Source organism: Vicugna pacos, chromosome 3 (genome assembly GCF_048564905.1).
Source record: "Vicugna pacos chromosome 3, VicPac4, whole genome shotgun sequence".
NCBI lineage: Eukaryota > Metazoa > Chordata > Mammalia > Artiodactyla > Camelidae > Vicugna > Vicugna pacos.
In genome coordinates, this window is record NC_132989.1 from 87560254 (window position 1) to 87632342 (window position 72089).

The 72089-nt window shown below is 34.3% G+C and overlaps 1 long non-coding RNA gene across 1 annotated transcript; it reads left to right on the forward strand.

The window, feature by feature from the left end:
• The first annotated feature begins 3819 nt into the window (after positions 1-3819).
• LOC140689763 (uncharacterized) lies at positions 3820-46231 on the forward strand. Its single transcript, XR_012064853.1, has 2 exons — positions 3820-3866; positions 46037-46231. It is a non-coding gene; the product is annotated as an uncharacterized lncRNA (long non-coding RNA).
• The last annotated feature ends 25858 nt before the right edge of the window (positions 46232-72089 follow it).

Consider the following 72089-nt stretch of genomic DNA (forward strand, 5'->3'; position numbering starts at 1 on the left):
TCTTTTAGTTTCTTCACTTGTAAAATGGGGCTACAATACCTATTTAACACAGTGGTTGTAAGGTTTAAATTAGACATTCAATGAAAACTATTCGGTGTATACTGAGTACTCAATAAATCGTTGCTAGTATTATATTATCATCATCATCATCATTGGAAACCATGAGTTTTAGAAGCCTTATATAAGGACTGTGAGTTTTCAGTAGCACTGAATAGAGATTTTAGCCCTAGGGAGAGTTAAACTACAGTTCTCCTTTGTGTCCTAAACAAAGGATTACTTGAAGAGCCAGGGTTAGAAGAGCTGGATAATCCACTAGCAGAGCCAAAGGCCAGGATTCAGCTGTAGGGCAGCATGAAAGTATTCCTAAAACACCTCCTAGATAGCGGATAGGGGTGGAGACTGCTCCCACCACCTCCCGTCCATCGTTACGGTTAACAGCGTAAATTAATTAAGTAATAAGTTAAATAATAAAATTAAATAATAATATAAAGAGAGAAGTGGAGGTATTAAGATAAAACAATGAAAAAAATACATGCATTATGGGAAGGGTATAGCTCAGAGGTAGAGTGCCTGCCTAGCACGCACAAGGTCGAGTTGAATCCCCAGTACTGCCATTAAAAAATAAATAAATAAACCTAATTACCTCCCCCCTCCAAAAATCAAAACCAAAACAACAAAAAAGAAATATATGCATTTAATAAACCCAGTTATTATGAAAAGTGAAAACAAACCAATCATAAAAATGCTATGCATGGTTCCCTTTACGTAAAAATTCTCTAAATGACAGAATTATGGGTGGATAACAGCAGTAGTTACCAGGGGCTCGGACCAAAGCAGTGGGGGTTAGCGTAGCATAGGAGAATCCCTTTGTGGTAGTGGAACAGTTCCGTGTCTTGATTGTGGTGTTGGTTACATCAATCTGTACACGTGATAGAATATCATAGAACAGCACACACATACCCATACATGAGTGCGCATGAAAACTGCTGGAATCTGAATGTCTGTAATCTAGCTGGCAAGGTTGTGTCAATGTCAATTTTCTTGTTTTGATAATGTATTTTAGTTATGGAAGATGTTACCATTGAAGGAAATTTGTTGAAAGGTTTATGAGGATCTCGGTACTGTGCTTTGAACTTTCTCTGAGGGTATAATTATTTCAAAATAAAAAATTTAAAAAGTTAAACCCAAAACAGAAGATGGTGGCAATAATCACAAAAGGCTTAAAATCAAATACAGAATTCTTAATAATTATACAGAAAAGCTATGTAAGTATAAAATCCATAAAAATAGATTTGATTGTATGATTTTTAAACGTCTGCATTTCCAAATACACAATGAATAGATTAAAAAAAACAAATTTAAACTGTGAATATTATTTATGGCAAGATTGACAGAGGGTGGCCCCCAATAATAAAGAGCTCTCTTATTGTTAAAATTGAGAAAGCCAAAAATCCAGAAAAAGTGGGTAAAATTATGATAGTACAACTAACAAAAAATAAATGACAAACATCCAAAAATTATTTAACTCCTCTAAACCTATAAAACTTTATCTATAAAACTCCTCTGGTTTTTGAAAATGAGAAAGTTTTTATCTGAAATCGGCAAACATGTATTCTCTTGTAGAAGCCAGTATGTACACAGAGAAATGGGAACTCACATACATGTGAAGATGGGAATGTGACTGGGTACAACTCTTTCAGAAGGCACATTAGCAAAATATTTGCCAAAAACTTAAAAAAAGTACTGTTTTTTAATTTGAGAACTCTATCTATTTTGGAATTTGTCCTACCGGATAGTAGGAATTTATGAACAAAGCAGCTCATCATAATGACATTTTTACAAAATAAAACCTTAAAATATTTTTAATTATAAATAGTAAAACATTATTTAAAAAAAAATTTTAAGTATTTTTAAACTGGTTAAATAAATTATATTATTTCTTTACCACGAGTCCATTAAAACTGATGTTATAAAAGTACATTTATTGAGGTAGAAAGATGTCTGTTTTGAAAAGAGTAGGTAATACAAAAATATGTTTTGTTAAAAACCTATTTCTTATTTTTTTCCGACTTTCTCTAATCTTTATTAAACTTAGTTCCAGTATTTCAATTATATTTTGAATGACATGAATATTATCCTATTGTTTGTGATAAATTTATTTTTAAATCATATTTTATTTTTGTTTTTTCTTGAAATCATTATTCTAAATAAAAAGAAATTATAGTCATGCAAATTCAGGTTACAGAAATACATAATGTAGAAAGTATCCATCACTCAACACCAACTATTACTCTCAAACAAGTAAATAAATAAATATCACTAAATTAAAACTAACCATAAAAAAGAAAGTGAGATTCACCTACAATCCTTTTTTTAATCAAACATAAATATCAACCCCAAATCCTTGCTGTGTTTAGCTGAGTTAACACACTATACATTTCTTCTAGATCTTATAAAAGCAAAGCACTGAAAAAAAATTCCACAAGAAAACCCTAATAAAAACCATAATAATGTAACAATGTGATTACATATAATTGGAATCTTTATAATAGAAAAATAATAATAAAACTCTATTAAAACAAATACTTTATGCCTCCTAGTAGCATGCATTTTTATTTTATTTCCTCTTGATTGACAATAAAATACTAATCTCAAAGAAAAGAAGTTCAAACCCATTATGGATATTATTGTTCCTTAGCATAAATTTTGTCTTTTTTTTTTAAACAATAAGAGAATGTAGGCTATGGAGACCATGATATAATCATGACTATAAAAAAAAAAAAGGAGGATTTTGGGAAATCACATTATAACCGAATATTTTCCTTATCTTAGTTTCATGATGCTGATCAATATTTATAAAATGAAAGGTTTCATTTAAAACACGTTATCAATAAAAGGTTAAACTTGGTGGTTAACTTTATTTTCCATATTTTTGTGGGCAATAAAAATCTTCTATACCTACCTTTATGGAAAGAAGCTGTAACATTTACTCTAAATTTGCAGTAATCCTAGTTGGCTAAAGTTGCAGGCTTTTACATTGTTGAAAACATATATTTACAAAGCATCAATTTTCCTATTTTTCAATAACAAAAAGTACATTATTTGTGATTATAACATTAAATATTTTGGTTGTGATATTCAGTAGAAGTTATCCTTACTGATAGAAGTGAAATATCAAAGATTTGGAAACATTAACAAGGAGATAAGAAAATGAAATCATAGATTTTTTTATGGTTATTATTATTCAGCATTAAAATTTTCTGACATTAGACATTTAGTTCTTAAAACATGTATCTCTTGCTTTTCACATGATTCTTTTTTCTGTTGTTCTATTTTCACAGTATTCAATGAGTTAGAAAACCAGAATTTAACATAACAAATGCTCTGGAAATGTTTCTACAAAACCTAAAAAGAAACCCTGAATAGAATGAATGTAATTCCTGTATCTCACTGAAATATTCACATCTCCAGACAGTCACGATAACAGATCTTACACTGGTATGAAAAGAAGATATGTTCCTCTGTTCCTTGTGAATATTTGCAGAATAAGCTAATAATGACATTGTATTAAGTGGCTTTGTCAGGGAGCTGACTCTGATTTCTCACATTTTTTTGTGAGTAGGTTGTGTTAAGGAAGAGGTTTTGTTATTGTTTTTATTTTGTTTTGTATTTGCTTTTTACTATTATTCTACTCTATTTTTAAGGGTAAGAGAAAAACTGTTACTGCTTAAGATGACCAGAGAAGTCTGTTTGGGTCATAGAAGGAATGTGACCCTGTGGTTCTAGAACAAAAGCAGAGGCAAAGCATATCCTATAGAAACAAGATCTGTTGTTTTGTCAATGGAGAGTAAACTGACATGGTTAAGGTGAGTTGGGTTTTTTTTCACCCTTTTAGTAAATACAGAGCCAACACATGGGCTATTTGGAAAGTTTCTTCCTCTAGGAAATCACTAAGTTATTCATTCAACCAACTTATTAGGTGTTAAGCTCTGTGCAAAATACTGAAAATTCAAGTATAATTAGGATATGATCCCCATCTTTTTATTTATTTTTTAATGGAGGTACTGGGGATTGAACCCAGGACCTTGTGTAAGCTAAGCATGTACTCTAGCACTGAGTTGTAGACCCCCAATCTCCATCTCTTTAGAATATCACAAAGGTAAGAGAGGCAGACAGCTAAGCAAATTTTTGTAATATGTTATGAAAAATAATAAGAAAAAAGAGAAGTAAAAGGTACAAAAGGGAAAGCAAAAGACTGTGATATGTCCTTTTTATCAGGGGAAGGTTCAGCAAAATCTATTCAAAAAAGTAACAGAACTTTATTTTGCAGGATAAATGAAATTTTTCCTAACAATACGAATAGAAATGATAATCCAAATAAGGAGAAGACTGTACACAAACACAACATATACAACAACACAGAACCTTTGGGAGTCCCGTACAGATGGAGCTTAACAATGGTGTGGCAGACAGACTCTCAGGTGACCCCCCTCCAGGATGACCCCCACCTCCTGGTCTTTGTACCATCATGTAATCCTCTCCCCTTGGGTGTGGGTAGGACCTGTGAATTGCTTTTAACCAATAGAATATGCAAGGGTGATATACTGCTCCTCCTATGATTGTTGCGTTACCTAAGACACCTATTTTAGTAGCAGACATGCTAGGAGACTCTTCTTGCTGGTTTAATGAAATAAGCAGCCCATTTTGAGGAAGCCCACACAGCAAAGAACTGTGGGCAGCATCCCGGAGCTGTGGGTAGCCTGCAGCTGACAGCCAGCAAGAAGCTGAATGTCTCAGTCCTACAACCGTAAGGAAATGAATTTTGCCAACAACCTAAGTGACCATGGAAATGGCCCCTACCCCAGTGGAGCCATCAGGTAGGAACCTATCCCTGGCCAGCACCTTGACTGCAGGTTTGTGAGAACTTTAGACAGTGCGACTAAAGTGTGCCCGACTCCTGACCTACAGAAACTGTGACGATTAATTGTGTTGCTTTTAAGCTGCTAGGTCTGTGGTAAATTGTTACGCTACGATAGAGAAGTAATACAAATGATGAAGAGAAGTAGAGGGGAATACAAGGAGGTAGATCGTAGAGGGCCTATGTGTTACACTGATGATGAATTAAAGAATGTACCCAAAATAAAGAATGTACCCAAAAGTTACACTGCAATAGCCTAGTGAAAAGGAAATAAAGACTTAAGTTAAGGCAGTAACAGGATAAATAAGGAGATGTATCTCTGGTGGATGGTTGAGGAGCAAAACAATTCTAGGCATAAGATGCAACAAGTAAAACCTAATACCCTCCTCGCCCCCATATACATATATGCACGGGGTAACCTATTTATAAAAATATAGAATAATGAAAAAATAATTCATTTAACCTATATTCATTAAATATTTATTATATTCTATATACTGTGTTTTTTTAACTGCCTAGAAGTGATAAAGAAAATGAATAGTAACTTTAAAAAAGCACACATACACACATTTCTATAGGATTTGATTTAATGAAAATAAAAGAAATGTGGCTGAGCCAATCTGCTGTCTCTGACATTGGCTCCAAGGGGCATGATGTGGCGGTTGTTTTAATCTTAAAGTTCTGGGAATGTCTCTGGAATCCATGAGTTGTCTTCAGTGACTTTAAGGATTATGAGGAAGGGTTCAACAAAGCTAGTTTAGAAAATATTAATCTGAACCAGGAAAAGAATAGGGTCATCATGCTAAACCAGGCCAGAAATGATTTCTGTCTAGGAAAATGTAAGGAAAGAGACATTAATTAAGAATCTAAAAGTATATGCCAATACTAAGGAAAGAACACCAGGGGAAAAAACACAGTTAACGTACTGCAGTACCCAGGACTACTGTATCTGGCTTCTAACTCTAGATCCCAGATTAATTCCTATGTACTGTGCCACCTTGTTTCCTTCGTTTGTCATGTTAATTACATTGTCCAATTAAATTTAGAAGATATCTATGTTTTTAGTCTCTAGCTTATCATCTTTTAGAGGTAAGCTTCATGATTTTATTCCTTCCCTGCTGCAAAAAAGCAGAAATAGTTATTAGTTTTTAGTAAGTCCAATCATTCTAGGGTCGGTTTCATAAAATTTAGCAGACTGAAGCAAGTGGTGAAGAAAGTTAAGAAAACAATTGTTCCAATATATGGTTAATGTAAAAAGGATTATTTTTCTCCTTTGTACAAAATTGTACACCAAGGTCATCTAACCATAAAGACTTCCACGTTGTCTAATATTAGAAGACAACCCAACTCTATAATGTCAGTTCTCTTTCATATGGATATTTACCAGGGTTTTCATCAAAATGGACCAGTTTCATAAGCATGGAACATGTAAGCCTCCCCATAACCCCTCTGCTCTATGAGCTCTTTAAAACTGTAAAACAAATTTTATTGTGGTAGCTGATCTTCAAAGAGGTCCTCACAATTAACCATGCCTCCAAGTATTTGTGTCCTTGAGCCATGCCTTCTCCTTGACTCTGGCTGATGCTGTGATGAGCTTATAGGTAATACAATGCAACCGAAATTACTCTGTATGACTATTAAGTCTATATTAATATGAAGGAGACTTGCAGTTTTTGCCTTGATGTTGGTGGGATATTTGCTCAGAAAGCCAGCAACCAGGGAAGACACTGCATTGCCATGATATCACCAGGTTGCTTGTGGAAAGACAGATCCCGGTCAACCCCTAACTCTTCAGCCATCCCAGCCCAAGTACTAGATATGAAAAAGGAAGACAGCCTGGTCATCTAACCAACTGACTGACCCAACATTTAACTGAAATCTCCTGAGAAACTCTTAAAAATTGACCAGCTGAGTCCAGTCAACCCACAGAATTGTGACAGATAAGAGTAAACTGTTATTTAAAGGCACTGAGTTCTGGGGTGCTTCATCATGCAGCAATAGATAACCGGAACATTTATTCACTCAAAAAGTGGGTTCATTGCCTTTACTCGTCTATTTGCCACCTGTTACTTCATGAAAAGGTTAAGTACAGATGGATACATTCTACTTGAATCACAATTTTAAGAGTAAGATTTTTTTATGTACATGTATAAGCAAGAACTTACCTATCTTTTTGACTTTCAAATAGTTTCATTTCTCATTTGATGAGCATTTTAGCACTAGCAGAAACATTCCCAAAAATGATTTCAAAAATTGCTTTCTCTTGTTACTATATATAGAAAACCCTAAAAGGTCCACAAAAAAGCTACTAGAGCTGATCGAACAATTCAGCAAGGTAGCAGGTTACAAAATTAATGTTCAAAAATCACTTGCCTTTCTTTACCCTAACGATAAATCAACAGAAAAAGAAAGTAAAGAAACAATCCCCTTTAAAATAGCACCCAAAGTAATAAAATATCTGGGAATAAATCTAACCAAGGAGGCGAAAGAATTATACACAGAAAACTATAAACCATTGATGAAGGAAATTAAAGAAGACTTTAAAAAATGGAAAGATATTCCATGCTCTTGGATTGGAAGAATTAATATTGTTAAAATGGTCACACTGCCCAAGGCAATCTACAGATTTAATGCAATCCCTATCCAATTACCCAGGACATATTTCACAGAACTAGAACAAATCATAATAAAATTTATATGGAACCATCAAAGACCTAGAATTGCTAAAGCATTACTGAAGAGAAAGAAAGAGGCTGGAGGAATAACTCTCCCAGACTTCAGACAATACTATAGAGCTACAGTCATCAAGACAGCATGGTATTGGTACCAAAACAGACATATAGACCAATGGAACAGAATAGAGAGCCCAGAAATGAACCCACAAACTTTTGGTCAACTCATCTTCGACAAAGGAGGCAAGAATATACAATGGAATAAAGACAGTCTCTTCAGCAAATGGTGTTGGGAAAACTGGACAGCAGCATGTAAAACAATGAAGCTAGAACACACCCTTACACCATATACAAAAATCAACTCAAAATGGATTAAAGACTTAAACATAAGACAAGATACAATAAACCTCCTAGAGGAAAACATAGGCAAAACATTATCTGACATACATTTCAAAAATTTTCTCCTAGAAGAAATAAAAGCAAGAATAAACAAATGGGACCTAATGAAACCTACAAGCTTCTGCAGAGCAAAGGAAACCAGAAATAAAACAAGAAGAAAACCTACGGAATGGCAGAAAATTTTTGCAAGTGAAACCGACAAAGGCTTGATCTCCAAAATATATAAGCAGCTCATACGACTCAATAAGAAAAAAATAAACAACCCAATCCAAAAATGGGCAGAAGACCTAAACAAGCAACTCTCCAAGGAAGACATACAAATGATCAAAAAGCACATGAAAAAATGCTCAATATCACTAATTATCAGAGAAATGCAAATGAAAACTACAATGAGGTATCACCTCACACCAGTCAGAATGGCCGTCATTCAAAAATCCACAAATGACAAATGCTGGAGAGGCTGTGGAGAAAAGGGAACCCTCCTACACTGCTGGTGGGAATGCAGTTTGGTGCAGCCACTATGGAAAACAGTGTGGAGATTCCTCAAAAGACTAGGAATAGACTTACCATATGACCCAGGAATCCCACTCCTGGACTTGTACCCAGAAGGAAATCTACATCAGGATGACACCTGCACCCCAATGTTCATAGCAGCACTATTTACAATAGCCAAAACATGGAAACAACCTAAATGTCCATCAACAGGTGACTGGATAAAGAAGATGTGGTATATTTATACAATGGAATACTACTCAGCCATAAAAACCGACAACATAATGCCATTTGCAGCAACATGGATGCTCCTAGAGAATGTCATTCTAAGTGAAGTAAGCCAGAAAGAGAAAGAAAAATACCATATGAGATCGCTCATATGTGGAATCTGAAAAACAAAAACAAAAACAAACAAACAAACAAAAACAAAGCATAAATACAGGACAGAAATAGACTCATGGACAGAGAATACAGACTTGTGGTTACCGGCGGGGGGGGGGGTAGAGGATGGGAAGGGATAGACTGGGATTTCAAAATTGTAGAATAGATAAACAAGATTACACTGTATAGCACAGGGAAATATACACAAAATGTTATGATAACTCACGGAGAAAAAAATGTGACAATGAGTGTGTATATGTCCATGAATGACTGAAAAATTGTGCTGAACACTGGAATTTGACACAAGACTGTAAAATGATTATGAATCAATAAAGAAATGTAAAAAAAATTGCTTTCTCTTATTTCTGAGAAGATCAAAATGTGGAATCATTCACAGAATAGATGCAGGCCTCTGCCAAAATTGATTTTCCACTCAAATTTATCCAAACCTTCAACTTTTACTAAGAAACATATCTTTCTTGGAACACTTAGTTTTCTCTTACTTTCCACGCCTGCAGGAGCAGTTGGCTTAATTATCAGGACCATTTACGTCATTTGATTACTGAATAAAAGAATCCAACACATATATTTGAGTAGGTGCTGGAAATGGAACAGTAAACAAGGTGGACTTGGTCCCTGACCATCTGGAGCTTACAGATTAGTGGAAATGACCATCACAGAAGTTTCCAAGTTTTCTTTGTTCACGGACTTCTCTTCTAAAGAAGTTTTCTCCTGGTGCTCCTAGACCAAAAGAAATATTTAACATTCCATTTGGTAAGAAGTGAAGTCCTAACAACTTAATGAGTATTTTTATTCTAACAACTTATACATATAAATAATATACATAAATTTAAAGAAAAAGTAGTACGTTAGTTCATTCTCGAATAACTACAATTACTTAGTAATGAGCTGCGTGCAGCTGTCGGGTATTACTCAAACGCTGGAATCAGATTGGACACCACCACCCTCATTTCCTGTTTTATATTGATTTATACACAGAACTTTCTTTTTATTGTAAGAATCACTGAAAACTCAACATTGTTAGGATATGATGACATCATATCTACTAGCACCATCTAATCTAACATCCTGTGGCACCCCTGTGAGTTTACTGCAGTGCCCCAGAGCACCTGCATGTGGAGTTCAGGAACTTAAGACAAAGAGAACAGAATACACAGTTGACTCTTGAACAATGTGGATTTGAACTGCATTAAGTCCTCTTATACATGGGTATTTTATACTAGTCAGTGGGTAAGTGGTTAGTTGAATCACAGATGAGTGGGAACCAGAGATGGCGCACCGACTGTAAATTATATGTGTTTAGCCCTGCCCCACTTGGTTCAAGGCTCAATTGTAGACTGAAATGTAGGAGTTGTATGATTTCATAGGTTCCTCTCACAAGTTCAGCACAAGTAAGCTGCCAGATTAAAGGCTGATGTGTATTTGCTTCATCAATGTAATATAGCAAAGTTTATCAATACCCTGAAGTACTTGTGAATGGGCAAAATTGTATCTATTGACTTCATGAAATCCAATGGTCAATTATATCTAAGTAGAGTTTGAAATTAAATGATTAATTTTTATGACAGAAGCTATAAATGCAGAACAAAGATTATATAAAACATGTAGAGTACAAATTTCTCCTCTGGATACAGCATATTTTGTCTTTGAACATGAAAAGTGAAAAACTTTCATTCAGTTTTCAGAGGCTGACTATGATTGTGGAGACTGAAGTCCTGTCTGACCAGATTTAATACATAGAAAAAAAAAAAGAACTTTTAGAACCCATTTATTATATAATACCCAGATGATAAAATATCCTATACCTACTTGAAACAAATTAAGATCAGGTTTTAACTACAATATAAGATATAAGGATTTTGCTATTATATTAAAAGTAATTAGATGTACAAAAATCTCATGACAAAGTCCTTTAGGTATCTTTATATTGTATCATTTAATACAAGAGGAAGATCTTGAAGAAGAGGAATGTACTCTGAAATATCAAATTAAATTAGCTCATATTTCCAGAGCACTTATTATGTGTCAGGCTTTTCACATGTATTCACAACCAACAGTAAAATGTTTACCATTGTTAACCAAGTGAGTTCTGGGGTGGGAGATTTTTTAGGAAAGCAATTAATGAAAAGAGGTCATCATGTAGAAAAATTAGCAAAAAATCTAGATTCACCATGGGAATCTAAAGACAGCTCAAGGCAAATATTTTCCCAGCAAGATTTTGTGAAAAAATTATTTAATATATGGATTAAATAAAATATATGAGGATAGAATACTGCAAATGATTAAAAGGAAATAAAAATACCTCAGTTCCACCCTCCATGAAGGTTACATTACTTATTTTTGTATTGTTATTTCTTTTTATTTTAAAAATAATTTGAAGTGATTTGTGAAATTAAGCACAATGCAGAATAGAGTCACTAAAGTGCAGAAAGAATAGAACATCCTAGTCGATTCAGAATTATTATTTCATTTGTGTACTACATTTAAAAGTGAATTTCTTGGTATCTGAATTAACCATCCTAGTCGATTCAGAATTATTATTTCATTTGTGTACTACATTTAAAAGTGAATTTCTTGGTATCTGAAACAAAGATTCATATACATCTATAGATACTTGGCAAACAAGTCTGTAATATTATGAATATAAGTTTTTCTAAACAAATTATTCTGCATCAATTTCAAAAGTAAATGTAACATGATGCATTATTTATAATGAGGTTTGGATGTATATTAAAAAACAAAATAATAGCTTGAACCAATGTGGTAGACAGAATTCTAAGATGTTCCCCAAGATTCCCACTCCCTGATATATCCTCTCTGTAGAACTCTCTCTACTTGAATGTGGGACCAAGAGTATAATGGATCTGAATTCCATGATTAAGTCATACTGTGTGACAAAGGTGAAGAGATTTTGTAGGTGCCATTAAGGTCCCAAATCAATTGACTTTGAATTGAAAGGGGATTATTCTGGGTGGGCCTGACCTAACCAGATGAGCTCTTAAAAGGAACTGAGCACTTCCTTAAAAAAAGGAGATTTGAGGCACCACACCAGGGATACTCCTGCTGAATTTGAGGAAGTAGTAGAATATAGTAATATTGGGAGAGACCCTATGAATAATATCATGTGGCAAAGACCTCCAGGCAGTCTGTAAGACCTGAGAGCCATCCTTAGCTAATGACAAGTGAGAAAATGTGGACTTCAGTCCTACAACCACCATAAACCAAATTCTGCCACCCAAGGAGCTTGGAAGAGTCCTCAGAGCATCATACGGGATTGCACTCCCAGCCTTGAATGTCTTTAGTTCAGCCTTGTGAGGCTGTGAGCAAAGGACACAGCTAACCTATACCTGGATGCTGTAGCAATAACAATCTAATACAACACGATAGAATTTTAATTCTCTTACACATCGAATTAGCCCAGAGATGATTAGTCCAGGACTAATACGTGATCTGAATCATCAGGATCCAGGTAGCTCTGTCTCATTGCTTTGCCTTTCTTTCTGTGTCATTTCATGATGCCAAAAGTTGTAGCTAAAAATCCAGCAATTACATCTACGAGTAAACAGAGGGAAGAAAGAGGGTAAGAAGAGGGCATGTCCATTTCCCTTGAAGTCCGGGAGCCCACAACACTTGTGCTTTTATCTTCTTGGCCATTGTTTAGCTACACACCCATACTAGCTGCATGTGTGGTTGAGTAAAGGAAGGATTTTGACAATCTAGAAAAACAGCTAGCCCGTCACTGGACTGTCCCTTTGAAATGGACCCATCTTGGGGGCTAGATTACAACAAACCTCAGACTAGTCAATTTTGGAAGCGGGATCCTATGCTGTACAAATTAAATTACAAAGAAGCTCAGACCTTGTGTCAAATCAGGGTTCTACAAGTTATGTGGCTTGAGAGACTTGCATTACTTCTCCATTTGTTTATGTCACCTGTAAAATTGAGGCGATCGTTCCAATGCGTAAGTACTGTCGCAAAGATTAAGTGAAAACACAAAGTGGAATAGGAGATGAAGGTGCCAGTTGTGAAATGTTACACTTCAGTATGGAATCTGCGCTCTCTCACTAAGAAGTGTGGGTCATGTGGTTGCTCTGGTAAAGAATATTAATTTTATCAGATGAGAAGTTTTACATCAGCTTCAGCATTTGGGTAAATATGTAATGGAAACCACAGATTGCTGCAATATGTAACATGGGCAGCAAAAAAAAAAAAAAAAGAATAGGTGTTTTTAACCTATCACGTTGTCCACAATTTACCTAAACGCTACTGGAAAATGAAATGGAATTCCAGTACACTTGTCAGGGATGGACTGGTTCCCAAAAGTATCACCATATAACTGAACAAAATAATCTATTTGATAAGGCCACTTAGCATAGCCAATTTAAATATCAAAGAATATCTTTTAAGAATAATGAATTATATTAAATTGATATTTACTTCGTTGATGATTAACCAACAATTTCAGCAGCTACTTAAGGTTGCGCCTGTTTGGGTATAGTAAACCTCTTCTGTTAACAGAGAGGTCTAAATTCCCTATTTGGTAGATCTGGTATACACTCATCTATTTTCTTATTATATAGTATGTATTTTGTATACTGAGAAGGTTAAAATGAGGTCAATGTGAGGGGATTAAGGCAGAGACTTACTTTCTTCCCACAAAATATTTAAATCACCTGTTTTATTTCTCAAAGAAATCTTTTCTCTTTGCTCTGATTTTAGCTTTAGTAGTGCCAGGAAATAGGCTTTGAAAACATGTTAACAGACTGCAAATTATGATAGTTGTATGATTCAGACTTGGGATAGTTCCAGGAAGTGGAATCAAAATCTGTTGAGAGACTTATGAATGCTACAAACACATACACTCCCACATAACTATTTCATTATTCTCAATCGTTTGCTCTATAAGATAAAATAACAAATAGCACAATGATCAGAACTGGAACAACTGTAAACCAAACTTGATTTTCTCTTATACAAGATACAAGATTGAATGGTCTAGTCTTGTGATTTTCTGGAGAATAAAGGTAATGTTTTGAGGGGTTATGCACCACACTAATTGGTTCTGTATATTTTGGCTTAAAGTTTGTGTGAATTGAGAGTATTTCTGTTAGATATATATTTCCAACAAAAAACATACATATGTATATATAGTGTGTATATGTATGTCTAATGTAAGTATATGTAAGATGTATTTCCACATACCTTATATACCTTATACGTCTACGTATCTATACATGTAGTACATACATTTGCAACTCAAGGATAGTAGCAGTAGCAAATTCCTTTATAGCAAAGGGAAATAGAAATTTTAGGAAATGTATATACATTCATTCTTATTAATTATTTTTCTCAGTTTGCACATGTGTGAGACATCTAGAAATTAAAGACCTATACACAAGAAAGGCAAACATCAATGAAAAACAATTCAAAAACAAACAAAAAATCTTCAACTAGTAATGTAAAGTAAGTGTCTGTAAGTATGTGGAGAAATATCTAGCTTGATATTGATAAATCCATTAATATCATTTTTTAAAACCCACAGAATTTGCCTAAAACTATCAGGTAATTATGGAAAACTGAGAATGAAGTGTCATACTCATTTTTTCCATTTTTTATCATGCCTTTTCTTTGTTACATTGGATATGATAACAGACACTACAATAATTTAAAATTTGTAAATTCTCTGGTTATAATTTGTTAATAATTTGCTTTCTTAGTGATTATAATTTTGAGCTCTTCAAACACCAGTTTTACAGAAAATCCTTTTTTGACGGGAAAAAAAATTCCTGAATTATAAATAATTGAGCTCTATTATTGTCTGTGCGTGGGCCAGGGAGTGGGAGAAAGTGGAGTAGTTAGCCTTAATTATCTGGATAATTTATTTCTGTCAACCCAGCCTTGGTGCCCTTTCCTTTCAAAACTGAAAAGTTATATTAGAAATTATAGTTCGTCTTAAAGGAACTATAACATTAGAGATGACATTTCAGCACATTTGTGGATAAGTTATTTTCACTATGTCACCTTTCCCTGTGAGAGTTGTGCCGTGCTCCTAGCCTAGGATGGAGATTGAGAGAGTAGATGACAGGCGGGTCAAGGGACTCCTCTCTCACTCCGAGCCCCCTCCCATGGCCATCTGCAGTCCGACTGTGAGCATGTCAGTTCAGTCTTCAGAATCCCCTGAGTACTGCTCAGCCAGCTAAGAGGAAATACCTTATGTATTGGCTGTGGGTGTCCCTGAACAGCACCCAGTGCCCCAGTCTTGCAGCCTGAGTCGGGCAGCAGACAGCCCCTTCACACCAGTGTACAGTAATGAGCTTCCCAACCCTCGGTCTTGACCTTATAAGAAGGCACAGCAAAGGGCCAGGGTGAAGAGCCCAGAAAGGCTTGATTACTACGAACCTTCTCTTGTCTGTTAAAAATGGCAGCTTCTTTTACTCCAGTCAGTCAGAAACAAATGTAATAAAACAACCTTTACTCAAAAACCAGTAAGGCCTTTCTTTTATGCAGTGATGAAATACAACCACTAGATGACACCAAGAGATAGTTTCTATATGTCTGATTAATAACCTACATACACTCAGTTCCCTATTCAAAGATGACATTCTTGTGAAGATTTTCATTGAGATCCCAGATGCAGGCCAATTAAGTGAGCTGAATTTTTAGAATTGCCTTGCTTCATTATGATCAATTATCATCTAATCAGAAGTCAAAACAAAACCAAACAGAAAGAAAACAAAACAAAACAAAAAAACATTGGCCATTGGGTCACTGGGACATCCACCCTTAAACATTTCCACTTTTGTTTCTTGCTGCACATACCAGTAATAGGGTATTCAATTACTGTAACTATGATTTTGGAAAGGTTCTGCCAGTATATCTCTCATAAAACCTTGGGAACTTGAAATTCAGCTATTATTATAATCCAAGTCTCAGCAATATGCATCCTTAACTGGTTGTAAACAATTGGCTGGTTCTTATTTCTGTAGCAGAAGAGAAAAGAAACTGTAAATACTAACAAGTTTGAACTCTCAAATGATTATATTTCTTTCAAAGAACAATTAGGGTTCCATCTTGGATTTAGTGTGTTGATGGTTCATGGCGAAATTAACGTAATCACTATCCTGGGAACAGTCTTAAGCTTTAAAACAGTAGTTTCTCTACCTAACAGAATACTGTTTTAGTAGCAGGGTATCTATATACTGACTTGCATACAAATTTCAAAATCCAATGTCTTTACCGGTAAAAATCTCTGGAAGCCCAAGATCTTGAAGACACAGTCAATATTAAATACATCCAAATAATTCTAATATGTATTGCTTAAGCTTCTTACATACTTTTGAAGACACAGTGATGATTTTATTATTTAACAAGCATAGCTACATGGTAGATTAAATTGAGTATTTTTCGCGGAAGATATTTATTATTAGAAACCGACTGTATATTGGTTACATAATGGAGAAAATAAATATTCTTAATCCCCAAAGCAACATTTGAGACCTAAGATCGTTTCTAAGAAGTAAATGTGTAGAAATTAACAGAACACAAGGTCATACTCATGTATTGAATATTAATTTAGTAAAACATAATGCACATCTATCAATTCACAAACCTAAAATGACAAGGAAAAGCAAGTATAATCTCACTTTGAAGTAATTCATTATTTTTTTTAAAACAAAACACTCTATTCTGGTTATTCAGTTCATCCTTTCTGTTTCCTTTATGAATTTTGAATTATTACATATCTTCTTATTCTGAGTTTTATGGGGTTTTCTGAAATTACAGCAAGGTTTTCGAATTTAAATAGCATTCATATTTTGAAATCAATATACAGAGACTTATTTCACATTGAGTATCTTCATTTAAAAATGTTGGCTAATTTGCATAAGAAACATTGGTACCTATAAAGATTTCCTTGTTGTTTTTTTTTTCTTATTTCCTTAAGTGGAGAAACTTAGGATGGACCCACTTAAAAACTAAGTTTGTCTCCAACACTGTGAGTGTTAACTTTATTATAAACTTTATGTGCATGATTTTCATAAGAACTTCTTTGAAATTTCATAAGAACATAGGAAATAAGTCACTCAAAATATTTGACTTTCAGATGAAATGTTTGATTCTATTTATATTCATTTTATTTTATTGGAATATGTAGGTGAGAGAAAACCCTTAGTTTTACACCAACTATTTATTCCCCCAGTGATTCTATTGATATATCTTCTCTGTTGAATTGACTATATTAACTTTCCATTTTTGAGGAAAAAATTGTAGATTTCAGGTCCACAAAATAAAAAAATACACACATATGCACACACACTTCATTCTAAAATGTACTAAATGTAGTATAAATTGCATATAGAGCAATAGAGCTTTATAATGCCATGATGTGTTACGTTAACTCTTCTTTTGTGTGGGAAATCATGGCGTCGAGGGTGTTATCTGCTAAATCCCATTAATAGCGGTTATACAGAGACAAGGCAATAGAAAGAAAAAATAGCTTGAGATTTTGTAATTCACAGGTGAAATAGGTACATTGAAGATAAAATATTAAGCTTAGTTAGGAGTTTTTGTTTGTCATTTATTTTTCTATGTCCTAACCTTTGCAGTCACTTAAACAGAGAGATTTTGTCATTTGATTATATTTATGGAAAACTTTGAATTATTTGCCATCTGAGTTTTAGAAGGAGACTTCACAAAGCAGCTTAAAAATAATTTGGCTGTCTAATTTATTTTTCTTCCTTTTTTTTGATAGAGATATTTTCTTTATTTTTCCCTCCATTTACAGGTGCAGAATTAAAGAACACATTCGCTCACTATATTATTGATGCACTTAAGTGGAGTGTTCCAAAGCATGTAATTACCGTGTAGGCTTATGGCCCTGAAGTAGCCGGGGATAGTGGTGCTGCATATCCATGATTTGAAGGACACACAGTGATGATTATAGAGGCAGTACTCTACATCCATTCTAGCCCTTTTGTGTTTAGCTGGTTGTCATGGCAAATAATTGGATAGAATTTAAGCCACTTTCTTCCAAGTGGGAAATTCATAATTTTACCCTTCACCTAATTTTGTAGATACTTTTAAAGAATCTTAAAGTTTCTACAGGAATGACGTAGAGCAGTGTGGGAAAAAAATTTCACATAACAGCGAGCATCTCAGAAATTAGGCTGCTTCTGTTTTGTGGAGTAAAGATGTCAATTTCCATTTGCATCCATTTGCTTCATTTTCTTATAACTAAACCACAGACTTTGAGCTTCTTTGATAAAATGAGCCCAATGTACTTCACTTTGACAGCTCCTGAGAGAATGGAAAAACAGGGCAAAAAATTGACATCTTATTAAATTTTAGCTAAAAAGACTCTCTGGCTAGAGTTGTATCTGGGAAAGGCACTGAGCCTTTTCAAAACATGGCTGATGGAGAAACCTGTAAATAGAAATGATTTAAGTTAATACCATAATAGGGTTTCCATGAGAGGAAGAGTCAGGATTAATTAACCCAAAGGATATGTAAGTCAATTACTAATGATGCATTTCATTCATTACTTTCTATTTTAGTTGTATACCATTGAAATGCATATTTATTATATTCACCTTTTAATTATAAAAGTTATTAAATCATATAAAATTTGAACTTGAATGATGTTCATCATCATCCTGTTCAATTATTCCCAAAGAGTCATTCAATCTTTATTTAATGAGCACCTATTTGATACAGCCCTCTGTCAGCTATTGAGAAGAATGTGATAAACACATCTTTAAAAAATGAGCAAACAAACAAAAACACTTCTGCCCTCAAGAAGCTTATATTCTAGAGGGGATGTCAAATAAGGGAGATGATGCCTACGGGAATTGTAGCCACTTTGTCAAGGTGATTATTTGTACACCACACTAGACTCCCAAGTCTAAGTTCCCAATGCTGTCATTCTTTGGGAAAAAAGGCCCCTCTGCCAAAGTTCTTTGTTGTTTATTTTCTGTGACACCTAAGCCCTCTTATGTTAGCAGTGTGTAAATGCTAAATCCAGGAGTGGAGAGCACGTCGAGAAACAGTGTGCAATCCTCGAGGGTATGATGTGCTCCTCTAAGACTAGAATCCCTGTCTATGCTCAGAATCACTTACTTCTTTGTGAAGGAAAGGGGAATTTTTGTCAGGAATTGGGAAAAGGTAGAAACAAAGTGAGAAAAAGCGTAACAGTGGGAAAAGAGGAGACAGAAATGGAGGAAGAAAGGAGACAACTCTGACCGCAATACTTAGAATACCTACCTTGAATCTGTAAATTTGAATGAAAGTCTTAACTTATCTCATGCCTCATAGCCTACAGTACTGAAGGGAAATTATTCATTCATCTTTAGATGTGGGATAGTAATTACATATATTTCATGAATGTCTAATCTCAGTTATGCTATGATGTGTGGGTGAGAAAAAAAAGACTAACACCACTAAACCCAGAACTAAAATGAAATCTCAGATGTCCCGTCTTAGCCTAACAATAGCACAGCAGATCATTGCTACACGCAAAGTTTTATTTTACAGTGACTAAAACTCAGGCTTACTCTGCAAATCCTAATGAGAAGAGACGCCATTGTGCACACTGTGCAGCATGGGATAGGAGACGTAAATGTCTACAAACCAGGAAATCACTCCTTTCTCCAATTTGTTTGTTGTTTTTAGTCATTGGAAAGTAAAGTATTATTTCCTCATCAGTATTTTGGATTTTTTTCTTTGTCCTGACTAAGGTATTGAGAAGAAGAGAAATGTCACATATCAGATATGGGGCTCTTTGGGATCCACTAAAATAAAAGAAAAATGTGATCAATGATTATAGTGTTAAAATTAAACATTATAAGAAAGGATAGATCTACGAAACAGCTCACAAAGAAGCTGAGAAAAGAAAAACGTCTCCGATAAAGATAAATTTTGTTTCTAACAAGAAGAAATAGAAAACCTATTCAAAGTCTTTTTTTTTTTGCAAAGGTCTGTAAATGGACACCAGATAAACTAAAATATTGTTATTGATGCCCAACTTAACTTATACAACTATCATATTATTCTATGCTAGTGAGATTTTCTAATGAAGGAGAGTCTTGCAAGGCAACTGAAAGTAAATGTAGAAACATAAATATATTTTCATTTCCTATGACTGATGGATTTATGTGTTATTTCAGTGTTTTCTTTATGTCATGTCTTTCATTGTTCCTCTACTCCTCCATTGCTGCCTTATTTTGTGTTAAGTATTTTCTAACGTACCACTTAATTTCATATTATTTCTTTCCTCATAATTTTTTTATTTATTAGTGGTTTCCCTGATGATTACAATTAACATTTTAACTTATAACCATCTAGTTCTAGTTAATACCAGCTTAACCTCACTAGTAAACAAAAACAATTATCCTATGTTGTCCCATTCCCTCCTCCTTCATTATGTTATTTTCATGCAAATTATATCTTTATATATTGTGTGCCCATAAACACAGATTTTTAATTGTTGCTTTATACAGTTGTCTTTTAAATCAGGAGGGGAAAAAAAGAGTTTAAAAATATATATTTATATTATCTTTTGTATTTACCCATATAATTACTTTTACCAGTGTTCTTTATTTCTGCACATAGGTTCAAGTTATTGTCTAATATGCTTTCATTTTAGCCTGTACAACTTCCTTCAGTATTTCTAGTAGAACAGGTTTACTAGCAACAAATTATCTGGGTTTGGTGGGGGGGGTTGTTTTTTTAATAATTGAATGTCATATTTTTTTCTGAGAATAGTTTTACTGGTATAAAATTCTTGGTTGACAGTTTTTATTTTTGAACATTTTTGAATGTCGTTCTCCTGTCTTCTGACTTTCATAGTTTTTGATGAGAAATTAGCTGTTAATCTTATCAAGGATTATTTGTAAATTATGAGTCTCTTCTCACTTGCAGTTTCCGAGATTCTCTCTTTGGCTTTCGACCATTTGATTATGATGTGTCTAGGTGTAGATCTTTTTGAGTATATTACACTTGGAATTCATTGAAATTCTTAGATGTGTACATTAATATTTTTCCATCAAATTTAGAAAGACTTCAGCAATTATGTCTTCAAACATTTTTTTTGACCTTTTCCTACTCTGGTGTCTTTTGGATCTCACATTATGTGTCTGCTGTATATTTGGTAGTGTATCCCATGTCCTTGAGATAATATTTATTTTTCTTTTGGAAACACAGTGCATGGGGCTCCCATGTGAAGAGTCCCAGAAATGTCTTCTTTTCACCCTCTGACCATTTTATTCAGTTAGCCATTGGTTCCCAGTCAGGAGTCAGGCCAAGCAACCTAGACCTTCTAATCAATCTTTGTCTTAAAATACATTGTGGGACTATTGTCCTAAATGGTTATAGCTCATGTTTCTCATTGCTGTCTTTGCCTTACAACCTTTTAAATTCCTCCAAACTAAGATGAATTAAGCAGATTTGTTTGAAGACCTTTAATATTGGCAAAACATCAGGGGCTTCCATTGGTCCATACAACTTCCAAGAGTGCAGGATTAAGACCTTTGTTTTGACCCCATCAATGTCTGCTTTATTTATCCTGTTCCTTAATAACCGTTTAAAGATTTCCACCATGTTGGGAGGAGTCCTTTGATTTACTTCTTTTTCTATCCTCTTTGTTTTGCCCATTCTCTTAAGAATCATTCTCAGCTTCTTTGCTGTCTATCGTTTCAGCATAATTTTCCCCTTTGAAGTGGCTTTGAGACCCAGTATTAAGATCCACTTCAATTTTTTTTTTCCTTTCTTTTTAACTTTACCCATTTGTAGGGGCCCTGAGGCTAGAGACTGTAAACTCAGTCTGCTCAGGATCCAAACTTGGCCAGAGTCAGAATTTAACTTAATACTTTAAAATTTTTATTTTAACCTTACCCATTGATATGGGACCTGAGGTTAGAGTCTATAACTTGAACCAGCCAGCATCCACATTTGGCCCAACATTCTTCCTTGCTTGAATTTTAGCAAGTATAGATATCAACAATCAAGTGATTGATTGTATATTTAGCTAATTTCTTCTTACTTTGAATTTCTTTATGTATCCAGTGAACCAACACCTCAGGAGTTTGAGTCAACATTGTAAAATTCCATTTAAAATGGAAGTAACTTTTACTCCCATTAACTGATCAAAACACAGCTTCAATTATCATGAGTGAACCTGTAATCGTTCAAAGTTTCTTCTTCCCCTACCCTATTATATTTTATCTTTCTAAGCCACATGTTTCAGTGAATCAGGATCATTCTAGGGAACTCCCAATCCTGGTACCAACTACCCAGAGTTAGACAAACTACAAAGTCTGCGGGCACAGTCCTCCAGATTGAAAGTCTTCCCAAGACTTCTGACACCAATCGCAGGTTTGAGGGGTTCTCCAAATCACCTAAGTTCTGATAATTTGCTAGAAGTCCTCACAGAACTCACTAAAAGCTGTAACATTCATAATTATCTTCTATTAGTAGGATAGGATACAAATTAAAATCAACCAAAGGAAGAGTCTGGGAGGGTTCCAGACATGAAGTTCTACTGTTGCCCAACTTCATTATCCTCCTGGCATTGATGTGTGACAATATATATGAAGTATTGCCAACCAGCAAATTTCACCAGTCATTGTCCAGATTTTTGTGGGAATTTCTTTGTATATACATGGCTGATTGATTGCTCACTTTGTTGAACTCAGTCTCCAAGCCAACTGATACCATGTGACCCAAGCTTTCACTCATTCACATGGTTGGGTTCTGATGTGGCCAGTCTCACCCTAAGATCTGGTATGGCCAGTTTCTGCTCTAAACTATGACATTTCTAGCAGGTTTGACACTGGTTACCTCCCAGAAGTTGAGGACAAAGGACAGACTTCTCCTCAGACAAGGTCAAATTCTTCACTACACATACTTGACAGGTTAATAATGACAATGCTCTGGGAATGAGGTTTGAAAGAGCTCCAGCCTTATTCTGCACCCTCTGGTAGCTGCCATGCTGTGAGTTTTTACTCCAATTACAGGCTGTTAAGTTTCAAGGCTGAGGCAGGGAATGGGAAGAGGTCAAGTTAAAAATGCCACATAGCTCACTGTTCTTATTGAGATTTTCAGCCATTTATTTTTCAATATATAATTGTTGAATTGCTGCAAGCCTTTGATTAGTTTCCAGAGTACTGAAAACATTGATTCTGATAATTTCGTCATTTTTCATTGTTTTTATGGAGGAGAGAATCTTAGGAGGTCCTTATTGTATCATTTACTGATGTCACTTCCTCAGCATACTTTTCTAAATAAAGCTTAGTTGGAACACAGCCATTCTCATCTGTTCTCATGTCATCTGTGCTGCTTTCCCACTGTAGTGACAAGGTTGAGTAGTTGTAACAGAGACCTGTAGCCCACAAAAGCTAAAAAAAAACTAAAATTTATACAATGTGATCCTTTATAGAACATTTTTGTCAGCATCTGCTCTAATATATAAACATTTCTGTGTGTGTGTGTGTGTGTACACAACATCCATATTCCATAACTGTGTACCCAAAATATATAACTGGCTTCTCAAAACCCTAGGGAAAAAGTTAGTGATATATTACAAAATTTTGTTAAAAGAAGAGCATCTGGGCTATACAATTCTTCTCTCGTTTGCCACTCCTCATTGTTTTTAGAGACACAATGGTTTTTACATCAGTAACAAGGGAAAGAAAGAGTTAAAATACAAGCTATATCAAATTTTATACTACAAAGCCTCATTAAAAATCTGGGCTTTGCCTTTTTTTCCTTCTTTGTTGATTTTTCCACACACCCTTTTGTCAGTTTCATAACAGAAAACTGAGAGACAATTCTTTTTGTGTCCACCATAAACATCTTATGTACTATTCTCTCCCTAATAAAAGCTATATTCTTATGTAAATTGACATGATCAGTCATATTATTTACTTTTTTATACTATTTAAAAATGTTTATATTTTGTTTGAGTAAAATTTTGAGAAAAATAATTCACTTATCCAACAAAGATTCCTTTACATGCTCATCACTGCGTAATTATTTTAGTAAAGATTCTTTAGCTTGAGGACCTCCCTTCAGTTCTCAGCAACCCAGTTTTCTTAGCCAAGGTGAGCACACACATCTGATGGAACTTCAGATTCACTGAACTTCTGTTAATCTCCCTCATCAAGAAATAAACCACGTTTTACGGAAGAGTAGTATATTAGAAATTTTAAAAGGGTAAAAATAAACTCAAGCATTACAGGTTTGAATTACTAGACAAGAGTTCATGTGCAAAAAAAAGCTGTGAGTCTGACTCTAAAATTAATAGGATATGCAACTTGCTTGCATGATTGTCTTATAATTTATTGAATCGAGATGAGGTATTGTCTTTGAAGTTCTATTAGGATGAATTTAATTATTGACCAAAATAATTCTGAACCAAGATTTGATGTATGTGTTAAAATATACAATATGTCTCTGCTTATATGCTACTTATTTTACATTTGTCATTTCATACTGTAGAAAAAAACAATTTAAACATATGACCGCAGGTAAATGATTTACTCCTTTTTGAACTCTTCTACCAGAATAACGGCAAAGTTTGAAAGTTTAGTAAATGAGATTTTACTGGAAGAACACATAAACTCAGGAAATGAGAAGCCCCTTGGGGCCAGGAATCATAACAGTATCTAGTAACCAAAAGGCTGCTAATATTAATGTGTATTGATACCGATGTCAATTTCTACATGTGTTTATTACACTTACCTTCCTGTGGTCCAAACTTCCTGGTCACTTTGTATTGGGCCTTTCTAATGTAGATTCAGGAAGTTCATTCAGTATTTGGTACGCAATCCTCTGGGGACAACCATATGTGCTTTTTGCCTTGGAGTAAGGTGGAAAAACATACAGCAAAATTTTAGGCAGTGTTGCTTTCCCCATTCTTCTGTATTTATCTGGACCTGAAAATTATCACCTCTCACTGTAGGTTGCACACACACACACACACACACACAGCATCAAATTCTGTGGTTTCAGAGCAAAATAAAATGAAATTTGATTAGTCGGCATATCCTTGTTCTGGACTAACCCCTCCTTTGCTTGCTTCCAACAGTAGAGGTAATTATAAATAAGTTCCCAATATTTTATCACTTGACTTTATCTGTCAAAATGTTGTTTTTAAAAAGTACATGCCTGCTGTTTTTAAATCTTTCTGCATCCCAGTCAAGGTCTTTGTGCAAAAAATGTTACAGTTGTGCCTTTTTTCCTTGCTACCCGGGACAGCAGGTAGGTAACCGTCTGTGAGCTAACGGAGAACTTCAATAACTCCCACAGAAAGAGACGGTAGGGAGTTTGTATTTTTGGTCACGAAGCCAGGGCTTTCATTTGAAGTTTCAGGGTGCGTCATGCAGTTGAGCACTGATTGAATGGGGGCACTGGAGGCCCTGGGGATCAAGCTGTGACATTTTTCTGAGCCTGAGGGCTGCTCGCCGTCATTACGGCACAGGCCATGCTGACTGCTACTTCAGGGGACACGGGGAGAAGGTTGTGCTTCCGAGTGTGGGTGGTCGAATAAACTCTTTTAGCAGCAGCAGTTGGTCTATTTCGCCTGAAAAAGAGACCACCAGCAGCCCCCAAAGTGCTAAAAAATTACAATCAATTTTAAAAATATATATTATATTACATAAAAGACTGTAAGAGCAAGCGCTGAGCATTGCTCCACAGAATTACCAGCTGCTAAATGAGGCAGTCACATGCAGCCATGCGGGATTTATCCTTAACCCAGAGAATTGCCAGCTCTCCCACCACTCTACCTGTCTCTCAGGGGAAAGAGAAGAAGAAGAAGAAGGAAAAAACAAAACCCTAAACAAAATAATAAATAGCAGCAGAAAGCAAAAAACACCAGTGAGTTTAGAGAAAATGGATTGATGGGAACCACTGACATGTAGTAGTCTCGTTTATCCTTTGGTTGTGAGTATTCAGGGTTTGTTCATAAAGGAATTGTTAAGGCTCATATGTTTGCTGTGCATTTAGGTAATGTTTAAGGACCAAATGACATCTTCAAATTCATTTAGGGTGTTGGTTGTCAGGACTGTTCTTTAATATTGGGGTCAACTCAGTTTTGGTTTGTCTCAAAGTTTTTAAAGCCATAAACTGTGTCCTTAACTTAAGTAATTAATCTGAGAAATTCCTAGAATCTATCTGATCACTAATTGATAGTCTTATGTAACACATAAAAGGCACTTTTCAACCATCATGCCGAATTAAGCATTAGGTTTTTTTCATCCAAGAAATCTGAAGTTCAAGGGTCAAGGTAATTTGTAGGCAACACATACATTGGTAGATTGGCTATTGAAATCTTAACTTCGAACACAAAATAAAACTCATTCCACACTTGATGCTTCTCATCCAACCCCAAATCTAAAGCATAGTGTGTGAACCAAATAACCTTTTGGATGATCATTGAGAAAAATTGTCACATCCTAAAGAATTCAGAGTTACACTCTCCCTCAGATTTCTTCCAATAATAGGAAATAGGGAATCTCATTGCACTTTTAAACAACTTTACTTATTAGAACACATATACTTCAGTCAAACTGAATTATGTTTTAGTGTCTCCAGGGTCATGTTCCTGTAGGAACCCATCCCTGGTGCACGGAAGTGGTGAGAACTCCACATAAAAGCAATGGCATAGTTAGAAAATGGCATGACCTCCCTAGGCCGGCCCCTCTCTTCACTCAAGACTTGCCCTTCCTCCAGCTACTCCACATTTGACATATTTGCCATTTCTATTAGGCCTCCCAGTTATTGGTAATCTAACAATTATGCTTTTAGCTCCTCTGGGTCCAAACTTTCAGGTGTCTGATCCATAGCTTTATCTCTTGCTAATTAATGACCTTCTCATCCTTCCTGACAAGAGGTACTGGGATGCTCAGCCCTCACAGGGTAAAGAAATCTCAAGTCTTCAGGCCTTCCCTTCCCTCGAAGTTCTCCTCAGTAAAGTTTTCAAAATCTCTTCTTTTCCTGATTCTGTTCCTAGAAGCCAAGTGTCTAATTGTTTATCATTTTCTTCCATTTGGAATCATAAAAAATATACTTAATTCATCTTCCATCTGACAGTCCTTTGCGTACCTGAAGGTAGCACTCCACCTCTGCCTCTCTTCAGCTGGAGAACCAGCGCTAATTCCTTCAGCATTTCCTTGAGTTTCTCTTAAAATGTGAATCCTGGGACAAAAAAATGTAGCTTTGATTACACTTTGGCAAATGAGATGAGTCTTCCCTTTCACTTGAACGCTATTGTTCAACCTAAAATGTTATTTACTGTTTCAGAAGTTGAACTACGTCAAGAGGCTGAAAATGAACTAAAATTATTAAGCAATTTTTATAGAGATATTCATTAAGGTGACTTCTACCTCATCCTGTAACTCTACGTTACCTTGAATTTTTTTAAGCACATCTTTACAAGTTTATTCTTACTCATTGAGACCCCAGGTTGAAAAATCCAGATTAAAAAAATCTTCTATTAAATTTGTAGTCACTTATTCAATATATTGAGTAGATTTTTAATAGCATTTAAAAATTTTAAAACTGATATGCATTCTTTATAGGTTTTCAATCAGGATTCATAAATAGATATTAAGCACCTATTGTATACACTTGTAATACAATTAAATGAAAAAGACTAATTTTCAGCCTTGAAGTACTTTATAAGACTATATACTTCACAAGGAAGGAGTCCTGTCTGGCCAAGTCCCTCTGACACTCAGCGTCAGCATTGTGCCTGTCACACACCAGGTCCATGATGTCCTGTGAATTAATGAGTGGATGTTGGAGAGGAAACAGGAATTTAAATAATTAATATGTTGTTGTGACAAATGCCCATCTAATTTCCATCAAATATTATGACCGAGGGCACGATTACCAAGTCTGTATAGCTTGCCACTAGAAATTTTCCTCTACATTTAATCTACTTTAATTGAGCACTTCAGGCAAATTGCATTTCAAGCACCCAGATGAACTCAAGATATACTCTGTCCAAAACACTCTGTTCAAAACAGATTCTTGATGCCCAAGTTTCAACTACCTTGTAAAAATGAAAAATTTGTTATTTTAAAACATCCCCTGATTATCTTCCTCTTACAACCTAGCCAGCAAAGGTTTTGTAGGACTGTTTTAGTGAAGAGACAGTTTCTTTAATCATAACTGTGAGTAACACTGAACTCAAGAATGAACACAGAGCCATGTTGAGTAGGAAGCCAAAGAAAGAAATTGAACTGAAGAAAAGGCCAGAAGTAGGCTTATATATCTGATGTCCTTATGAGAGCTCTCTGTGCTTAAAGAACTATCTCAAGGCTTGCTAGAAAACATGTTACCTACTCTTTGGAAACTGTGTTGACTTCTAGATGACCATTCATTTGATTTATAAACAAATTTTATTAGCAATTAATTGCAAGCCACTCTTTCTGAGTCTCTTGCCCAATCTGCCTAATTTTTAGGTAAAACAGGGCAATATTTGCTATTGATAGATTTTGTTATCAAATCTATTTACAGGAATTTCTAAAGATGATCTTTAGTATCTTTGGATCTATAATACATACTTTTCCCCCTTATCCAGAGTAATAATTAAGCTAATTTATGAAAGTCCTAAATCTAAACAGTTGTATCATTTTAAAACAAAATTACTATCATAGTTAATTCTGAGATTGCATATAGATTGTTCTATACTCTGCCTCATTTTTAAAACAGACCTTTGAAGACAGTCTGTTTCAGAGTTATCTTGTATCAAGTCATCTTATAATTAAAGAAATTAATTTAGTACATAACTATCTGAAATATTGATATAGTCTCAGAAACATCTCTTCAGTGCAGCAGCTTTCTAATCTGCTTTTAAGGGGCTGATCCCTTTCTGCAGTGGAAATCTTATATATTTTCAACATTTTAAACAATAATAATAGCAATAATAAAAATAGTAAGCATAATAAATTTCCTGTAGTTGAATCCAGTTGGGACAGCTCCCATCCATCCAAAGATGTCAAGTTCACACTCTCTCCATAGTTCTAAAACAGATCTAGCAACACTCCTATAAAGGCTTTGGTTTTATACAAAGCACTGGTCAAGAAAGAGCTGCTTCACTGTTTACTATCTCTGGGTTTGTTAGCCATTCTTGGCGTCTTCTTGACCATGAGATTTCACAGGTCGCTCAGGTGAAAGTGGCCTCTCCACAAATCAGTGTCAGAACACCTAGACAGCATTTTGGTAGTATTCTCCAAAACCACTCAACAAGTCAATGACAGTCATTTTATTGTGTTGACCCCTCACCACACAGAGAATAGACTCATTCAAATGTCAAGTGCATGCTGACAAAGGCCAGCTTATTTGAGAGTGGTTGCGCTTTAAACCCCTTTAAACAGATTTATCCCTCCATCAGATGTGAATGTTTAGTAAGTGTTTTTGAACAAATATTAGAAAAATAGCTATTGTAACAAAATTTTAATCCAGTAAAACTTAATTTTTTCAAGGATGATCTAAGTAGCCAGTACTTTTTATTAAGCTCACATATAGCAATAATGTTTTAAATCAGTAACATTTCTCATTTTCAAGATGACTATGCAACGATATAGAATAAAGTTAATTGATCACTAGCCATATCACACAATAGCTTTTCAGGTCCTCTCTGACTTTAGTTTAACAAAAGAAACATTTATTGTTGCTCCTCATTTAGTACAGTAGGTAATTTCTTAGAAAAAAATAGGTGTATTATTTTATTTTTGTGAATCAAAGAGCAAGTAAGAGGGGATTCTCAGATAATGGATTCTGAAGAAAGGTTCATAAATCAAAAATAACTATGTGCATTTAGAGGTGAGAGAATTTTCATATTTGAATAGTTTAGGTGTATTCCTGACTAAAGGAAGAAAAACTGATAAACTAGAGAATTCTCAAGATGTTTTACTGACATTCAAATCTTAACATATATTTCCCAGCAGTTTTATTTATAATTAGAGTAATTAATGTGGCTTAGTTGGAAATTAGAGAGTCATTTTCCCAAACTTGTCTTTTCTTTTTCTGATTATTATTCTGACTAATAATAATAATGCCTGAATAATGTATATCCCTTTAGCGTTTAGGGATTTTTTTTTTCAGTGATGGTTTATTTCTGTGGTTGGGCAAATTCGTTCTTTCTGATGCTGATAGCTATTAACCATGTAAACAACAAGTCAATGAATAAATGATACGAAGGGAGTAAGATCCAGGTATTTACTAATGAGGACGGAAATAAGAACAGAGATTGGGGGTGGTGGATAGTGTGGAGTAAGTTTCGAGACAGTTTAGCAAGGATGTAGTTTTGCCCTTATAGTGAGAAAGCCACCATTGACAACATGCAAATGACTGAGTGTGGCTGTGTTTCCATAAAACTTTATTTGCAAAACCAGAGCAACCTGAGTTTGGCGCTGTAGGCTATTGTTTACCGGCCCTGCAGTAAATCATAGAGTACTCATGAACAGGGGTCAAGCCTTTTTCCTATTCTCGTTGTTTTGAATACCTGCAGGGTTTCTTAGGCATTTTTAGTTAGGAGATTCAAGCAAGTAATCAAAAGTGACAAAGAACCCTGAGAAGGAAATCAGACAGATACAAATACATCTGATAATGGGACAGGGCATTACCATTAAAAGAATGACACAGCAATTAGCACCAAGATAGTGGAAGATTCATTGTAACCCAGTAGCATGCTAAATGGCACTCCCACAGGTGCCATGACAGTTTCAAGGCTGACCATAAAAGGTCAGAAAGTGGATGATGGCTGAGTTGCTGGAAATCCCAGCCCTTTCTCTTGCCTTTTTTGAGATGGCCTGTACTCTCTCTAGGGAGTGTATAAATCTACTTTTGCTTTAACCACCCCCATGCCTCATGGCCTCTCTAGCCTTCTGAATTGGCCTACACTCGGTCTATGGAGTGTGCATCTCTCTGATTAAGTCTGCTTTTACACAGCTATAGATTGCTCCTGAATTCTTTCCTGCATGAAGCCAAGGACCCTCACTTGATGGGGCATGTCCTAGAGACTTGCCTGGGACCTAGGACATAGCCATCCTCTTGCACCCCATTTTTTCCTATATCAATAAGACTGTATCAGATCCTTGAAGAAAATATCAGATATACCCAGATTATCGTCTATCACTCTTTAGAGTTTAGTAATGATAAATGGTAACCTAAGATTAAATTCCCGTACAAGACTAAAAGAATCTGACACAATTTCACTAAATGCCCAAATAATTTGATTTGATAATTTTAGATATAATTTAGTAAGCCCTTAAATATACTATCATGATTATGTATTTATTATATAACCAATTTGTTTGTATGTAATTTCCAAGTATAGTTTGCAAAAGTGAAAGCTTCTTTATTCTTCTGTATTACTGCTTTATTTCTTTATATATAATATACTCAGGTCCTTAGATGCTTCTTTGGCAACCATAAGACTACTTTTTTAACAGATAATTGTCATATTGTAAATAGAATATATATTCATTAAAATAATAATCCTACTTCATATAATTTGTTCTATTCCCTGTCTCTTAGAATCTGAAATTAACTACGTGATTCACTAAGGCAAATACTCCATCTAGCATCAGAGATTGTAGAGAAAGTCAATGAAACTAAACTAGCTACATTAGACATGATGAGGAAAATGTTTTGAGAACCTATAGCATTCCTTTCCATGAACGCAACTCAAGTGATTATGATCTGACCTACTTTTTTTTTATCTTCCTGAGTGCAGCAGAAGCATTTGGAAAAATAGAGCTACCGTCACAGTAATGGGAAAATGTTCACATAACATCAGATGAAAAAGGACCAAGGGAAGACATTTTAGTCTTTGAGGAAGAGGCAAATACGTGAAGGCCAATTTTATTCCTTAAACTATGTATTATCTGTGGTATTATTACTACTATTAAGCATTTATTGAGTGCCAACAACATGGGTAATCAGAGCACCTCATCAGTGCTGATGGAAGCATTTTGTTATGAAAAATCACCCCTGCTTAATGCATTGTGGCTTATGACATTCCTCTTGACAAAGAAAAGAGTAGCTCCAGAAGATCTCCCAAAGCACATGCATTGCTAATGAATTTCCTCCAAGATAAAACTGACCAAAAGTGTCATACCAGTAAATACATACAATGGCTGCATCTTTCATGTTGTTTTCTTTCTTAGCATCTCTCAGTTCCTTTAGTCCATTTTTCTCTGTTATGTGTGTGCGTACATATGCTCCATTTCTGTCTTTCTCCATTTTTCTCTCTTTCTCCACCTTTCATATATCATTTCTGACCTGCCCCAAAGGAACTCTTAAAAATTTATTCTCACCTACATTTCCCCTTCTCATGCTTTTCTTTTAGAATTCCACAAATCTGGAAATACAGAAAGAAAAATAAATTTGATTAATCTGGGGTTAGCTAACCAAAAGGTATTACGTCTCTTGACCCAATTCCAAGTTTATGACCATCTTTTCTTTTTGTTTTTTTTAGATAGTATAGTCACTTTACAATGTTGTGTTAGTTTCTGGTGTGCAACATAATGTTTCAGTCATCCATACACATACATATATTCCTTTTCACATTCTTTTCCACTGCAGGTTACTACAAGATATTGAATATAGTTTCCTGTGTTATATAGTAGAAACTTGTTGTATATTTATTTCATATATAGTAGATAGTATCTGCAAATCTCGAGCTCCCAATTTATTCCTTCCCACCCCTTTTCTCCCCTTATGACCATCTTTTCAGCTGGAGTATGTAGTAGGGAGGGCAGTGGAAAATAGTGCAGTATTCTTTAAATTTTTATTTATTTTATTCATTTTTTGAGGGGGGAGGTAATTAGGTTTATTTATGTACTTATTTTTACAGGAGGTGCTGGGGATTGAACCCAGGACCTTGTGCCTGCTAAGCATGTGCTTTAGCGCTTGAGCTATACCCTCCCCCCCAGTGTAGTATTTATTAAGTACACTTTTAGAAATTCACATACTTATAATACTGCTCTTCACATTATGTAGCGCTACAGATGTTTCTGACATAGCACAATGAATATTTAGCTGTAATTTTTAGGTCAGAGTGTCAAATTTATTATTCCAAATTTTGATCGCACACGTTAGAAACAAAAACCTTATTCTACTTAACAGCTCACTGCATGCCGTCATAACCCAATAGTGATCAAACTGTGTGCTCTCGCTTTTCTTCAAACACACATTGTAAGAATTATTTTTTTACATTACTTTCTTTTAACCTAACAATCCTAGAAATAGTCAAAATTTATTTTCCTTTTTGCCTTTTGACCTTGAAGCTGCATCTTAAGATCCTCATCTGTGTGACCGCTATCCACCCCTTAAACAGTGACAGAACCGTCACAGAATTCACCAGAGCTGATCTCTTTTCTCTAAGGAGACAGCTGTTCACGTCTTACAATCTTTTGCCCCAAGCACTGACAACTAGAAAACTTGCTTCTAATGTGGTTACGAATCTTGATCCAGCTGGTGACTCCTTTTCAACAATGAAGGTTACTATGAGCCCCATGGTAGCACTTAGAATTGAACTCAGGCTCTTACAGTCTTGTAACTCCATATGCTGGCCCTCCACCCCTTATTCTGGGTCCAGCCCAGGCCCTCAAGCGTATGCCTGCTACCAAGGGTAGAACGTGTCCCTGTGAATGTTTCTCTCTTTGTCTCACTCTCTGTCTGTCTCAGATAGACCAAGGCAGAAAAATTTAAAACTCTTTAATTTACATTATTATTTTGAATTTTTTCCTCTAACACTTCTAAGCTACTTAGTTGTAGTTAAGATGCACAGAGTTTGTCTTAGGCTATAGCTCACCCTGTTTCATGCTGGAAGTAGCATTTTATCAAATCCCAATTCTCTTGTAACATTTTAAGGAATTTGTTTGCTGTAACATTGAGCATAAGGGTACCGTCTAAGAAAATCAGTGACTGGCAACTGAAAGCATGGTAATGAAATTAAAGTTTTCACAAGTTTTTCACATTGCATATTAAAAGATGTTTGTCTATTGTAAGATGTGAATAAAAAACTAATGGCCTTCAACTTAAACCAGCTTCAACTTAGCAATTTAATGAGTCCAGTTTTATTTTATATCAGTTTACATATATTAAAAAGATGCAATTGATTCATTTTCACATATATTTACCATCTTCCATTTTTTATTCCATAATTCATCAAAATTGCAACTTTTCACAACTCCTTAGGAAAAATAAAAGTTTTTTTTTCCTAGCTGGATTTTTTACTATAAGTAAAAGAATCATGTAACTAGTTGGAGTAGATTTTATTTTATGTTTATTTAGAAATTATGATAATTGCTAAACTTTTTTTATTTGAAGACCTAGCAAAGGACACAAAAGATGTGCCATATGTTCACGAGAATTGAAAATGAGGGGTTTTTTTAATACAAACATTGAAAGCTGAAATAAAAGTTATTTTAAAATTTGATTTACAGTTCAAAATGACACAGATAAAAACAACACGGCCCTCCTAAGTGAATAAAATTTTTTATTCTTGGCAAATAATTTTGGGGGGTCTGAAATATGATCAAAACTTAGTCTTAATCATGCATTTTTCTTTTGGGTAATAGTAATCACCATACCCATGAAAAAAATCTAGATTTTTATATATATGTATGTATATATAAAATATATGAGCATACATATTAAAAGAGATACCATACTAATTTTATTTTCTCTTTCAATGTACATATTAAGGAAAAGAATAAAAACAAGTCTAGCTATCATTCTCAAAGTATTTGAAAAAATTAATCAAAATTTCTACTTATATAATCAGTGGAAATGAGGAACAGTGGTGGTGAAAGAAAGAAATTGGCTTTAATGTTATTAATAGCAGACCATGCTTCAGGAAAAACAATTTAATCTTTATTATTGTTAAAATTTTTTGATTTATATTTTTCTTCCCTTTACATTCCTATACCAAAAACTGTATGTGTTCTACTGTGGCTGAAAAAAAATAACACAGGTGTGTTTAAGACAGGTGCTGCTTGCAGCGTTTCTGTAAACACGTTAGCACTTCTTTGACACAGTATGACCTGGACCAGTAGTTTATCCTACTGGTAGTAGAGAAATAATAAGGACTGTGTCAGAGCCAGGTTCATTCAGATATTGCAAAATTCAGAACAGATTATGAAAGTGCTGGCGACTGGTAATTAATCATGAAAATTGCTGGAGGATTTGCCTTACTGTGAAGGACGCTGGCAGACTTATTTACTGCTAATAAACAAGTTTTCCCCCCTTGTTAGAGATAAAACTTAATAGATTACTAGATAGTTGGCATAAGATTTTATATTTTCCCTTCTGATGTTTGGTGATATCACAGACTGTTCTGGTTTTTTGGACTTCAACTCTAGTACTCAGCTTTGCCCTACGTTGTTTTGACAGAAAAGTTAATAACAACAAACTGTGTTCCTGAAATAACATTTCCAGTTTATTTGCTAAATTTTTTATGCATTTGGTTTTTGTTTTGCTTGCATTTTATCTTGCTAGAATTCACAACTACTTGGCATGTCAGTGCATTTTAAAATGATTAATCTCATTGAATGAGAGTCTGAAATATGAATAACAGAATAGCCATTTTTAATTATTGAGATACTGATGTCACAATAATATTTTGGCTTTTGCCTCCAATGTAAATACACATACATATATGTGTATATAGATGTAGATACACACACATCTGTATATGTGTATGTGTTATATATGCATACACATGTGTAATTATATGTATGTATATACATATGTTACTATTTTTTTACTTACATATGTTACTATTTTTACTTACATATGTTACTATTTTTTACATATGTTACTATTTTACTTTTAAATATTAAAGGGGAAATAAGGCTGACAAATGCCTTGAATAATCTGAAGTAAAGGTATTTTGCAATATTGTAGTAATAGTATTTAATATGTAGTAATAGTATTTAACATATTTAAAAAGATGGAACTTCATAATTTTTTTTCATTTTTATGATTAGAGAAGTAATATATGACATGCTGGAAAATTTAGAAGAATATGAATAAAAAATTTTAAATCAATAATAATCCCAAAATTAAACAAAAATCACCATTTTCTACTTTTGACTATCTTGCCTGAGAGACCATTTTTAAACCACATGAAGTACTTTTGCAAAATTGAGATACTATAGTACATAGTTTTATCTCCTAATTTTTAACTTAGTTGTTTTTATTGCCCTTTGTATTTAAGTCTATTTCAAAAACATTTTTGCTTCTTACAGTATAGAACAAATATTTCTAACAGTATCATTTTTATATATCTGATTATTTTCTTTGGATACATTCTTAAAAGTGTATTTATTGGATTATAAGGGCAAGAGATTTTTTTTTAAGGCTTCTAATGCATATTGTCAGATTTTCCCTCAGAAAAAAGTTACATCTCTGGCCAAAAGCAAAAAGAGACAGCATGTTTCCTTAAGCTCTTGGCCGTTTTTATGTAGAAAATGGTCAATTTATGTTGTATATCACATTTATTGGTTATTAGTAAGAATGAGTATTACTCTATGTGTTATTTTCATTTGTATTTCTCTTTTGTCATGTGTCCTTTAACTACTCTGTGTTAGAGATTTCCATCCAACTAGTAGGAACTTGTTTCATACTGAGGTATTAACTTCGTTGAATATATATTCTTTTCCTTTTCTTTTGTACTTAAAAATGTTCTCCCCCAGTTCATGAAAAGGAAAATATTCAGTTATTTCAGATTTTGGAAGTATTCGTACTGAATATAGATGAACTTACAGAGCATTATTCATATTACCTTTTTGTACCATAGATCAGATTTTTTGAGTTGGCCAGTGGAATATTTGTTGAAAAATATCATTTACATTAAATTTTTTCTCTTTAAAATGTATCATAATTATATATTCATTTATGAAGTTGTCTTGATGTTTTAAAATGTACATTTCTTTATTTCACTGATAGCTTCACTTCCTAATGCATAATGTACATTAGAAATTAATATCATTAAAAACAAATTAATTTGTAATTTGATATTTGAATAGTTCACATGTAAACTATAAAATATAGTAATATCTAAAATAGTCTTCTCCTGAAGAAAAACAGTCTTAAAAATGTGTATGTTATGTTTATCTCTTCTAAATCAACAGATTGTCTTTCTCAGGTATATTTGACAGAGAACATAAGACAGCAGCTAGCATTAGGCACCAGTCACAGCCATACTTTTGTGGCATTGCACTGTGAACAGTGTAATTAAATTCTGTCCACTTTCATTTAGCCAGCTCTAAACTGATCATTGTAAACCAATGATAGCAAAGTTTAACTAGCTCACAATTATTACATGTTTTATGTTTGCCAAACTAATAAAATGCATTTAATTCCATGTTTTAAAAAAATATAGAGGCTCTATTCAGAAGTTAAGTTGGTCTCTTGCTGAAGCATAATTGCTGACACTTAAATGTGCCTGGACCCTCTTGCTTCTCAACCCAGGCTACTTCGATCAGAATAGAGCAGGCAGGAGACCACAGACATCCCTCCATCTCAGAATCCCAGCAACTGGGCAGCTGAATAGGTGTTGCCCATTTCCTTATCTTAAGCATCAACCAAGCCTTTGTTCACACTTTTAATTTCCCTGGCTGAAAAATTTGGATTAATTTGTTTCACTATTCAGGGCTCTCATGGGTGAGATGGTTCTAGGAATCTAGTTATTTATCTCTCACTTATCCTCATTATTTTAATATAGATAATCATTAGTTATTTAATGCACTTCCAAGTCATTTTCTGGGACACTGTACTCTCTAAACATGTGAAGCTCTTGTGGAATTTTACTGAAGGCTATATTGAACTTCAGTGGCCTATTTGGGGAACTTAAAATGTGAATAAAATAATTCACCAGTGGGCAACTTGGAAATCTAAGGATCCTAAGACAGAGCAGTCAGTGGCCAGCTATACATTTTGATTGCTAAGAAGAAGCTTTTAAAATCCAGGAAAATTCTAAAATTGCTACCCCGAGAAAAAAAGTATCATGGGAGAGCTACAGTTTAAACTTGACCTGTCCCCTCTTCCAGACACAATTCTAGATCAAACTCTTTTTGGCCTCTCCCTTAGCCTCCTCTACTATGACCCCAACACTCCTCACCTGTCACCCCTTCTCCTTCTGTCCCTTCTACCCTTTTCCTTTTTCCTCCACCAACCTTTCCTATATACATGCACTCTTGTTGACCACTACCCACCTACAATGTCATATAACATAGTTGCAGAAGATGACCAGCTTTGCTGACTTTATAATTTTAAACTTTAGTCAAGATTAGATTTGTATTACCTGTTTAAAGACCTTCCTAACCCTCACAAGTAAAGATAAAAATTCACCCAAGAATTTAGTCTTGCCCTTGGGACATTTTGTCCAGGAGTCTCCTCTTAGGACCAGAGAATGTTAAAACTTGTTGGAAAAATTAGAATGAATTAATTATCAAAGTTATATAAAATATATGAATCAAAATTTGGCCAAGGATGGATATAAAAAGGGTATGAAAATAGAACAAGTTCTGTTAGAAGCAATCCCTGAGGTCTTTCCTGTAAAAATTGGTCAAAAATCCAGTCTTATATACAAAAGAAAAAAGTGAATACATCCCAGATACTGAGATCACCTAACTAACACTTAAGAAAGCATTCCCGTTCCAGTGAGAGGGAAGACACTACAAATGTTCTATTCATCTTCATTACTGACTGTCTTAAATCTGAGGTGGCAGATTTAGTAAGAAACAAAAATAGGATGGCAGACTTCTCCATCTCTTCTCTTAAGACCTCACTGAGCATTTGAAGATACTTTAACTCCAAAAAAATTATAAGCCAACGTACCAACTATTCAAATTTAACAATTAGATAAACCTGAGAACAAGGGTCTCTCTGGGACTATTGGAAAACAAAACAAATTAACAACGACAATAAAAACCCTCATACCTGTCAATGTAGGAAGAACAAGAGACATTGAATAAACAATTGCCCTGCCTTATCTTAAAAGATAAAATCTAAAAAGATAAAGAACAAACTTTGTCTGATCTAATGATGAATGGTGTCTCCTGTTGGACCGAAGTTACACTTAACAAAATAGGGAGAAATGCTCAGACAATGGCAAGAAGAGAATAATTTATTTCTAGTTGATGTGGGTTATTGAGCCCTGTCAAGTATCATAGATAAAAGAGGAAATGTCTATAAGGACAGCAGTTATCTTCTTGAATCCTTAATTAATTTGGTGCCTTGAAAACAGCAAGGTTTCTAATCTGGAGGCAACAGTACAGTTAAACATGGAAAACATGCCAAAATCTAATTAAGTGTCTTGCTTCTTCCAGAGATATTGGTTATAACTAAGGCTGAAGCACATACTAAAAATAATATTCAACAAGAAAAGGGCAAGGATTTAGTGAATTACAATGCTGAATGAGCTGCTGTAAAACACACCTATACTATCCAGCAAGTTCAAAAATCAAAGCCAAACTAAATCCTGACTGATGTCATTAAGTCTTGATTCAATGTCAGTTTTAGGCACCTAATCTGGGGGCAGGGGGGAAGGCACTTTGGGAAAGATTAGATCCTTTGTTCCACTCAGAGTGTCTCTCTGGTAGCGTTAAGAGGGTCTGTCCAAATAGGTTGAAATGGAGTCTATCAAAAATTCTGTATGTTATAAAACCACCAATGAATAGGAAAGCCTAACAATTATCTTACATGGACTTTGTTGGTGAAACTTCAGGGAGATTGCATAGGATGTTTTTTTTCCCTTTTTTTTCACTCTTCAAACCCACAATCCTAAAATTTTAAAAGTGGGATAAGAATATAGGTTAAAATTTTAGACCTGTTTAAATATCTACAAATAAGCTTTATTCTAGCCCCTGCCCCATATGGTTAGAAATGTGCTCTTAATGTTGTCTGTTTTCCGGTTGGCTAGAAGACTTTTCATGCTCCTTCTATCCTCTTCCAGATTCTTTAACAATAAGACTACTGCTCTCACAGAAGCAAAGAAATTTTAGACCTTACAGTTCCCACTTGGGGAAGAATCTCCTCCATATCTAACAATAGGAGTACTGATTTCACTGTGAGAGTGAATAAGGAACTCTGTAACCTATAGGCACCACTGCCTTTACCATCCTCAAGTCTTCAGATCCAACAGAATAAATGAATGGCATATTAAAATCTGGAACCGACGTAATAATTTGTCATGGCCAAAGGCTTTGCTGTTAGCTCTCATGGCCATTAGGTCCACCCCAGCAGGAACTCATAGATTCTTCCCACGAGAACTGAGGCCCAGATACCCCATGAGTCCAGGGGACTAGCTCCTCTCCTTGGTGCTGCTGTTTAACAGGCTGATAAGACCAAATAGGGCAGAGATTTGATGTGCTATATCCAAGCTTATCATTAACGGGTGTAAGTAGCTGTTCCCAAAGGCAAACCACGGGAATGACTACATGCCCTTCATCCTGGAGACCTGATTTACAGAAAATGGTACCAACATAAGATTGCTCTTGAACTTCACTGGACAGTATAACTCAATTCCTCTAAAGAAAATTATTGGGTACTGTTAACCACAAACACTGTAGGAAAAATCCAAGGAACTGACAAACCATTACATGCGAAGGTTCTTTCATTATTTTTTATGTCGGAAATTTCAAATTATGACTAAAGGCATTAACCAAAACTTAATTTTTTAAAACTGTGGTAAATATGTATAATATAAAATTTAGCATTTTAATCATGTTAAAGTGTATAGTTCAGTACTTTTAAATATATTCACACTGTTGTGCAGTCAATCTTCAGAACTTTTTCAACTTGCAAAATTGAAACTCTATATTCATTGATCAACAACTTCCCATTTCTTCTTCCCCCAGCCTCTGGCAGCCACCATTCTAATTTTCGTTTGAGTTTGACTACCTTAAATAAATTAAAAAAGACAATATTTGTCTTTTTTTTTGTGACTGGCTTATTTCACTTAGCATAATGCCTTCTTTTCTTCCATGTTGTAGCATACGTCAGTTTCCTCTCTCTTTAAGGCTGAATAATATTCTATTGTATGTACATACCATATTTTGTTTATCTATTCATCTGTCAATGGATGAGTATAGCCAGGCAACCAGGACTGTCCCAAGCAATTCAGGTCATACATTTACCGACTGATAAACATCCTGGTATCCTTAGTGCCCAATTTAATCCTTGATCCATAATAACCACTCATTTGTTGAATAAATTGATAAGCAGATGATTCAATCAAAGCTCTATAGTACCAGATATCCTATTTTATAAAATACCATTTTCCTTCTAGATGCTAGAAATATCAAACTAAAAATTATCCCAGACCCAGCCTTCTCTCATTCCCACACTTAGCGCCCACGTGGATGCTGAAGCTCATCTTACCTCCTATACATCCCTCATCTTTGCTCTCCTTCCCTGTCCCTACTACGACCTCATTTGGATCCTTATTATCTTTCAGAATCACTGGATAGAGACATATCAGCTCTTCCTGCTTCTAGTCTCTCCTCTATCATCCATCATTCACATTGTTCTCGGTGTGGTTTTCCCAAAATAGAAATCTGATCACAGAGTTCCTCCCTTAAATAGTCTTCAAATCTTTACACCTAAGAAATGAAAGACACAAAGCTGAAACACCTGCATGGCCTCATGTCCACCAGTTTTTCCAGTGTCCTCCATTCCCTACCACCTTCTCCATGTCCACAGTGTTTCAACCACACCCAAACGATGCTCTGCTGTCGGAATGTGCCACGCTTTCTCTTTCTTACTTCTGTGCCTTTAAACTGCAATTCTCTCTGCCTTCTCCCGAATGCTCCACCTTCGCTCCTCTCCACACACCCCCACCACCCTGTCCCCTGCGCCTGGACTCACCTTGGTACAAATCGCCTCAATTTCCTTCTCACTCCCACAGTCCTAAAACAAATGAGTGAGAGACAAGGTTAGAAATGTGGCAATGATTTAGTGGACTATTAATACTTAACTCTGGATTTCAGTGAAATTTAAGGCTGTAAAGAACCCTGCTAGGTCATCTAGGCCATTTCTCTTCTTCATCAAAGACTGCACCTTCACAGCTAACTAAAATAAATATGTAAATAAATTATACAACTTAAAGGAGCATGTACATTTTGTAAACCCCTTCTCCAGAGGCCTTAATGATGTGTAATGAATCTGTTTGCTAAATTATCGTTTAAATTCCATAAATTTTTCATCCAGAGATTTAAACTAATTTCCTCCTTTTAATTCATGGAGAGGCTTGAGATGGACACTGTATATTTTTAACTTGAGGATTTAAATAACTTCTAAGTTCTTGCCTCCGAGCTGAATAATTCCAGATCTTTTAACCTTTTCTTGTAGGTCTTACTTTACAACCAATTCATTATCTTTGTGGCTGTCCTCTGAACCCTTTCCAAGTTTTCACATTCCTTTTAAGATTGGGAGTCTTCTACATGCTGCAGAATTCCAGGAAGGGTTTGACAAGTTGTCGTTCATTAAGAAGATTACCTCATAGTTCTTGCATACTGCGTTCTTCATTTTGTAACATAGCATTAACTTTGCCTTTTCCAGCTGTGAAATTTACATTGGTAATTGACCGTATTCAATATCTTCTTCATACCCTTCTTTTTGTTCCATTGCTCTCAATTTCATCAGTTAATTCTTCCTTTTTTTCACTTCCATCCTCTTCAACTCTTCTAAATAACATTTGTCTTGATGAAGCTGCAATCTGTTTATGTCTTTCATACTGATTAAACTAATACTGAGTTCAAAATCTGTCTTCCAAAGCTGCCATTTGTAAATCATTGTTAATCACTTATTAACTGGGGTAATGGACTAGTATAAAATAACAACAAAAGAATAATCATTGTACCAGACATTTAATGCAGATTATCTCACTTAATAGTAATATAATAGTAGTAGTATTAATTATAAATTATGCAATTTTGTAGTGTTTGTATCAATTCATTTATCTTTGCAGTTACCTTGTGAGTTACTAGTTTTCATCACCAGTTTTCAAAAAGGGAAGAAAGATACAGAGAGTTAAATGACTTTACTGTTATCTGGAACAAAAGTGCCAGAAGCACGATTATGCCTGATTCAAACATGTTCAGCCATAATTCACAACTTACCCCAAAATCTACATCCCTACACAATCATCTAGATATCCAGAAAACCAAAATCTACTTAGAATTGAAATTTTGAGGATAAAGAAAAAGTGCTTCGTATTCTTTTGAGGATTAAAAAAATCCAGCATGGGGGGTGGGAGGTGTGAGTAATGGAGTTGGATCTCTGGTTGCCCTGGAGGGAAAAAAAAAAAAAAAAACTGTAGACAGAGATAAGTGTGGGGAGAGACAACAGACTGAACACTTCTGTCTGCAGAAGGAATTACTGCACTTCTAGAGGAAAGCTCTGTTGCAGACCTTATTAGCAGAAGGAAGCAAAAGTGATGCCTTACTTTGATAAGATAAACCAAAGCTTACAAGGATAAGCTGATAACCAGGACAGCTTTCAAATTCCCTGAAGCTTCTATGTGCTTTTGTGAGACTGGGAACTGCATTAAGGTTGCATTAAAATAAGCATTTTATAAAGTTTGCTAGTTAATTAGGTAGGTAATTCATTTTTTTCTTTAATGATATTTCTATTAAGGTTAACATACAGATGGTGGCAATTATTGTTTGATTCAATTTTTTAAAAGTTGTGTTTTGTATAAAAATTTAATAGGGTAGAACAATCATATAATCTCCGTAACACTAATGGGATACCCTAGGGGCTAATCTGAGTGTTGGGAGTTTGCTACCAAACCAGCCCTGAATTTCCCTTTTTGCACAGCAGAAAATGCAATCTTAGACTTTCAGAACAATATAATAAGCCTTTAGGTTCAGTTCAGTTCAGAGAACAATTTCTGAACAGCTATTCAATGAAAGACAGTCTGTTTAAATCTAGCCTTATTCAGGAGCAGAAATTAAAATTTTTTCTTTGAATCTGTCGATTTAAAGTTGGATGGCAGGAACCACAAAGGAATGCTACTCTTCTGTTCTGCTGATAAATACTAATTTATTAAAGGAATAGCTTCAGAAGGCTTATAGGTGTGAAAATTATTCTAACCATATGGTAATTCTCTGATACATCCTTATTTGCTATTAATAAATGCCACATACAACGTTTTTAAGTTACCATAAGACTTTTAGACCTTTTCATCAAATAGTAGGTATAATGACAACTGTGATTTTGAAGTTCCCTTAGTGTTTAACTTTTACTCTCTTTACCTCCTTGATCTTTGGAATTTATATATTACTATCAATTTCTCAAAACTTCATTGACCAAGTACAGACAATCACGTTGATTTTGAAACACAATTTGTAAAATTGAAATTCTATTTTCAAATCAGCCCATGTATTTTGAACAGTTTGTAGATTTTGATCTAATTTTACATCTTGCATTTATAAATCTGAAAAATTTTACGAATATTGCCTTCTATTATTAGTAGTAGTATTTTTATTTTCATCCTTATGAATTTGCTTCTAGACAAAAGCACTTGGCAGCAATAACAGTTACATTTTTATGACAATGTATTCTTATTATACCCACTTCTCTCTTTTAAACTCCATATATCCAGATAAGTATAGCTCTGAACCCAGTCAGTGGATAGAAATGTAGTGAGTAGGTCAGTATACAGGACACTGTGCTGTCTGCTGGACCCAGCCATTAAGATTGCTTTACTAAAGTACAGAACCAAGTCCAGGTGTGGTCTCCATTATGAAACTTCGTCTTGATGCCTGTGTGATGGGTACTTAAGTAAGTAAACCACAATTCCTTACACACTTCCTTCTAAATCTAGAGCTTAACAACCTTAATTTTAGATCTATCTTTAGTATACCAACTGATTTTTTTTTTCTTGACAGTTTTTTATGACAGATGTTACCCTATACGGTAATAATTTTGTCTGCTAAGATTAAAAACAAGGAAATCAAAAACTTTTCTGTTGATTTCTTCTTTTTCCCAACAAATCCATCTTTTCCTGAATCAATAAATGGTGACTAAACTTGGTTAACATATCTCATAATTTCAATTCTTGCTTTAAAAAAAGCTGTATCTCTGAAGCTAATTTATATTGCTTCAATACACGGAAGGAGAACACAGTTCTGTCCTATGATATTGTCTGCTTATATTGGTGGTGGTTTATTTGGATGTATGCATAGATGGAAAGAATTATTCTATTTCTTATTCTCAAATTTTGGAAAAAAAAAAAAGCAATTCCTATCTCTCCAAATTCTAAGGAAAACTGTTTTTACCCTTATTGGTAATAAGAGGAATGAAAATTTAAACAATAATAACATAATGATTGTTTCCTATTAAATTTTAAAATATTAAAAACATGACACTGTCCAGCAGTGGGGATAAAAATGAGCAATGGAATTAGCACAACCTTTCCTTAGGACAGCTTCATGTGTATCAAGAAATTTTAAAATGTCCTTTACCAACCGATGCAGAATTTATCCTAAAGAAATCTCCAGAGATATTTTCATATTGCTCACCATATTATTGTGGATAATGTCAAAATATCAAACTGAATTTGAGTGCACAACAATTAGGAGTTGGTTAAATGCTTTAAGGTCCAGCCACACAATGTCCTTAGCAGCTCAGAACCAAATGTATGTGGAAATAGATCACATTAGAAACCATGATTATTTCTCTATGATTTAATTACTGAGGATTTCTATTTTCTTCATTTTACTTTCTTTAATTAACACTCACATATTCCTTAGTAATTTTATTTTATAATTAGAAACTTATAAGCCAATTAAAGTGCAATTTGCAAAATAATGGTTAGCTAAGAAAATTATATCAAGTGCTTATAATTTGACAGCTTAATCTGAAAAATCATAGGTTGTTTCAAACATCGATGGTATTTTTATTCTTCTAATTGTGAAGAAATGTTATGAGTAGGAGCGAAAATCATGATTTTAAATATTGATATTGGCAAATTGAGATGAAATACTTTTTCACTCCTGCTTTAGTTCACTTCATATCCTTTAAAAGTAACTAGCTGCCCCTTAAATAAATCTAGGTCCCTAGCTTTTTTTCTGCAACTTATGTCCTATCCTTTGTCTTTTATCCTCTAAAACACACTTTTTTTTTCTTAAAGGAAAATGTGAACACACCATTCGTTGCTAAAACTCATCATTGAAGCTCCATCATCTTCAAGGAAAAAAAAAACCCCTCAAATTCTGACCTTGGCAGATCTAGCCCTGTTTCTTCTCAACCATATCTGTGTAGTATCTTTATTCTTATTAAATATTATGCTACCACGTTAAGTGCAGTTCCTCCAAATGCCACATAATTTCATAGATTTTGGTTTCTGACGTGAAAAGCCCTCTCGCTCGCAACTCTGGTACCTAGCTGTCTGCCCATTCACTTCCACTCTCCTTTTAATGTTATTCTCATCCTTTACCGTCTCTATGAAGACCCAGCTTCCTGAATAGTGACTCCTGTACTTGACAGGTAGCCTTGATATTTCCCCACTTCCGACACTTTCCAATTATTTATATGCATGTTTATTTCTTTAAATAGACTGACTGTGGCTTTCTTACAATAAAGACTTTTTCCACTTTGGTACCTGTGTCACTTTGTATGTGTCTTGATTGTGAATACAACTTGGCATAGCATTATCTTCAATAAAGATAAACTATCAAGAGTGGAAATATTATCAAAATGGAGTTTAAAAGAATGTAATTTTAAAGATTATTTATAAAACAAATCTTCTCTTTTAACGTAAGTCTACTAATTTACAATATCAAACATAATTATTTTACACTCACCACCAGTGGTGGTAATAACACACAATTATTAACGACTACTATTTCTACCCAATGACTTTTGTTATTTTTTGAAAACCTACTGTGTGCTGACTGCCTTAATAATTTCTTCATACATATTATCTCTAAATCTGAAAGGTATTTTCCAAAGTTACTAATAGTTGTGGCTATTCTTATTCTTATTTACATTTCACATTTGAGGAAAATGAAATTAATTAAACTTTTCATTCATTAAATATTAATTAATTTTCCCAGAGCCAAAAGCTATGGTAGTAGAACTAAGATTTAATCCCAAGTCTCCTGCTCTTTTGAACACACTGCTCAGTTTTTCCTAGAATAGTATAAAAGTTGCTGCTCTAAGTTTTTATAAACTAACTGGAACTTTCTTCTCAATTCTGGCTTTGCTTTCAGGGAAATGATATATGTAATGTCTTGATAGTCAATCATTTAATCAATTTACATAATTAGAATAACTTGAAAATTACATCAGAGTGTTTTAAATTAAAAAAGAAACCCCAATGATAATATTTAATATGTTATAATCAAGATTTTGTTATAGACTTGTTAGTTTTACATTTAAAGATGTCAAAGAATAAATGCAAGTTCCTAAATAATTAAAAAATGTGCTTTTGCAGCCAATGCAGAGTAGAAAATGTGAACTAAAACTTAGATGATTCAAAATCAAAAGGAGCTATAATTCTGTATTTTTTCAATTCAATCCATATAGTTGCCTAACTCCTGATCATCTTATTTACACTGTGTGCATGTAATCATAAACTATATGGATAATTCTACTTACTTAAGATTATTAGCAGGGAAGGAAATTTGTCTCAGCATCAAACTGCAGAAAGTGAATTTTGTTCCCCAATCAAAAACCCCTTTATAATTTTAAGACAAGTGCCATACAACTTTTATATTATAGTAAAGAATACTTTTTTAGTAAAAATCCATAAACATCCCATTTTTAAAAAAATTTCTAAATAATTAAAGATGTCACCATGTAGTTTTGCAGGTTACCCTAGTTTCAAGGCACTGGTCTAATGCTTTATTTTTGGAAACCCAGATAATTTCTAACTTATGCCATCAAATGCTTGACCCAACATAATAAAAGATACAACTGTTGTTACTATGGTTGCTGTTTCTCCCCTCCTGGGTTGGGTGTTCCGATGTGTTAAAGACATAAGTTTACTGATGTTAACGATGACATAGTAGGTAGTTACTATTTTTCCATTGTATAAACTCAGACTTACCTATAAGCATTTACTTATTCTACTGCAATTGCATTTAGTTTGTTTTGGGGGGGGGTGACAATTTCAAAAACAAAAAATCCTTCCCCAAACCCCAAAACCTGAGTGCCTCTATGATAGACAGAATTTTCAAACATCCACACATATTACTACTTAAAATAATTATCTTTTCCCCCCACATCAAAGTTTATATAATTAGGTGAAACACAGTAAAGATGACTTTTTTTTTTGCCTGTTAATAGAGATTGCCTGACATTTTAGCTTTAATGCCAAAATATAAAAGCAGTTTGTAATGTGTCCAGAATTGCCTTCCCTTTTCGCTTACAGAGCACTTAGGTGTCATGTTAAGCCTGAGGCAGCTCTGTCTAGAATTGTGTTTACTGTATTCCTTTCAAAATGCAGCACAGAATCTTATCGCTTATCAGTGCATAAAGTCTAACAGATTGCAGACTCAAATTTCCCCTTCCAGGCAATGTTGGGTTTCACTATTGTTTGCCGTGACAAAGGTTTTCATGAATTCTCCAGCTTGGATTTCTGTCTTGTTTTCCTTAGCATAACCCTCTAGGTGACCAGTCAGCATTTTTCGACTTCTAGAAATTGTTCAAAATGTTACTGCGAAAGCGCACTTTAGAATTCCATGTATTGCTTTTAACTCTTTTTTTTTTTTTGAAAGAAGTTATACTGGGTAGTTTCAGTTGCATTGAAAAGAAGAAGCAATTAAATCTTGTTTGCAGGTGGTACTACTGTAAACGAGGTTGCTTGAATTTGGTGAAAGCAAGTATATTCACCATTCACTCTGGACTGCAATTTTGAATCTGTAGGAAGTGGGAACTATCTTGGCTAAGTACAAACTTAACTATGTAGACTTTTTTTTTTAATGTCAGAGCCATTCATGTATGACCACTTTAGATAATTTAGAGACACTTTACAAATGTATTGGCTGTGGATCTGAAGAGTTTCTTAGAGACTGAGCAAATAATTTCCATCCTTCTCATCAGAAAATCAATTCCAATTTTTAGATACTACTCAAATTGAATAATTCATTTCCACAGGCAGAATACTTTCTGTTGACTGAATTACTATTCAGTCCATTCACATATTTTGGGTTTTACCAAACCCAGTGGACATGATCACCTAGTTATTTCTCTACTCTGTCTCCTCTGCACTGGCTCCCTTCTACTACTGTAGGTGGCAAAAACTGCAAGGCCCTTAACTAGTCCTCTCACTTCTAAATCATCTCCACACTGCTCTAACAGCATGCCTTATAAATCCCTAATTTGATCATATCATTTCCCTCTTAAAATCCTTTAACGACACAGTGTCTCCTACACTGTAAAATCCAAACCTCTCAGGAAGTCCTAACATGACTTTCATGATCTGACTTTGCCAACATTTCTAAATTCACCTCCCGCGATGCTATTAACTCCTCTGCCACCCCAAAACAAATGTGCATTTCTCCAATGACATTAACTTGTTTTTTCCTTTTTGTTTCCTTTTTGTTTTTTTCCAACAAATCTTTTTGCTTTATATTTGTTGTTGTGCACTTAGCCGGAAATGGTCTTCTCTTATTGTGTGCTACCCTTATTGTCTGCACCTTATTCCCGTCTGTCTGTCTATTAAGTCTCAGTTCAAATGCAGTTGCCTATGGGAAGCCTTCACTAATGTTCTCTGACAAGATCAGGGATATTTCACTCTGTGTTTCCATTGCGATGGCCACACCGTGGGCTTTAGCATGCATACAGCAGATTGGTGGAATTACTAGCCAACAAATACATACACACAGACACTGCACTGACCTGTAAACATTTGAAAGTTGGCCAAATAGGAAGAGTTTAATATATTTGTTTGTTAGATAAATAATGAAAGTAATTGCCTGCTATAAACAAAAATTGAGAACCATTTGAAGGCCACAGCTCCACACTTCAGTGTGCAGTGTCCTAGATGTTCTTCATTCACACACTCATTCACTGAAGACCAACTTATTGAGTATCTCCTAGTGTATGTCCTTATAACTGTGAGAACACTGTGTACATGTGCGTGGGTAGTGGAGGTGGAGAATGAAATATAAGATGCTATTGTATCCTCTGTGGCTCTATAGTCAACCTTTCTTCTAAGGTTATTCTCAATCCTCAGTAAGTGTCTGAGATACTCTCCTTTGTCACAAGTGAAATGAGCTAAAATAAACGTGCTATCAAAGCTCCTTACCCTACACACACACACACACACACACACACACATGCAGGCAGGCACACAGAAATGTTGGGTCAAATATAATGAAAAGTAACATATTGCTAAGTTCTAAGAATGAATGAAGAATATATGGATCTTAAAAATGAAGGTGAAAAATCAGAGCCAGAGTAGCAAAGAGAAGGCTGAACATTTCAGTAGTCCATTGAGAATGAAAATACTCTTTTAGTCTTTTTACAGTTTCTCGTGCATGGTTTGTTTAGAGGAAATTCTCACATCAGCCTGCTGCAACCCTAGAGAAACAGGAGATGTGAACACCGGGACTCCACTGGCCAGATTATCACTCATCTAAAGATGCCTTTTGAAAAAAGATCAAGCCCAAACTAAGCAATGTAAACAAGTAGAAACATAATAGCTTTGACCTTCTCTGTTCTTCTTTTCATCAATTGTTTTAATTTTTAGAAATTTAGATTTTCTTTGAGAATATAAGGAAAATAGTCTCTCCCTACAATTTTAAACCTTCAGTATACTCACATTTGCTTTTATTCAAAGAAATGTTGGGAAGACTTCCCAGACCTTCAAAATTGCCAAGTAGCAGAAAAAAATTTTCAAATAGAGACTCTACTTTAGAAGGAAAAACAGACTATTTGATCTCCTTCGGCTTTTATCACTCATGCTCTTTCTTTCATTTGTTGTTTGAAAGCCCAATGTAATCCTTTTTTATAGTAGATTCTTGGTTTACAGAGGACTTTCAGATGCTATTAAGAGTCAGAGGTTAAAAAGAAGTCTTAAATCATTAGACACACAAGGCTAGATTTCTGAGGCTGAACAAATGTACAAATGTTTACACGCTGCTCCAGGTCTGAATGATTACATAGTCTATAACTCGAGTCTCATGGTTTAAGAAAGATCATTTTTCCCATATTTTCCTCATACATGTTGAGAATATTACACTCATTTACATTCTACTACATTTTAAATATTCCAAAGAGAATAAATAAGAATGAAAATTAAGGTTGAACATTTTTTCCCCTCAAACTATCTGAAAATAAATAGTTTAATCATTTTTTCTGTGTTTTAGAAATTGAATTGTATTAACTTAATAATTCATAAATATTTTATGTTCATGACTATTACTACTAAAACATAATTTATATAGAAAAGACAAATGTGAAATATTTATAATTTTTTTAATTTTATGAAAATACATGGGTCCCTGTAAAGAAAGAACAAGTTTTACTTTTTGCAACCTTTGGTGTATCCACCAGTAAGTGTAAAATTGTTGAAACAGTTTACTGTACTGGACTTTAATTCTAGCCTATGATTTGTTCTTTCACCTTCTGCCAGGTGTCACTGCTGTGTCACCTCCTTCCAGAGGCCTTCCCTGACCACCACATTTCAGATCAGTCCCTCCAGCCTGCTCCGTCATTGGGCTGTGCCATTACAAATTACCTGCATCAAATATCGTTGTCCTCCCTGCGTAGATTGCTTCAGACAGATATTAAGACAGTAAATAGCTGAGGCAATGAATTGGAAGATATGTTACATAAAAACTCTATTTTTAAAACATTTCTTTAGGAAACGTAACCCATATTCTGAGACCTGTTATGTGCAAACTGCAACAAATTGCAGAAATCAGTCTTTTCAGACTGAATACTGCAAAGAGAGAATTTGTGTCCTAACACAAAGACACGACATTGATTAAATTAAACCCCACTGCTAAACCCGAGGGTTGGTTGAGTCTTTTTAGGAAAACTAGAATCAAAGTCCTTAAATCCAATTTTTAAAAATAAGAAAAATTTAAAAAAATAAAAATAAAAATAAAGAAAAATAAGAAAAATTACTAAACATACAATTTTACCCAAATTTCATAGTGATTTTGAAACATAAAAATTCAGTTTATAAATTCTACTCTATTACTTGTAGTAGAACAATTTTGAAGAAACTGCTAAAGAACAATTTAACACCTCTAAAGAAGGCACTAGCATTATGGTAGAGCCGTCTCAATTGTGAATGAAATATATTCCTGAAAACTTGGATAAAAATTAACCACTGTACCATGAATCTTACATGCTTGCTGGATTTCTGTTTCAAATCAGAGATTGTAGCATTAACACCAGTCAGACTTTTATCTTCAGGACCTTGGGGTCTGAAGGTACAGCAGATCGTTATTATGGATTAACTGTCATAAAAGTTTTTCTGTAATAATATTTTCTATTTTGATGAATAACTTTGTCTATAAGTTGATTCAATAAGATAAGCGACATAAACTGGAATTGACATAAAGATAGTAAAAATTATTTTCAATTTAATCTTGTTTCTTCAGGCTGAGATCTATAGTTGCTTAGCAATAGCGAAGTTTTTCTATACTCAACAATCAGAAATGATCTCTTAAGATTCAGAAAGATGATAGTACTGGTCAACTGAAAAAAAGTAGATGTCTGTTTTACATTTATTTTTTGAAAACAAAAGCTAATCGTGTGAGATATTTGAAATCTTTTGGTCTTTAACACATTCTGACTAATCAAGGTTTCATTGTATGTGAGACAGCAGTATTAACACACACTCAGCAATGTTTCAGAAAGATAGTAGTTGTGTCCTTTATTCTGCTTAAACCTAGAATTACCAGAGAATTCTGGCAGACTGGAAGTTGCCAAGCATTACCCTCAAATTTAGTTTCAGTAATTTAGTAAAAATATTTGATATGACAGATTTGCACAGGAATTTTTTCTCGGCTAATGTTACAAAACAATTTTACAGACACACAATTTGTTAGTCAGACCTGTCTTACACATGTCCCAGAGAAGACGTGGACTAGTCAGGGGCAGGGAGACAGAGAACTGACCATATTTACTGCCACCATCACCAAATAAAACTTAAAAACCTCTCTCCTCAGGTTTCTCTTACTCCCTGGATTTTTCTTTCTCACTTTGTCCGCAAACTCCCCCTTTTCTACACACTTTCTCAGCGCTGTACCTCCTTGGCCTCCCTCCCACCCTCCTTCCTGCCTTTTTTCCACACTTTTTGTTTTCTCATCTCTTTTCTCTTGTCATCACTTGTCATGTTTCTTGGTTCACTCACACACTTACTCACTCTCACATGACACACACCCTCCTCACGGTCCCACCTGTCTTACACCCACACTCTCACCGACCCCCTCACTCCCTCCTTGACCCCTGGGTTGGCTTTTTTTTTTTTTTTTTTCGTGATTAGTATACTATGTGCTCACTGGTGAATAATGTGTTGGGCTTTTTTTTTTTTTTTTAAGTATTTGGATCATATACACAGTGTTTGCTCCTGAGCATTCAAGGCTGGTCTCTTGGTCATCTCTTCTTTTTTTCTTTCCCTTCTTTTTTTTTTGAAACATAAAAGAGATCTGTTGGCAAATGTATGAATCATTAGGGAACACAGATGAATCAGGTAGTTTTCAGTGTATTTTTATTTATGCCCCCTGTATTTACAGATTATTGTCACTGAATGCAAACAGCCAACTGAATCAGGTATGCTCATTTAAAAATAACTATTGTAAAATGTCCTTCTTTCTTCCATCAAAATAATTTAAATCTTGAACACATACCTTTTTTCCTTTCTGCAGAGTTTTTTTCTTTCCTCTACTATCCCAAAATTTGAGAGCTGAGATCAGGCCTTAAATTTACTTAGCATCCCAAAATGCAAGTCATATGTTCCAGTGTGAAGCCAAGACACATCACTGTCACCTACTGGGCTTGTTAAAAACTATGATTCCATTGAAATGCTGACTCTGTGAGTCTGGAGGAGACACAGGAATCCGTATCCTTCATAAGCTTTCCAGATGGAGCAAGTTCTGGAATCACTTCCAAGGTCTCAGATCTAGCTCAAAAAAGAAAGTAAGAAGTTAATAATGTAATCATGGAGATAATGGGACCAGTACTGTCTTTCTCCCAGATAATTAACCAAAAGCTCAGAAGTAAAATTATCTGGTATTGACTAGACTAGCATAACTTTTTTAATATCTTACACACAAGCAGAAGACACTTTTATTATTGTGAAGTTAGCATTAATATACTAAGTAAGAAAATGTTTCATGAAGTTTTTTGAAAGTTCAGCTTATATATTTTTCTTATTAAAATTGGAAAAATAATCAGTTTTCTCATACAAAATGAATGCCTTGTATTATAAACCATAAAAAGTGTTTGGCTGTGCTGTGAAGAAAAAAAAAGGCTAATTAATCAATAATTTATTTTATAAAATATTATCAACTTTAATATTTGTTTCATAGAAGAAGAAATATTTTATATGCCTAAGAAGAACATTGGGAAGTCCCTAGGGAAAAGGACAAGAATTTTTGGCCTCACCACTGAGAATTTTCATATTCATATAACCTGTTTGTAGCTGTCATAGGTTTTTTTTGAAGTATAATTGACATACATTATATTAGTTTCAGGTGTACCACATGACTTGATATTTGTATGTATTACAAAATGATCACCGTGATAAATCTGGTTAACCTCCATCCCCACACAGAATTACAAAATTGTTTTCTTCTTGTGGTATTTTAGTCAATAACTTATATTTTAATTTTTTAAGTATCTAATTCCACCACATACTTTTTATTCATGTATTCCCAGATTGTCAGAAGGGTGCGATTTTCAAAAAGGTAAAATAAGAGTGAGAATATCCTTTTGTAGGACTACGACCAAGTCCTTCTTTTGCAACCTAAAAAGTGAGGTGTCCACTTCTCATGTTTATCCAAGGAGGCTGTGCGCACTCAGACTCCCTTTGTTTCCTTTTTTCTTTATTGCTCTGTGGTACACATGTCAGCTTCTAGGATGATGAATCATCTAGCCCGTTAGAGTCAGGATGGATATGGATGTCTGAGATGGGATGAGTGATAAGAGGATAAACACATGGAAAGGAAAAACAATTTCCCGGCATAATAAAATAAAAAGTAACCCACCCACAAAGCCAGACAGGTGTCTCTGAGCTTCTAACTAATGGCACTTTTCTAATAACATATTAGATGTGAAACAGCTTCTTATTTTAATAGTGAAAGATTAATATTCATTGAAAATAAGCTGTAGATGGTGTTAAGAATGCCAAATGTGTATGTGTGACATATATTAGACGTATATATGATAGAATGCTATATATGCATATATATGTGTGTATCATATATATATGATAGGATGCTATCTATCTTTTATATGTATACCTAAAAGTATATATATAAAAATATAAGGTGGGAGGGTATAGCTCAGTGGCAGAGCGTACACTTAGCATGCATGAAGTCCTGGGTTTAATTCCCAGTACCTCCACTAAAACAAATAAATAAACCTAATTGCCTCCCCCCAAGTAAGTAAGTAAGTAAGTAAGTAAATAAATAAATAAATAAAACAATTAAAAATAAATTTATGTATATATCTCTATTAGATACTCTTGTCCTGACCTGATGTTATATGTTAATCACCACAGGAAAAAATCTTGAGGGTCATCCTATAATCTAGAAAATTAATGTAAAGATGCAGCTAAATTTTAAAATAAATTTATTCTCAGTTGCACTTGAACCACCATAGTGAGTAAACATGAACAGATCATTGAATGGGGACATATATAATTAAGGAAGTCCTTTAATTAGATGACTAAGGAGTCACATTATCCTCAGATGAGTTCATATTCGGAAATGACCCTTGATTATGATCTAATGTTCGTGGGGCAAAATCATAAACATTTAGTTCTGAAAGAGACTGGAAAAAATGAGCTTCTAGTCTGGGAGGTGAATTAAAAATGAGAGAATCAACTCTGGTTTAAAGCAGTCACAGAGATGGGTCTGTGGGAGATGGAAGTGACTGCTGGGCTTAAATATGTCCAGATTCATTTAAAGTAAATTATGAAATAAAACCCCACTCTAAGTCCAAACCAAAAATATCTATTGGACCACTAGCTCATGATTTAGTCTCATGCCTTCATTTTTCCCCTAACGTCACTGAAGTATAATTTACATAAATAAAATTCCCCCATGTTAAGTACACAGTTTGATGAATTTCTTCCAACTTGTACCTTTGGGTAACTGCCACCACAATCTAAATTTAGAAGAAACTTCAAAAAGTTTCTTCAACTTGCTTTCAGTCTGCAAGTGAGTGAACTGAAATGTAGAGAGATCAACCTGTCCTGGGATTTGACATAAGCTGGTTGCAAAGACTGGTTTAAAATTTGTTTAATTTAATTTAATTTACAAAGCTTTAATTGTGGTCTGCCGTGCTCCAGTCACCAAGGAGAAAATAAAAGAGAGAGGGAGAGGGAAGAGAGAGAGGATGTCAGAACAGGGAAAGCAAAGGTCACGGAAAAAGATACCTGACATCCTGAAGAGGAGGAAACCAGAGGACGCTTCACCCAGTAAGTGACCCTTGAATTTAGATTTGACTCTCAAATTAGTAGATACTTTGGGGAGGATTTATTTATTCTTTCATATATTTAGTCATTATTCCAAGTAATTTTTACTTCTGGTTCAGCATGTGTCAAGCACTGTGATAGGATCGGAGGCATCAAGGCTGCACATAAACAGGCAGAGTGTCCTATGATTAACGATTAGTGAGGGATAGGGATTGACGGATTTAAGGATTCCCAAAGCATATACTGATAAAAACTGCAAGAAAATGTTAAACCATAGGAAAACGAAGGGCATGGTTTGGTGGTGGAGGAAGACTTCCTTGAGGAAGAGCATAAGTTGTGATCTAAATGATGTTACATTAAAAGAACAAAAGGAGGGAAGAAATAGTTCCAGTAAAGAGAAAAAGATGGTGAAGACCTGAAATAGAAGAGGATATTTAGCTGAAAGAAAGCCAGTATCAAGCACAGTGACCAGAAGGAACAGGACAAAACAAAAGCAGAAAGAGAGACTGGGCGTTCTGTCCACTCAGAATCCTGTTGAGTGCTGCTCAAAGTCGGCATCAATTCTGATTCAGTGAGTGTGTGATGGGGCCCTGGAATGTGCATTTCCAATCAGACCTCAGGTGACGTGGATGCCTACAGCACTTTTTACAGTAGCCCTGCTGTAAGCCTTCTTAAGCCTTTACAAATGGAAGCTATTAGAAGAATTTTAAACATGATTATATTTGTGGTTTAAAAACATGACCCTGACGACAGTATGAAAGTTTTCTCTTAAAGCAGAGAGAAATCAAGTGTTTCAGAAAAGATTATCCTATTTATTGAATTCAAATGAAGAAACTCAGGTAAGTTTAAATAAAAGTGCTCTCTATGTGAATCAGAGGGTTGGGGATCCTTAGATCTTCAATGATGTAGAGGAGAGTTCTCATTTTTGCAAAAGCAATTGTGACAGTTTGAATTTTATAAAAGTGACCAAGTAAATACTGAATTATTTCTAGGGAAAAAATTTAGAATAAGCAATCATATTATTTTATTTTATTTTTTGAAGTATAGTTGATTTACAATGTTTCAGGTGTACAGCAAAGTGATTTAGTTGTACATATATAACAGATTTTTTTTTAGATTGTTTTCCATTATAGGCTATTATAAGATATTAAGTATAGTTCCCTGTGCTATACAGTAGCTCCTTGTTGTTTATCTATTTTATATGTAATAGTGTGTATCTGTTAATCCAAAATTCCCAATTTCTCTCTCCCCCTTTCCCCTTTGGTAACCATGTTTGTTTTCTATGTCTGTGAGTCTGTTTCTGGTTTTTAAATAAGTTCATTTGTACAATTTGTTTTAGATTCCACATATAAGTGATATCATATTATATTTTTTTTTCTCTATCTGACTTGCTTCACTAGTATGATAATCTCTAGGTCCATCCATGTGCTACAAATGGCATTGTTTCATTCTGTTTTATGGCTGAGTAATATTCTATTGTATATATATCTTTATCCATTCATCTTTAGGGACATCTAGGTTGCTTTCATGTCTTGGCTACTGTAAATAGTACTGCTGTAAACATTGGGGTGCATGTATCTTTTTGAATTAGAATTTTTGTCTTTTTAATTTATTATTTTAATTAAGTACAAATATACATATATGAACAATTTAAAAATTAAAGGTATCAAATTTATCTGTATGATGAAATATTGTTAGAGGAAAGGAATGCCTGAGAATATTTCCAAGATTGCTCTCATTTTCTGATATAAAGAATGGTTAATATTCTTAACATACAAAGAGCTTTGACAAATGAACAAGAATACAAAGAAGAAAACCATGGGGTGATGAGCAAAAGATTTGAATGGAAGTAGAAAAAAAAAGGCAAATATCTATTAAGTTCATAAACAGCTATTTGATATAACTAATAAGAAAACAGAGATATTGACTAATTATACTTTATTCCATTTAATCAAACTGTGATGATTAAAATTATTGATAATAACTAGTACTGTGGATAGTGTGAGGAAATAGTTACTCTTCTGCACACTTCATGGCATTCTAGTGCGATGTCCTTTGGGTACTGGCATAGTATCTGTTAGACAGTATACACCAAAATTGTAAATGTGCACATTGCTTGATCTAGCAATTCTACTCTAGAAAATTGTGTTACAGACACATTTACTGCAGTATACAAAGAATTATCCTCAAGTTAGTTTATTATTACTTCATTTATAATAGCAAAAAAAGTGAAAGTATAAAAGCCCATTGATAGTAAGTTGGTTAAATAAATGCGGCGTATCTTTTTAATACTTTGCAGCTTAGAAATGATAAACACTATATATGCTGACAATAAATAATAATAATAGCTAACATTACTGAGCACATATAATAAGTTAGAAATTTTAAAGCTATCTTAGAATAATTATTAATGTTGTATAGATAAGGCACAGAGAAGTTGAGTAATTACCCCAAATCACAAGGCAAGTTCTCAATTCCAACTCAAGCTCTTAGTTTATTCTATACTAACCAAAATATGGTAAAGTTCTGTAATACAGTGTATAGATTACACTTATAAATATATATGTATATGCATATATATTTAACTCATATACATATACATACATAGCTATATATACATATGCATAGATACATTCATACACATATATATGAGATTTTAATTCTGTTTAAAATACGTAAGAATATATATTTTTATATTTACATAAAATCTCTGAGAGGGTAAATAGTAAATAAATATCTTTTAAATGTTTATCTCAGGAAAGTATGTTTGGAGGTTAAAAGACCCTCACTTCTTATTTTCTGCAGCTTTGTAATTTCTTTATTATCTTTTATTACAACAGTATTGCTTCTATGTTTAAAAAGCAAACCTAGATAAAAAGTAAAAGAAGTTTTTATATCTGTTGAAGTTACATATCAAATGGAAATCAGAAAACCCTTATAGGAAGTAACATTTTATTTTTCTTTAAAACAATTTTTAAAAATTCTGCATCTTTGTAGGTAAGAGAATCAAGACATAGTTGATCTGTTTTGGTTGTCATGGTGATATGTATTGACTGCAATTGTTGAGGTATATTTGCAGAAGTCTGTACCGATTGTTGAGTTGTTAGGATGAACTGTAAGGACAGTCAGAGGGTCATTCATACTGTCTGCCTGGACCCGGCCACACTATCTCACATCATGGCAACAGGAGGGAATTTTTATTGCCTTCCACCCAATTAAATTATTAGAGCTAATTTTCCAATTGATGAATGACACAAAGTTAAGATTATATTTACTCAATTAGATGTTACCTAGAAGGTAAACTACCACAGAACAAACAAGATTATGAAGTTTAGAGAACAGTCACTGAGTTTTGACTTACAGTCTTCAGTTCTCTTTCTTTAAAGTCATATTTCTGAGAGCTTTAGGTGGGAAACAACCTCATATTTATTGACTAACTATATGTCATATGTTTTATCTATATTAAATAATTTGATTCTTTACAACAAATCTATGTGGTAGAAATTATTCCACATACATCCTCCATTCCAACTCATCATCTCCTGGGAATGTTCAAAGATTAAATAACTTCTCCAAGGCTATACAAGAATAGGAGATGGTGGTGGTGTTTAAGCAAAGATCTATTTGGCTGCCTACTAAAACTTTATTGTATATGTTTCCCTATTAATTTACTATTACCCTGATTTTCACATAATTCCATATAATTTGCTTTACTTAAAATATGACTTCTGGTTCAAAAATATACTAAGGCATTTACTCTTCATAATTTAATGAGATAATTCATGTGAAAGTTTCTAATTAATAGTACTCAAGGACCAAATTAACTTTTTTGGATAATTTTTGAGGGTAACATATTTTAGTGTCTGATTTTTAATTTTACTATTAAACAATATTTCTCTTGCCATAATTTTCCTTTAAAATCATATGAAATAATTATATATGATCAGAGCTAATGGGTTATCTTATTTTGCTCCAGTTGTAAAATCTGGAATCCCCTACAATGAGTAATATTCAGTTCTACTTTAAAATGTGACTTTTATAATGAAAACGTGTATATGCTTTGGTTTTGCATTCTAACTATAAACATAAAATTCCTTTTTGGAAAAATGGAACCTACTTATAAGTGTTTTACAGTATGATATTAGTGTAGAAGTTTAAATTTCAGAGCCTATTATTTATAACTAAAAGTTACTTTTAAAATTATATCTTCAATTTTATTGTTTGAATGGGTATTTTAAATGGTGAATCAATCCATATAATTTTAATGTTTTTAAAGCATTTAATAAGTTAATCATTTTAATACTTTGTTTTCTAGATTGAGGTGTAAACAAATGTTGGATAATGAAGATATTTTTATTTGACCAAATGTGCTATTTGAGTTCAGGGTAGCCTTTTAGTGTTAGTGGTGACTACATCTGTTTGTACAAACAGCATCTCTGAGGAATGAAGTTCTTTGTTCTGGTGAAGAGTAGGCCTGCTTACTGGCAAAGCCAGTACCTTCCTGCCCTATTATTGACCTCGACTTTGACCTGGCTGGACCACCCTCACAGGAATGGAGGGTAATAAAGTCCTCTGGCAGACTCAAGCCTGAGTTTAAGCTAAGCAGATATAATCAATCACCTAAAATTAAGTGTTGTGGTTTTGTGATGTGGACATTTACTGGGGACAGAGCTGAGATCACCAAACACCATTCATTTAAGTTTTCAGGGTTGTCTTAGTGTAGGATCAAGGGTATTTTAACTCGTACTTCAGGAACTATTTAACAGATTCAGAGTACAGAGATATGATCTTACAGGCAAAAAAAAAAAAAAGAAAAAGAAAAAGAAAAAAGAATGAATTGACTAAATGTAAACAAGGAGTTGAAAAGAACTAAAATTCCTTCAGGAAATATTACTTTTCTAAATTTATCTCAAATTTTGATTGGACTAATTTCATTAACGACTCACATTTCTCAGTGGATAAACTTTATGTCTTTGCTGGCCAAAATATCTTGCTTCTTAAAATCAATTTTGGAATATTAGACAAACTATCATACCGTGTTTAGATCTACTTTTCAGGATGTTATTCCAAAAGTCTTGTTCCTTCTCCTCCTACTCACCTTTCCCAAGATATTTTAGTGCTTCTACAGCTCAAGATGCTCTTGGACTGTTTTAAATGACCCTGTCTCCTAAATTCCAATCCCACTTTGACCTTTTCCTTTTTAACTCTACCCCTGAAATCCACACAATATTTAACAGGAAAAAAAAGAAAAAGAAGAAGAAGAGGAAGAACTCCTCTAACCAGGCAAAACAAAGTTGCATGTAGCACTCTAATCCATCCAGCGAGAAGCAGGCTTGTTTCTTGTGTACAGAGGTTTGGAACATCCTGTTAGATGGTTGTCACCGATGAATGTATCTTCAGCCTTGGAGAATAGAACTGAAACAACTTCAGCCTGTTTCTCTCTGATGGAAGTTCCACATGCTTCACTAGCAAACCATTTAGCTGGAGACCATGTGTCAAGATTTTTTAGAGTCTGTTGTGTATACATAGTTACTGGGATTGCATGTCCTTTGTCTTGTCTAAACTAGATAGTAAATCTTTAGAGATTGTGTCTTAGATGCTGTGTAACACTTCTTACAAAACCTATAGTAAAAGTCTATACTTAGTGTAGTCACCTGGTATATATCAATGAGATGATGAGTTTGTTTTGAACTATTACTCACAATGGACATTTTTATTCTTAAATAACGTCTGAGTTTTTACCTCCGTGATTTGGAGGCACTTGAAAATCTCCCTGGCGTGGCAGACTTTTAAATCAAATACTATGCCATTTTGAAGAGAGTAAATAATTTCTTTATGCTGGTGGCAGAAAATCAGAAAGGATTTCTCTAAATAGCACTGTTGAAAGTTGTGTTCCTAGACAATAAAATCAGTAAAATCAGAGACTCAAACCAGCAAAAATAATTGGCTCTAGGTTACAAGTCTATCAGAATTTGTGAATCCAATTGCACACAGACTGGCCCATGAAGAATGCACCATTTCTTTGAGAGAATGGGGAGCATGTCACTTCCCCAGCTTGGTGAACTTTATATAGTGCTTTCTGCGGGAGCCTGACCAAAACTGTCTCCGCCACCTGTTCACGAGTTCTCTGAAATAAATATGGCTGTAAACAACCTCTCTGAAGCCCTGAAACTTGCCTTCACATGTCACCCCAAAGTATCCAACTTGGGTGTGCCAGTCCATTGTGCTATGGCTGGAAGCGAGATCTCTTGCCTCAAATAATCTGCCACCTCCACGTGTATAATTTTATTTGCAAACTCTCAATCCCCAAGAGAATTTAGGTTGTAGGTAAATGAAAGAAAGGGAGAGAGAGAGAGTTTACTCATATAGAGATTGCTAATTGGTTTATACTTTCTAAGTTTATTGTACTTAAAATAAGGAGGTTATCTATTTGATTAGAAAAAAATTCTCAAAGTATGCATTGATTTATACTTCACATTCACCAGTAAATCTATTTTACATTATATTTTTATCATGTATGTAACCTTGTTCTTACTTATTTTTAAATAATATTTGAACTTTAAAATATATTTCATGATACAGTTTTTAGAAGTGAAAGAGCTGAATAAAACCAGAAGATTCTAACTGGTTTGGGGTGTGTCACTTTCAGCCTCACTAGTTTTATTTTAAAAATATTTTAATTTCAAAAATCCTTTCAAAGTTCCTCATTTCTGTGGTTCAGATGAAATTCGTGAAATAGGAGCATAGTGGTGAAACACAAAGTAGCCTTTAGTCATTTCAATTCGGCTTGGGGCTGCTTTTTTTATGTCCTGATGTTAATTTCTCCTTGATTTATATGAATTAGTCTGAACAAACCTTGAAAAGTATGTGATCCCTTCTGGTAAATGCCAACCTGTGTAGTGATGAAATAAATACACACATTAAATACGATGTTTCTTCCACATGCTGCCTCTATTTAGGGCCCTTTTTTTTTTCCACTTAGTTTTTTTTTTTTAATGTTTAAATAGTATGTGTTGCTTTCAAGAGCACACTCAGTGAAATCTGTGTCATTTCTGGAGAGCAGCATAATATAAACTTTCTTTGACCTGCTGAACTGGAAATAACTTTTATTATAGTCACTCAGCAGTTCCATTTATACACATACACACACATGTATACATACATCCCACACATAACTTCCATGATCTGAAAGTCACTCAAATGCAGCTAAGGAATAAACAATTCTACTTTCTAAATATGAATACTGAAATACTATTTAATCTAGAATAAAAAAAGACAAGGAGACTCACTGGGTTGAGGAGTCAGATATTAAGTTTAATGTTTCTAAAGCAGATGGACTTTGCACATCAGGGGAGGAAACTACACAGCAAGGGGATTCAAAGATTGGAGGCAGAGGATGCTGTCCTGGTCTTGGCTGAAGGCAGGTACAAAGGGAGACTGAGAAACAAGGAGAACACAGGCCATACAGGGCTGGGAGACATTGATATCTTGGCTAGAGTTTGGAGACCTCCTGGGTACCTCAGGCATTTAGGTGAGACCACAGAAAAACCATGCCCTAATGGTAAGACCTATGTTTTCAAGTAAGGGTCAAGATCTAGGCTAAAGTGGGGAAAATAAAATAAAACTAACAAAGAATAAACCAATGAATGAATGAAACTCCACACTTTTTAAGGGAAGATAACATAATCAAATACATATTTGATCAAATATACTATTTAATCCATTTTGTCACCTATACAGCAAAAGATTTCTAGACATTAGAAAATAAGAAAACTGACCATATCAAGAAAAAAAAAGAGTAGCCAATTTAAACAGAACTCCAATGTGACTCATGTATTCAAGAGTTAAAGGGAAAAAAACATAATGAGGATATTAAGTTAAGGAATCTTGACAGAGAAATGGCAAAAAAAATCTATAACTGAAAAATACCATAACTTACATGAAAAGTTCACTGGATAGCTTTAACAATGAATCATCCATAAGAAAAATTCAGTGAACTTCAAGATAGACCAAAAATAGATTAATAAAAGCAGAATGCTGAAAGATTGAACAGTATCAACAGAGGCTTAGGACTAATATATGCTATTAGTGGTTGTGACATATGTAAGTTGTATATAGTCTGAGTATTATTTAAGTCCAAGAAGAAAAAAGAGAATGATGCAGAAAACAATATTTGAATAAACAATTGCTGTAATATCTCAACTCATAGATCTAAGAAGCTGAGCAAATGTAAAGCAATATAAGTAAAAAGAAAACCCTACCTAGCCATGTCATAGTCAGACTGATTAAAGCCAAAATAAAGGTATCTTAAAGGTAGCTATGGGAAAAGTATACGTTATATACTTGAAACCCACAACTTAAATGACAGCTGACTTCTCATCTGAAGCAATGAAGACCCCAAAACAATGCTGCAATTTCTTTGAAATGTTTTGTAGAAAACTCATGAACGAATATACAAATTAATAAACCATTAAGTCAGAATTAGAGATCAAGCAAGAACATCCTTTGAAATGTGGGATCTATTCGGATAAACATCTATGGGAATCTGTCAACAGCAAGCTTGGGACAGTAAAAACTGCTGAAGTCAATAGGTTGAAGAGAAAAGATACCAGATAAAAATTAGAGTCAACATGAAGGAATACAGAGCACTGGAAAGGTCAACATGGCAGTGAATACAAAACTAAATGTTGCCCTTCCTTAATTTCCTTAAAAGGAAACTGAATGCTTAAGGCAAATAATAATAACACTGTGTTATGAGATTTATAATCTATCTAGAGTTAACATATATGATGACAGAGGCACAATGGATGGGAGAATAAATGGAAGCCGTTTTAAATAAGTTAAGTCCTAATTATACTTGACAGGTTGTGTTAAGGACTTGTAGGGTAGTCTCTTAATCACTACAAAATTACAAAAAATTTTTTTAAAAGCCATGAAAGGAGGAAGAAAATAAAAAGAGCAAGAGGAAAAATAAAACAAATAACAAGCTGGAAACTTATGTCCAATTAATTAAAGACAAGTAGTTAAATATTATCATTAAAAGCACAGATTGTCAAACTGAGTAGGAAAGCAAAACCCAAGTCAATGCTATTCGCAGGTGATACAGTTTAAATGTAGACATAGGTTGAAAGTAAAAATATTAAAATTTAGAAGATATCACATGTAAGCAGAGAGCTAGTACAGCCACATTAATATCAGATAAAGTAGATGGCAAGAGACTAGGAAATACTAGAGACAAGGAGGAGTATTTCTTAATTAAAAAGGCCATTTATTCTATAAGACATAATAATCATAAATGCATTTGTACCTAATGATTAAAGTTTCAGACAATGGACCATAGGTTGAAGGAACTAAAGGAAGAAATGAATTCGTGATCATAGACATTTTCACATCCTTGCCTTAGTAGTTGATAGAACCTTTTTTAAACAAAAAATTAAGGATATAGGAAATTAGAACAACATTATCAATCAACCTAACACAACTACTCTCTAAAATACTACACCCCTAAATACAGTACACAATTTCTTTTCAAGTACAAGTGTAATTGCTAAAAGCAGTGGCAGACCATTAAAGAAGTTGCAATAAATTGTGACAGTATATATCTTTTTCAATTCACCTATATGTGAAATTCACATATATATATATATATATATCTAAAAGGAAGACTAATATCTAGAATACTTTAAAAATTAAAATCAATAATAAAATGACAACTCAATAAAAATGGATCGAAGACTAAACCAAATGTCAGTAAACTGAGGCCCGCAGGCCAAAAGTGATATGAGACCTGTTTTTGTATGACTCACAAACTAAGAATATGTTTTACATTTTTGAAAATATATTCAACATATTAGACTCCAGATAGATGAAAACTCAAACTACAGTAAGATAGTATGCAGCAACTAAGTGGCTAAAATCTAAAAATTAAACCAGACTGGCAACACTAAAGGTTGTTAAGTATGTGGAACTGAAAATCGTGTGCACTGCTTGTGGTCGTATAAAATGGTACCTTGGAAAACATCTTTATCAGTTTCTTAGAGGGGTTAGCACACTTAATGGCCCAGCAATTCCACTTTTGTTTGCTTACCAAAGAAATACAAAAACACACATCAACAGAAAGATTTGTACAAAAATATTTATGGTGACTGAAAAAAGACAAACTCCACAAAATGCATCCTGTTTGATTTTATTTATACAGATTTCAAGAACAGGCAAAACTAATGATGGAGACTGAAATCAGAACAGTATTCTGTGGAGGGAGACACTGAGGACATTTCAGTGTGATGTAAATTTTCTACATACAGATTCAGGTGTTGGTTAACCAAAAGTATGCATTGCTGAGAACTGAGTAGTATATTAAGATCTATGCACTTTACTTTTCCAAATTTTACTTCATTTAAGAAAATTGTTGGAATAAGATGGTTGAGGTGTATAGGAAAATACAGTATATATTTTTAACATTTTTTATTGATTTATAATCATTTTACAATGTTGTGTCAAATTCCAGTGCTCAGCACAATTTTTCAGTCACACATGGACATATACACACTCATTGTCACATTTTTTTCTCTGTGAGCTACCATAACATTTTGTGTATATTTCCCTGTGCTATACAGTATAATCTTGTTTATCTATTCTACAATTTTGAAATCCCAGTCTATCCCTTCTCACCCTTCACCCCCCTGGCAACCACAAGTCTGTATTCTCTGTCTATGAGTCTATTTCTGTCCTGTATTTACACTTTGTTTTTGTTTGTTTGTTTGTTTTTGTTTTTGTTTGTTTAGATTCCACATATGAGCGATCTCATATGGTATTTTTCTTTCTCTTTCTGGCTTACTTCACTTAGAATGACATTCTCCAGGAGCATCCATGTTGCTGCAAATGGCATTATGTTGTTGGTTTTTATGACTGAGTAGTATTCCATTGTATAAATATACCACATCTTCTTTATCCAGTCACCTGTTGATGGACATTTAGGCTGTTTCTATGTTTTGGCTATTGTAAATAGTGCTGTATATTATAATATATATGGCCAGATGTTGAGGTGCCTTCATGGCTACAAGGCTAAATCAAGACACCTAGAATAGAGGCTTTTTAACAGGAAAGTGACAGACGTGGTTTCAGGAAGATGGTTTTGAACTGCAAGTGCTGGAGTAAGGAGAGAGGATCTAGCAAGAGCAGAACGACTGCACAGTTCTGGGAATAGGATCTGTGATGCTTGGGATGAAGAAGACGTTTGGGTATTAGCAGAAGGAAATCATTCAGCAGGATTATTGGCAGTTTACCCAGAAATCAAGCAAAAGCTGGAAACATTGCCTTAGTATCTGCTCTAAATTGCCTTGATATTTGTTATTTTAACCTGTAGACTGCTAACCCTCAATTCCCATCCTTTATTGTATGGGTGGACAGATGAATGGACAGATGGATGACTGAATGGATGGACGAGTTGGTAATCATCTCCCCTCTGGCTTCTGCTTCCTGTACAGTTTATCGATCCCTCTGAATCCCATAACTTTTGATGCACCTCTTTGCTACAGGTGATGAAAAATTGTTACTAAGTGCTGAATTTTGAGAAAATTCCACAGTTCAGTCTTATTCAGAAACAATTGTATTCGATCACCTGCTTTGAAATAGAGATGAGACTTCTATACTTCATAGGAATGATTTGCAAATTAATTCATAAAGGGCCTTAAAGTGTCCTTAAAATTAAAATTATTATATTGGTCTAACTACTGCATTATTATAAACTTTAAAATCTGCCACTTTCATTAACCTTCATAAACTTGAAATTCCATTTCATGATTGAAATAAATTATTTTCATATTTCTCTTAAATTGTGCTGCCTGTTATGCCACAACCATACATTGTGATTTTAGTAATTACAGGAGATGGACTGCTTATGGGGGTTTAAGATATACAATATAATATTTGCTTTAAAAGGCGTGAAAAAAGCCAATTAATTTTGTAACCTATAAGTGCTATGTCAGGTTTCGGAAGCACTGAAAGTGCTTTATGATTGATTAATAAAAGTAACTAGATTTAGTGTTTTCATAAGCTTTTATTGGCTAGCCAATAGCAGCAGGCAGGAACAAGGCATAATTTGTGCATTGAAGAGTTGGAAAGGTTTTGCCTGACACTTTGGACACCCAGATAAGTCACCTTTAGAGGTCTTACTCTTGAGAGATAAAACTGTTGACCATTTCAGTGTATGCATAATGATGTGAGAATAAATGGATGAATAAATGCATAAAATAAATACTTCATTTTATTAATTGATTAATATATTTTTATTTATCCTTTCACAGTGCCAGCTTTCTGCAGAATATTCTATGATTGACAGATCATTTTCATATCACAGCTTCCTTACAGCATAACGTAGCATATAGATTTATTGGCTATGCAAATTATAAAGCAGGTAAACTTAGTCATTCGTACCCACTTTACTTTTCATCTTTTTTCTCCTCTTGGGTACAGATGTGTCTTTCCTCTGTATATTTCATAGATATGTAATATGTCTTTACCAAACACTCATATTCTGTAAACATTGTTTTTCTCACCCTTTCAAAATATATATCTCTTCATCCCTATTCTTTCATTGTTCTGCTCTCTACCAGATGAGGCAATGGTTATTAAATCACCAAATAAAAGCCAAGATGACAGTCCATAATAGTGTCACCATTGTTTCTAGCTCACATGTTTGTAGCTTGTATTAGGAAGCAACAGAGAACGTGTCCCAAAATAAAGGAATGACTCCACTACTGGAGAGTGTAAGCAAGTCGGGGAACGATTTTTTAAAGTTTGAAAATCAATAGCAAATATTGCAATTTAAAAATAAAAGCTTAATGATACTCCTGACAAGAAAGGGAAAAAAATATGTGCTCATACAGCAGATGGGCTGATTAAAATATGCTCTCCTGTACTAAAGAGATAAATTCACAGGCAACAATGTTTTCACTAGTGGGAAAGAAAGAAAATAGGGAACTAAAATGTTGAACTCAAATTATTAGAAAAAGAACAATTCTAAAGAAAATAGGCACATCGAAAGAAGGGCAGAGCTGGAATATGAGGAAGAGGGAACCCATATATTATATAATATATTATTATACTGTAATATATATGGATCTGTTCTATGTACATATAATATGTATATATAATTATATATGTACACATATAAATACATATTGTGTATCTATTTTAAAATCATAGAACAATAATAATTAAGATACTAATAAATGGAATATAAACTATTTTTTAAAATAATTTGCTATAAGTCAACATAACCTATTCCAGATATTTAAAGATGACTTGTTATTTGGAAATGCAATAATAAAAAAACTGTAATAGGTGAGATTAATGTATGAGGACAATTGATACTGAATTCAGTTATCCCTAATTTTCTGTGATGGAAAAGATATTTGAAACTGTTTTTTCAACATTTCATTTCACAGTAAACTTCTAGGATAGTTTTATTACCTGTGGCTAATGGCTGAATGTTATGGCATCTATGAACTGACTGTTTAAAAAAAAGGAGAAGGAATTCTTTTCACTTAAATGTACTTCTTGTTACTTAGAAATCTGTCTCTTAAAAATAATCCATATCACATTATACCAATAAAGTATTACTGTTACCTTCCAAAGAAATCTGAGATAACAGGAAACTCCATTGTATCTAGTCAGGTAACCACAACCACTGTCCCCTTATTTTGATATTTAGAATAATTTCCTGTTATAATAGTAAAAGAAAATACACCTTGTCAGTAATTTTTGACCTTGGGTATATCTTTAACGTGGGATAACTTAAGTTGGAAAATGTCAGAGGAAAAGATAAAAATAAACTTACATGCCCCTAACTTGCGTTACTAAACGCAGAGGAACCAAACTTTTCATTACTGCTTGTAAGACAAGTAACAGTTGGAAATTCAAAAGAAAAAGAAATTTAGCTCTGTCCATGAGAAAGTCTGGATTATTTTAATGGAAAAGAAGACTTTAGTAATAAAGACTAAAATGGGATGTATTCTTTTGAAGAATCTTGTCCTAGAATTTTGTACAAGGCTGCTTATTCATGAATTGAGCAAAAGAAGAAACTGGTGATTGAAAAGTCATACCAGGTCCCCTTGAAACAGTGTCTTTGGTTTGCTACTTAGGACAGGGTGATAACTGTTATCTCATAATGCAGAACAGATCACCCAAAACTTAGTTTAAAACCTCTGACGTGTATTCTTGCTGATGAATCCACGAGGACAACTGAGTGGTTCTGCTGATCTGGGCTGGACTCAGCTCATCTTAGCTGGGCCTTCTCTCATGTCCACAGTCTGCTGGCAGCTCAGCTAGTGACGGGACAGCCTGCAGCAGCCTCAGATGGCCTTCCTCACCGGTCTAGGAGTAGTCCGGCTACTGACTGGGGCGACAGGGGTGACTGGACCATGTATCTCATTATCCAGCAGGCTAGACAGGGCTTACTCACTTAGCAGCAGAGGGTTTGAAGAGCAAAAGCAAAGGCCCCAGTGGGCAAACGCTTTACCAGCCTCTGTTTGCTTAGCTAATCCCCTTGACCCAAACGAGTTCCACGGCTAATCCAGACCCAGAGGGTGGGGAGATAGATTCTGTTTCTTTATTGGAGTTGGGGAGAATTACAGATGCTTCTACAATGGGCAGCGATACCAGAGCAGTGCTTCTATCAGATGATGCCAGCAGCTCAGACATTCTTTAATATTTTGGAGTAACTGACAGCAATTTCATTTCTTATCAGCAACTGCTATTCTCCAGTCTGTCCAGCTACTCATTTTCTTCGATTGTGTATCTGCTAGGTCAAATAAAAAATTCAATTTTTTATAATTATCTTATTAACAGAAGGTTATTTTCTTTACAAAAATAAATCTAAAATTACTTTGAATTTGAAGCTTTTTTTGTTAGAACAAAGAAGTCGTTCTTCAATAGGGAAGAATGTATTCAGGTTGGCATAGTTGGCCGATGTTTTTGGCTCTACAGGTGAGAGCTATTTCAAATTCTTCTAATTGGCAGATAAACTACAAGCTATGTTGGCAAACTTTTTTTCCTTGAACTTGCAATGTAGAATGAAGAATTTCAATTTAATGGCAAGCAGGAGTATCATATAAGCAGAACCATCACAAAATTATTTTGAAGATTACTTCTGCTCAAACAACCTTAAAATTAAAATTTGAATTTAAATTCTATTTCCTATGACATGTCAATGTGATAGAACGTACCAATGATTTTGTTACCAACCTGAGACAAAAGAAGTAAGTGTGCAAATTTAACTCCAGGTTTTGGATAAATGCAGTGGTACTTGAGGTATTAGGTGGAAGGAGACATCCTTTACTTTGTGAGTTCTACACACCTTCCTTATCAGAACTGTCCCAACCCTAGGGTCTGCCTACTCTATCACAAGGGTAGGGACTTTTGCTCAGGCTTCCCAACAGGGAAAGTCGTGTTCCTCTAGGACACAGTCCTATTAGTCTAGAGTAGCTCTTTGGCTTTGGGGATATAGCAAGAGAAATTCATATCCAAGAAGCTACAGCTCTAGAGAGTAACTTCCTTTAAATGTTGGTTCCAGCTATGG